The 72,089-nt window shown below is 31.5% G+C and overlaps 4 protein-coding genes across 4 annotated transcripts in view; 2 read left to right on the top strand and 2 right to left on the bottom strand.

The window, feature by feature from the left end:
* LOC129322970 (ribosome biogenesis regulatory protein homolog) overlaps positions 1 to 1,486 on the top strand; it is a 6,392-nt gene extending 4,906 nt beyond the window's left edge. The window contains exons 7-8 of the mRNA XM_054969450.1: positions 648 to 761; positions 1,121 to 1,486. Coding sequence (XP_054825425.1) covers positions 648 to 761; positions 1,121 to 1,270 — 264 coding nt within the window. The 3' untranslated portion in view covers positions 1,271 to 1,486. The remainder of the gene's footprint in view (positions 1 to 647; positions 762 to 1,120) is intronic.
* Positions 1,487 to 35,799: 34,313 nt separating this feature from the next.
* Positions 35,800 to 43,638, top strand: LOC129322922 (serine/threonine-protein kinase VIK). The gene is made up of 11 exons (XM_054969387.1): positions 35,800 to 36,368; positions 36,487 to 36,561; positions 37,158 to 37,274; positions 37,799 to 37,893; positions 38,175 to 38,295; positions 38,413 to 38,492; positions 41,635 to 41,694; positions 41,932 to 42,053; positions 42,141 to 42,226; positions 42,311 to 42,426; positions 43,148 to 43,638. The coding sequence occupies exons 1-11, from the start codon at positions 36,063 to 36,065 to the stop codon at positions 43,272 to 43,274; spliced, it is 1,305 nt and encodes a 434-aa protein (XP_054825362.1). The 5' UTR covers positions 35,800 to 36,062; the 3' UTR covers positions 43,275 to 43,638.
* A 1,919-nt stretch (positions 43,639 to 45,557) lies between these two features.
* On the bottom strand, positions 45,558 to 52,473 carry LOC129321235 (transmembrane emp24 domain-containing protein p24delta9-like). The gene is made up of 4 exons (XM_054966939.1): positions 52,058 to 52,473; positions 49,192 to 49,395; positions 48,997 to 49,073; positions 45,558 to 45,861 (listed from the first exon to the last, which is right to left on the bottom strand). Exons 1-4 carry the CDS (start codon positions 52,274 to 52,276, stop codon positions 45,717 to 45,719), a joined length of 645 nt encoding a protein of 214 aa, XP_054822914.1. The 5' UTR covers positions 52,277 to 52,473; the 3' UTR covers positions 45,558 to 45,716.
* Positions 52,474 to 60,167: 7,694 nt separating this feature from the next.
* LOC129322346 (ribulose-1,5 bisphosphate carboxylase/oxygenase large subunit N-methyltransferase, chloroplastic) lies at positions 60,168 to 67,453 on the bottom strand. Its single transcript, XM_054968657.1, has 6 exons — positions 66,858 to 67,453; positions 66,700 to 66,728; positions 66,236 to 66,447; positions 64,883 to 65,008; positions 61,938 to 62,342; positions 60,168 to 60,712 (listed from the first exon to the last, which is right to left on the bottom strand). The coding sequence occupies exons 1-6, from the start codon at positions 67,355 to 67,357 to the stop codon at positions 60,494 to 60,496; spliced, it is 1,491 nt and encodes a 496-aa protein (XP_054824632.1). The 5' UTR covers positions 67,358 to 67,453; the 3' UTR covers positions 60,168 to 60,493.
* Between the last annotated feature and the right edge of the window lie 4,636 nt (positions 67,454 to 72,089).

Genomic DNA, 72,089 nt, shown 5'->3' with positions numbered 1-72,089 from the left:
TATCCTCTTGCATGATACTACATCCATTCTTATTTATAAGTTTTACTTCCTCCGGTCTCTAGTATAGGGAACTTTCCAGAAGGATTATTGGGTCCTTAATATAAGGCACACAGGGGGTTAGTTATTACCATTTTTAAATTTTACCTTCACTGTAAATTCAATTGTATGGCTCATCATATACTGTGTAGTGTGTATCTCTCTTATTTGAAACGGGATAAAGTTGGAAAAATTATTCATTTTAAGACATATTTAATGAATTACCTGTCATTCCTTGGTTTCAGTGAAGTAGTCAAGAGTGCCTTATAAATCAGAGGGACTACGTTCTTTTTATGTTCTTATTTATAAATCATTTTGAAATATCTATGAAGCAATTTAATTTTTTTTTTCCAATAATACTATTGGTATGGATATTGTTGAATAATCATGGTGGAGGGATTGAGAGAGATGAGTATGATTGGGGTATGTTTTATTTATTTATTTTTTGTTTGGAAAATGGGGTACATAAACTAATTTTAACTAACTACCTCAATTTATGTTAATCAGTTAAATGTGACTTATAGATAAGAATGGAGGGAATAATATTTTTGTGCTGAAGCTTGTATGTTACTGAAATGGCAAATTATTGTGCTTTGTTTTATTTTGTCCAGTTCCTGCCAGTTGTGGAAGGATCAGGGGCTGGATCACGGGAGAAGGAGCAAACTGAGAAAGTATTGAACAAGATTTTCTCCAAGCATTCCCATGAAATTCTCAATGTTGACAAGGTATGCTTTATTATTCATTTAATAAGAAATTCTTGTGCGGACCTGGTACACCTGTCATTCATGGTTTGTCCAATAAAAACATGCCATGTTAAATGGTAGTAAATACAAGTTTATTCTGTCAGTGATGATGAGAGAGAGAGAGAGAAGACAGGAAAAGAAATTCCAAAAATAAAGTCATTACAAATAGTAACACGAGATTTTATTTGATTGAATTGGTACTAACATGGTGTTTTTTGTTGAATAAACCATGGGTGACATTATGAATTCTATACATGAATTTCTCTTCATTTAATAACTCTGTATCCGATTCTAACTCTGATTTACTTTTTTCTATTAAATTGTGTTATTTTGGAAACTAGGCTGTCAAGACATACAATATGAAGAAAGAAAAAAAGCAAAGAAGTGAGAAAGTGAAAGCTGCTCGGGCAACCGGTGGCAAATTGAAACCTCAGAAAAAAATTCAGAAGCCTTCTAAAAGGGGAGGTTCCAAGAAAGGAAAGGAAAAATGAAATTAAATTTTGGTTTCAAATATAGTAGTTGGCTCTACGTTTTGAAACTTTGGTTGTTGTTTTGGAGTTTTATAGGAAGAATTCATCTATTAAAAATATAGTTTCTATTAATTTTTCATCCACCTGCCTACCTCTGGGTGTGATTGCTTTCTATTCAAGGATCGTTAGAAATACTCGATGCATAGATATATGGGAAAGAAGCCATGGATTCATTTATTGTGGTTTTTGTTTCTTCTCCCATCTTACCGCATTTCAGTCGGAGAAAAAGAGCGGGCAAGTTAAATTTAAGTATTTCTTATTTTTTGAAAAACATTATTAATGACAACTTGAAATATTAAGATGTTTCATATTTTTAAAAAATGACTTCACTAGAGTAAAATATACCGGCCTTTAATTATTGAGATTGCCCTTGTATTCCAAAACTCGTAGCTCCTTCGGGCAGGTTGTCCGCAAATCTAAAACTCAGATTTGTTTCTCTCGAAATGTTGACACTTGTGTGGCAAATAATTCATGTCTCAAGCTGGGTTTTGCACGTACCAACTCACTCGGAAGATACTTGGGAGTTCCAATGATCAATGGAAGAGTTACCTCAAGAACTTTATCATTATATTCTGAAAAGAGTGCATCAGAAGCTTGCTAGTTGGAAAAGTCTGTGTGTCAATCGCAGGGCGCATTACTCTTGCCAAGTCTGTCCTTGCCTCAATCCCCCTTTTACACCATGCAGAGCGCAATGCTGCCTTCATCATGCTGTAATGAAATTGAGAAATTCATCCAAAAATTTATTTGGGGCTATTCTGAAGATCAAGGCATCAATCTTGTGGAAGGGGATGAATTGTGGTAACCTTTGGCCAATGGTGGTTGTGGCCTTCTGAAATTGGAGGCTCAAAACAAAGCTTTTATGGCTAAACTTGCTTATAAAATTGTCTCTGAACCAAATCTACTTTGGATGAGAATGCTTAGAGGCAAATACTGGCTGTATGATAGAGGCATAGAGCTCCCAACGATATCAGCAGGAAGAGATCTTCCAATCTTTGGAGGAACCTAGCGAAGATTTAGCAAGATATCATGTTCCATGTCAAATTGAAACTGGGTAATGGTAATGGGATCAAATTTTGTTCGGGTTATTGGATTGGTTATTTAGGCCCATTAAGTTATTTATCTTGTGCAAGGTATCAGCCAATGATCTGCTTAGGCCCATTTCTGGCTGTGTTGATGAGATTAGGCAATGGAAATGTTCCTTATTCCAACATCCCCTGCCAGATTCTGTCCTTATGGAAATGAGAAGTAACACTTGAGACCAACAGTCAAGATGAACCATCCTGCTTTTGGCAGCTTAGTGCTAATGGTAAGTTCAGTAAAAAGTCAGCGTATAATGTTTCTGAATCAACTGAGTGGAATGATGTTGCACCAATTTGGAGGAAAGTTTGGAAACTTCTTCTGGCCCAGCAGGCACGAGCATTCATGTGGCTCCTTTTCAAAGGCACGAGCATTCATGTGGCTTACAAAATACTGAGATTTAGTAGGAGGATGACATTAGACCCAAAATGTGCACTTTGCAATGGTCCTCAAGAAGATATCAATCATGTTCTCAAACTGGCCTCTGCAATTTGGAAAAAGATCCTTCCCTTAGACATGGAGACTGACTTTTATGATAAGACTATTGATGTTTGGGTGGCTGACACACTCATGAATCCTCGTGTTGATGTTTCCTGAAAGATTGGCACTACTATTCAGTGTTGGAAATTATGGGATGCATGGAATGGCAATATTTTTACTTATAAAATTTCCATTGTAGATAGCATTTTAGCAAATCTTAGAGCAGTAGTTGATCACACTATTGTAGCATTTAGATGTAATTTGCCTTTTGTTTCGTTTCTGTACAGCTTGACTTACAACTTTGATTAATGAAATTCACACACACACAGGTGCGCGCACGCAGAGACACAGAGAGAGAGAGAGATTCTACTTTTAAACTTTACATAAAACTCTCTCAAAATAAACAGAGAGAGAGAGAAAGAGAGAGATTCTACTTTTAAACTTTAAATAAAACTCTTTTAAAATAAAAATTTACATAACACTAACGTTCTATTTTAAAGATTTTATTTTTATTCATCAAATCGTTAATGAATTATTAAATCATATATTTTAGATTAAAATAATCCTCTTTAACAAAAACGTTATTCAAGAGTCATTTAAATTTTCAAATGATAATTATAAGTTGGCAAAAATAATATTAAATATCAATCAATTTATTTATATAGTATATAAATTTAAGAGTCATTTATATAATCTTATTTATATAGCAATTTTTTGGAGCTTTTGCATACATAACTCATATCATAAGGTCATATAAAAGAAATAGCTTATCCTGTTTCACATTAAAAAATTACTTTTTTAATATTTAGTTGATATATAATTTACAAAGCTGCCTTTTTAAAATTATAACACTTTAATTTTTGCAAATACCAGAACAAACTCAAAATGCGAGAAATCAAGCGAATGAGAGAGACAAACGCCAGCTACAATCATGACGGAAGAAACAAGTAGATCAGACTTGAAGATGGAAGAAGCAAAGCAATATGAGCAAGCCACAGTCATGACAGCGAGAGACAAATGTGAGGCGAGAGACATTGATGGAATGGAGCACACTAGTGGGGAACTAAAGCTACATAATTTTTTGTAGACTGTGTTGATTCGTTTTGAGCAAATGATTATGTGTTTTTTATATTATTGATATACAATACTACATCATTGATTGTCTAACTATATTGATTTACAAGAGCATATTAGTGATATACTATTATATATTACTGATACACTATTGTAAATTAGAAATAAGAAAATAACATAATTGTTTGGCCAAAATAGATTAAACTAGGTTCGTAAAAAAATTTTAGACACCTTGGCTTATCACAAAAAATCAAATATCTAAAATAATAAAATAAAAATCATGAACAATGAGAGAATAATATGTGTTTTCTATTAGTAATTCAACAAAATTTCATGATTAATGATAACAAATAATAGGTTATGAACAAATGATTTATTGAGTTAGTGAAGATATTACCTAGATAAATAAAAATGATGAAAATTTGATGATAGATAATACTCTTCAACTTTTAGAAAACATAATACAGGATAAATTCAATTCGAATCTTCAACTACGCAATGTAAAATGTGAAATTTGATGTTGGGGTTTAGTCTTCAATATCAAATCTTAGCTTTGTAATATACCTAGGAAAAATAGAGAAGGAGAGAGAAGAACGGCATTAGTATGAGACTTCCTTCCCTTGCAATGAAAGAACGATTGTAAATGCATAATTCAATCATTTAAATATTAATTACAGGAGATATATTATGTTTTAATAATATATTTATTTTGAGGATTAAAAAAAATTACATCTAATTGATTTTATAAATAGGTCATATTTTAAAATATTCAAAAATATCATCTATAATTTATGGGAACTTTATTTTTTGAGGTTATTGAGCTAATTTATTCTATTTTTTAAATTTAAATATATAAGTTGACAAAAATAATATTTCAGACATGTATGAATAAATTTTAATATAAAGAGAGATAAATTAATCAATATAATTTATATTTATTTTATTAATTTTAATATAATTCATGTTTCTTGAGTTTATTATTTTTATAAAATGCCAATGAAAATATAGTAAAGCATTTGAGAATACAAAAGATTTAAAATTGGAGGAGAGGGAATATAATAGAATATGAGGGCATATTAAATTTTAATTTTTTCCCACAGATTTTAATTAATATAATAAAACATTTTAAAATCTTAACTGAAATATTTGTAACGGTGGATTAAAGTATTTTGAAAATAGTGACGAGGCATTTTCATGGTCTGATTGTGTTTTTCCCCCTAGACTCTTGGGTGACTTGCCCTAGCTTCAGGCATTTAGACCTTTGAAATTTATACTCGACAATTGAGCTTCTTACTAGAATTTTGGATTGATTTCCTGCATACTAAAAGTGCCTTATTATATTTTGACATTTATTTCTATAGATATTTGGCATCAACAAAACGGCATCCAGTTTGAATTCTAGTTTATCCAAATGCTAGAGAAGGAGGAGGTTGAAATAAATAGATTAGGAGTATAATTAAGATATGTCATTTGTAAATGTTGTGTCCATAAAATTGTTTCCATTTGTAAAGCATACATGATTATGTATATACATATTTTAAGATATAGAAATTAACTTCTTTATGACTATTATTGTACAAATTACATGAAATGATAAATGAATATTCGAATTCAAAATCTTGCTTCAAGTGTTATTTTTCTTATAAGGGATGGATATTCAAATTTCCATTCCATATATCCTAAAATTTTCAGTCTTCAAGTTTTGTATTAAAAAGGGATATTTGAATATTCATTATGGATATTTGAATATAAGGTGCATTATATGTAAAATTTTGATATCAAGATTTTCATTTTCATGATATACAAAAAGCATATTCGAATATAAGATGCATTTCATGTAAAATTTTGATCACTAAAATTTTTTTTTCCAAAACATAATTATAAGTGATACTCGAATATATGAAAAAAAACTTACATATCATTAAAGATTTGTTGTGTATTATTGAAGAAAGGCTGCATATGCTTTCAAAGGTAATCTATAGGGGAAATTAATATGGGATATTCAAATATGCATAATTGATATTCAAATATATGGAAGAAATTTACATTTCATTGAATATTCATTGTATATCGTTGAAGAAAAATTGCATATGCTTCCAAAGGTAATCCATAAGAGAAATTAATAAGGGATATTCAAATATGAATAATTGATATTCGAATATATGGAAAAAATTTGCATGTTGTTGAAGATTCGTCATACATTGTTGAAGAAAGGTTACATATGCTTTTAAAGGTAATCTATAAGGGAAATTAATAAGGGATATTTGAATATCATGTTGCATATAATTTTGAAGGTAATCCATAAGGGAAATTAATAAGGGATATTCAAATATACATAACTGGTATTCGAATATATGGAAGAAATTTGCATTTCGTTGAATATTCATCACATATCATTGAAGAAAGGTTGCATATGCTTCCAAAGATATCCATAAGGAAAATTAGTAAGGGATATTCAAATATGCATAAGTGTTATTTGAATATGTGAATGTTTTCTTGCATATAATTGAAGTTCAAATGCATATAATGAAAAAAATAGCTGCATATGACTGCAGATCCTTACTTGTAGTATTCCAGAATGCTTCTAAGTTAAGAATTTTTGAAATACCAAAAGTTCTTATTCAAATAAATGAAAGTTTTCTTGCATATAATTGAAGTTCAAATGCATATAGTGAAAGAATCATTGCATATGACTAAAGACCCCTGCTTCTAGTATTTAGAATATCCATGTACATTTTTAAAATATCTATATGAGTTTTGAGAGTAACCATTTGTGTTTTTAGAATATCCTTTTATGTTTTCATGAAAAAAGAAAAAAAAAATAGAATAACTATTTGCATTTTCATAATATCCTTTGGTGTTTTCATAAAAAAAGAAAAAAATTTCAAAATATGCATTTGTGATATTCAAATAACATGTGGTGTCTATTTAAGTTAACAATTTTCAAAATATAATTGAAGTTATTTGAATAAATAAAAATTTTCTTATATATAATTGAAATTCAAATACATATAATGGAAGAATCATTGCATATGATTGAAGACTCTTACTTTTAATATTTCAAATTGACATGTTGACATTGAAGAACCTTATATTAAGTGTTGACATGAAATTATTGGCATTAAGGACTGTTGTAACATATTAACAGTAAAAAACCTTGTGCAAAATATTGACGTCGAAGGACCTTGCTCAACTTTTACTTTTTTTTTTAATCAAAAAGGGAACTTTTGTCATTTAGCCTTGGGTAATTATTGCCAGCGAAGGACATCGATACTAAATCTCTCCCAACTCCTTTTTAGCAATTAATTTGATGGTGGAGTCATTTTGGGCAATTCTCCCATCTTTCTTTTTCCCTTATCATTTTCCTTTTTACATTTTGTAAAAAAAATATTTATTTATTTATAAATTATAATTTCTTCAAGAATCAATTTAAAAAACCGGGATCATTTTATTTGTTTTGTTCAAATATAAATTATTAATAACTAAATAATTATGATATGGTAAATTGAAACACTATTTTTAAATGTCTTTACTTAATCTTACATAATTTAATAAATTTTGTCTAATTCTAAAAAATTATGTCTAATTCCTTTTTGAATAAATTATCTCTACTAAATTAATTACATGTTGAATTTTCACTATAGAACAATCTCATTCCAATATAATTTAAATCTTAAAAATAAAAATTGGATTTTACAATTGTGTTATTCCATCTATATGCATAGAGAAGACTTTGTTGGCCAAGTGCAATGTTTGAGTCGAAAATATTGGTTGGCTTGGAACAAAGTCAAGTTAAATTACCAAAAAAAATTCAAATAAAAATGATTTTTTATATCCATACTATTTACGCCCTAAACCAAATGGATGACCCCTTACGAGTTAGTGTTGTCCTACTTAACTCAAAATATTATGAAAGGAAAGAAGAAACATTCAAAGTTTTTTACGCACCGCTTACTCAAATGAAAAAAAAATAAGAAAAAGAAAAAAAATTTAAAAATAAAAAAAACTCAATGCTAAGTTGCATCTAACATTTTTCTCCCTCTTGTTCTCCACTGTTCATGCTTTCTCTATCTTTTGAGGTGTCTTGAGTTAGTGAGCTTTAACTTCTTACTTACTCCTCACCTCTGACTTGTAAATGTTGATGGGCATAGCATGATTCAATTTTTTTTTTGTTTCTAGATTTATGGTGGATCATGAATCAAGATGATGGATAATGATATTTTTATATGTCGGTGGTCAGGTTGGTACCATGAGACATCCAGTGTAGCATTATATTCAGGTGGTACCATAGGTCAACCGGTACAGCATTACTTTAGAACTGTTACCATGGGACATCTGGGCAGTCTGGCAACTTCTCAGTGCTCGTTAGGGCGTAGTTAGGGGTCAACAACGCCTCTATCAAAAGTGTGTGAGATGATGAAAATCATAGTCCAAAGGTGGGATAGATTACCTTTAGCCGAGTGTATCCACCATTGAAGGTATGCTTGGGTTAATAAGTGATTAGTCCAATAGAGCCTATAGTTTCGTGTTTGGGAGCTTTGAAGGATCAGTGGATAGATGATCATGCTAGTGAATGTAAATGATATTGTGCAATAATGTATTTGTGAAAGAAAGAAAATTATATTAATTTTCTATATAAACTATTGATTTGATTTTGTTTACTTTCATGCAGTTCTTCGGGTTAATGAGCATTAAATGAGCTATATTGATTATTGAGATTGTTATCTCATCTATGGTAATCTATATTTTTTAGGTTTTGATAGTAGCATGATATAACACATTTTTTACACACCTTTATTTGTCAATTATGACCTTTTTATTAATGTTTTATCACCTCAAAGTGTACTCATTGTATTAGATTTGAAAAATTGCCTAAGTTTCTAGGTTTAGTGTGCTAGGGGTTATTTTGGTCCAATAAATGAAATTTTGAGAAAATATACAAGAAAAATTAACAAAGTGCATTTTATGTCTAGTTGATGAGTGATCAAATTAGATTTTTTAAATTTATTTTAGTATGGGAGTAATTAAATAAAAAAGTCAGTACTTTCTAAAGTGTCTTAATTTGATCTAGTTTTCAGTTTTTTTTGTGTGAAAATTTTTATATAATTGTGTGCAATCTAAAATTTGATTGTTTTAATAAATTCTCTTTTCTAATTATGAATTTAATTCTGGACATTAATTAAGTTTTATTATGTCACATGCTATTTAATTGAATTATATGATTTATGTGACATATGTGGCATGCAACTTGTGCATTAATTGGGAAATTGAAGTCAACACTTCTAGAGATCAAATGCTAGAGCATGGGGCTGATTTCTGATTTATTTGGGGGATTAAATCAGTTCAATAATGTGGATGACATATGAAAAATTACACACACATTGAAATTATCTACAAACTACTAGGAAGTTGCCACCTTACAAGTGTGACAAGGCTCCATTTCCATTTTAATTTCTTTTCTTATTTTTTAATTAAGCTTTCAACTAATGGGAAACAAGGAATTTCACACCATTCGGTCCTCATTTAGGATCTAACACTCATCTCATTTATTTTCTCTCACTTGTTCATAGTGTTTTTTATTTTTTCTCTTATATTCTTCATTTTCCAGCACCATATCTCCCATTTTTAGCCACCAAACCTCTACAAAACTCTCACTTTTCATCCAACCCCTCCTATTTCCTCAAGGACCCAAGCTCTTCTTCTTCATCCAAGGTGCTATAGAGTTTGGCCAACAACCTTTTATCCTAGCGTTCTTGAAGATGATGAAAATTGGCTAAGTTCTTTGGTGGAATCCTAGAGAGATGAAGATGGAGAATGAGTCTTGAGCTCTAAATTGGCTAAATTCTTTTATTTCCTATCCTCTTCTCTTTTTACTAGATGGTTATATTCTATAATCTAGTAGGGTTTGATCATCTTAACTTATAAATTCTAATTTAAATTTGATTTTGACGTAAAGATAAAGGATTGTTTCATTTAATTTCCTTCTTTAAGCTGCCATGACTGTTTGGCCACTATGAGTTTAACACATAATTTTGTGTTTTTCAATTAGTGATTTACTTTTATTAATATTGCATGATCTTGTGGTGTTAATGTTTGTGTTGTTAAGTAGCTTGACATAATCTTATTGTTACTCAAAATATGTGTTTAACCATGGTTGTTGATGGACAATTTTGAGTGATTCACTTGGCTAATTTCTTCACCAATTAGTTAATTGAACTAGGTACTTTAATCTAAGACTGAAGAAAGTTAGCTAATTAGGTTAATTAGCTTAAGATAATTTTCTTAAGTCATGATAGCTTTAGTCAAAAGGAAAGGAAAACTTAACTTAGCCTAATCATGAGAAGATAATAAGTCAAAAATTAACTAACTAATCTCTAAGGTTTCACTTTGTAGAAGGAAAGTTCATTTCACTCACTTATTAGCATTCTAATTACTTGCACATTAGGTAATTAGTTTAGATAATTAGGTAACTAAATTCCTACAATTTTAGGTGATTTATTTCACTAGATAACTTTTAATTAGACTATGACCATTTATTGGGAGATGACTTAGGGTTGGCCTTATATTGCATTAAGGTTAGCTTTAGTTTAATTGATGGTAAGCAACTAATTTCCCTATCATGGTGATGTGAAGGAAAATGATTGGGCTAGGAGTAGAGATTTCTCTATAACATCCATTGTAAGATGGTGTGATGAACTTGTCTATTAGTAGTTATGTGCATATATAAGTTGCCACAGGAGTTGTTATATTTATGCATATGTATTTTTTTGTTGTAAGTGTGAACTAGTTTTGCTATTTTAGCCTTTTTGTGTGTGTATGTGGTGAAATGAAAATGTTGGCAAGTAAAGGGATATAAGTATGTGTGGGAATGATAAATAGGTGATGTATGCATAAAATTTTGCCTTGGAAATGAATGAGATTGAGATATATATATCTATATATATATATATGCCCAAAAGTGTGTATGATAGGTGTTATAGGTCAAATGTGTGTGTATATGTGTGACATTGCTTATGTAACTATTCTATTAGATGTATTTTTTCCATTTGGATGTGGTCAAGGCCCTAGAAGTGGCCAACCACTTGTGGTTTCAATTAGTGATGCTCAAGTGTTGAATTTTGATATTAAATAGTCAAAGTACACTTAGATATCCAACTTTTGACTGAGATATTGAATTGAAATGAAACCACTGTCATTAGTTAGAGTTTGAGACAAGCTTCATGTGTGAACTTGATTCACCTCAATCGGACATTGGATGTGAAAATGACACACGTCTGAAGTTGCACCAGAAAATATTTTTTGATAGCAGAATTAGGTGTGTGCGTCGTGGTGTATGTGTCGACATGTCACGATGCATGGCATAGAGCATGATAGTTATGACTTTGTGCCATATGAGTTGTGGTGCATGGCTCATATTTTGCATAAATTTTGTTATTTTGAAGTGATTTGTCATGAGTATGCATATGTCTGTTAAGTGCTTCTGTTGTGTATCGTTTAGTATGACTGAAATCATTTTAATTTAGAGATTTTCTAAAGCTTTATTGGGATCCCAAAAATTTTCAGACAACACTTTCAAACAGAACTTTTAAAATGGTTTATTTTGATTTGGTAAGATTATGTGGAAGGTTGCATGGTAATGTCAGATAGGACATTACATATAATAATAGAAAAATGACATGGAATTGTCATTTTCCTTTACCCTTTCCATTGTACTATGGCCATAAATTTTTCAGTCTTACTTATCGGGAGCCTAGTAAGTAATCCTTCAATTAATGTGAGGGATAACTTCTATCTTGATCACTCATATTCCTCTACATGAATATCCATAAACTCAATTATAGCCTGTATGATCACCTGGCTAAAGATGATTTTGACTAGGTCAACGTTCAATGGTCATTATATCGGAATCTATGATGATCTCATGTCAAAGGGCTTAGTGATATAGTTACATATGAGATAAGTTTATGACTTGTACCATGAAAATTTCTCATAGCAGGTCGGTCTAGCACCTTATACTTTTTTAAGTGCTTATGACTTAATTTATATCTCTATAATTAATCAAAGTCATACTAGTTTTGTTTCATCTATGATCCCTCATAGATGATCGACTAAGGACATTTAAGACAATCGCTATAGTTCATCCAAGGATACAGTTATCATAGTAAACATGCAATTGATATGATAGCAAAGAGAAATTCATTAAGTAACAATATTTATAGTACAATGATTGGCCCTAGTGCATAATTTACAACACATCAAAAGATAAACTTGAGGTTAGGATATCACAAGTTGAGAGTATGCATTGAGGATGTGTCTAAGATGGCTTTCCAAACTAGGTATGGGCATTATGAATTTCTTATAATGTGTTTTAGTTTGATGAACATACAAGCTATTTTATGAATTATATGAATTGTATTTTTTAGACCCTACTTAGATAAATTTGTTAAGATGACATCTTTATTTACTCTAAAGATGAGGAGGAGCATGCCAAACATTTGATGATTGTTTTGTAAATTTTGAAATAGCATACACTGTACACCAAGCTTACTAAATGTGAATTCTGGCTAAGAAAGGTGAAATTTTTAGGTCATGTAATATCTGCAGAGGGATTGCTATTGACCCTCATAAAGTAGATGCAATATTAAAGTGGGAACAACCAACTTTTATGATTTAGATTAATAGTTCCTAGGATTAGCTAGTTATTACCACCAATTTATTAGGGATTCTTGCTTTGAGTAAAAGACAATTCATATGGCTCAAGTGATGGTAAATGAGTATAGGTTACTTGAGAAGTTCCTAGACATACAGCAAGATATGCCAAGTATAGCATTGCTTGGCACTAATGCCACAATAATCACCAACAAATTCTAGAAAGAGTTGAAGATGGCTCAATTAAAGGATGAGTATTTGTTAGAAATTAGAGGTGATATTAAAGATGTACAGATGACATATTGAATTATTTGAATACATTTTAGGATGATTTTCTTGCATTATTGCATCTTTAGGAACTTAATTCTTGCATATTTATGCATTTATGGGCTTTTTTTGAATTAATTAGGATTCATTCTTAGCCAAGAGGTATTTTGATCATTTTCAAATTTTAGGGACATAACGTACTTTGTGTCTTTTGTATTCTTAAGTAAAATGGAAAAGTTTGAGTTATAGGTTGTCCTAAAATAATGACATCAAAAGACGTAAGTTATAGGATGTTCTAAGATAAAAACATTAATATTAGGTTGTTATGTTTTATAATTTAGGAGCTTGGAAATGACATTTTATCTTACAATTGACTTTGAATTTTGATTTAAAATTTTCTATAATTTCATATACAAGTAAGGATTTGGATAAAAATTAAATGGTTAAAAGGCTAGATTACAAAGACAAACTACAAAGCAAGAAGAACTTAAAGTGACACATGCAATAGTTGATCCTAAGAGCTTCTAATTACTCTAAACCTTAAGGATTTTGACTAAATAGCCATTAAACCATCTTCTCATCATTTTAGGAGTGTTAGTGAGTTTTGATCAAGTATGGAAGCTTCCAAGAAGGGCTATGAATATACTCAAATTAATCTAGCTTGTATTAATGGTCATATTAATGATTTAACTCTCTAACCAAGTTGGTTAACTAATTTCAGATTTGTCCATAGCTTTGATCACCTAGAACCCACTCTATTTTACTTGTTTTACACCCTCACATACTAAGTAGGAAGGATGGGGCATGAATCACTAGGCTACTTAGTCAAATCATATTGTTTCCATCACTTATTCATTCTCTCACTTCATAATTATATATGAATTCATTTCATTTTCTCTCCATCTTCCCTCATCCTCTTTACTTCCAACTACCATTTTTTCTCTTTTCAACCTAGGTTTGAAGCTATGCAAGCCATTAAAGGAGGAACTTCTACATGAATTATGAGGATAACCATTATGAGAGGCTAGATCTTTTCAAAGCTCTTCAAGGAGATGATGCCTTTACTGATTTTTACTAACTTTGTCAAGTGATTTCATTTTTCTTTTATGATTCTCCTCATCTTCTTTGATTCTTTGATTTGTGATCTTGATGGTTCAATCTAGGTCTTAGTTGTCCTATCTCTATTGAATTTCTTATTTAAAGGAGAAAAAGATATATATTTGATTCTTGACTTGGTTGTGCACATAAGATGTTTTTATTCATTCTTCAAAGTCTTAATCAATCTCTTGTATTTATATCTTAAATTCAAGTTAATAACATAATCTTGATTGTTTTTTTTAAAGTGTTTATATATGATCAAGGAAAGAATTAAGGCTAATTTCAAGAGTTAGATCATAGATTAACAGTGTCCTTAAGGTATTTGTGTATTGGTCTAATCACTTATGCCTAGTCTTAAATGTCATTTAGGCATCCTCATATGCCAATTGAAGAGTAAGAATTGAATTCAATCAAAGTTAGGAAGGTAAGGATGGTAGTAGTGGAGTTATTCCTTAGGGAGCTACTTTAAATGCTTGGTTGAGTCTACATCATTTTTCTTTTGTTACTTAGTTAAAAAATCTAAAATTATAAACATTTTAAACTCTAAAAGTCTCTTGAATTTACCAATGTAATTATCTTCTAATGGTCTTTGGATTGGTTTTGATTGCTATTGATTGCTTCCATGGGATTAAAATGACCTAGGGTGTACTCTTAACTATAACCTAGTTTTTATTTGAAAGCTTGATACGGCTTGGGGCTTTTCAACAGACAAAAGCTTTTGGCTTTATGATGATGATGTAACATACTATGATTGCATATGTGTTTCTGATGACAAGAGGATAAAGGAAACTATCTTGAGAGAGACATACTAGAGTAAATATACAATCCACCCAGGAGCCACTAAAATGTATCAAAACATGAAGAGTTATTGGTGGTGGCATGGTATGAAACATGGTGTGACAAAGTTCATTTCTCGATGTTTGACCTATCAAAAGGTTAAAATTGAACATTAGAAGCCTTTTAGTTTTTTTTATAGAAATTGGAGATCCCTAAGTAGAAATGAGACAGTATCTTAATAGACTTCATAATGGGTTCACATAGACTTCATTAGGTCAAGATCCTATAGGGGTCATAGTAGATAGGTTGGCTAAATCTGCTTACTTCTTGCCTACTACGATGATTATTAAATGGAGAAGCTTGAAGAGGTGTTTATAATGCCCTCACTGACATTACCATACAATCCTCCACACATATTACTAAACAATTTAGAAATGCTTCTTTGAAAAGTTGGGATCCCAACATAAAAATTGTGCAAATCATTTCTAAAATATTCTATTCACAAAAAGAAATAGTACACAGTAAAAGCAATTCATTTATGCATGTGAGACTCAATTAAGAGAAGTATTTCAAATAATTAAATTTGGCAAAATAGACCCTTGTGCTACATGTGCCATGGCATGTGGCACAGAGTCACTAGCATCATGCTTTATGCCATGTGCCATGTAACATTCTAAAATTCTTAATCCTATGATTAGTTATTAATCAAGGGTAAAGTGGTAGTTAGTAAGTGATTAGAGATTTGGATGATTAATTGATAATTTGAGTCTTTAAGATATTGAATGAAAAAAATGGGTGAAAGAATTGCATTTTAGGGCGAAGCATGTGTGAGTATTAAGGATTCTCTTCACTATGGCCACGCGCCATGGCATATGGACTAGAAAGTGAATTATGTCATGAATTAAGGTGAGTTTTAAAAGGGACATCAAAAAAACATGAAAGAGAAAAGAGAGGAAGCCAAGGTTGGCTAGGCAAAGGTTTTCGGAGCATTGGAATTTTTATTAATTTATAGGGTAAGCTTCATATGATCCTTACCTTCTATTCTACTCAAATTTTTCTTGGTATGAGTTATAGCAAAATTAAATCGATAAAATTTTAAGGGTTTGTTTCTTACCTCATAATAATAAAAAGGTTCTCTGGAGTTAAACTAAAGCTTTGTAACTAGTTTACAGTTGAACAATAGAGCTTTGAACCCATAAGCTCAATTTGGCCTTAATTCTATGGAAATTAGGGTTGGAAATTGTGTTTAAGTGAAATAGGATTGTTTGAAGTGATATAAAGTAGTAATCAAGTGATAACTAGCTTAAAATGGATGAATGGAAAGGAATGAATGGTTAGTTATAGCTATAGTTGATAATTAAGTAATTTTGGTCAATTAAACCAATTGATTAATAATACTAATTGTGTGTAGATTGGCATATCTCATGAGTAGAGTATGAAAAGAGGCATGTAGAGGCAAGTAGTGATTGAGAAAGTATCATGGGTAACCTTTCTGGTGACAGAAGGGTTGAGGGTAACCAAATAACTCTCTCTATTTATCTATTTATCATAACTGTGTATGAGTATGCTATCTATGTATGAAACTATTTAAAACTGAGCATGTTTTGTGGCATTGCATGGTTGTTGAATGAAAATGAACTTTAATTGAATAAACATATAAAATTATGTAGTTATGTGTGTGTATATATATATATGTATGTATATATGTGTATATATAGATAGTAGTGATTAGGAACCTATGATTGGTATAGAAAGCATGGTCATAGAGGTGGGAGTTCACCTATGTGGAGAGGTAGAAAAAGACCATATGGCATTATTCTCCTTAGTGCCTCGATGGGGTGTGGTGTTAAAAAAATTATATCTCCTCAATACCTTCAAGGTACGTATTGGAGATTATCTCCTTAGTGCTTATTGAGGTGCGGGGTGTTGGAGATTCGAACTTCTTAGTATCAATGTATGCAGTGTTAGAGTCAACAACATCCATTGTGTGTATTGGGGAAAATCATAGCTTGGAAGTGAGATGGAACACTTTTGGTTGGGTGATTCAATTACTGAAGGTGAGCTTAAGGCTAATGAGAGTGTATATTGGTCTAAGGCGAGCCTATAATTTCAAGTTGAGGGGGTAATTTGAAGGTTCAGCCAGTTGTGATCATGTTATGTGTTAGTAAAGTAGTGTGAAAAGCAGAGAAATATGTTGATTATAGTTTAAAAGTAGTGAAATGATTTCTATTGATGTGATTTGAAGTGAAACATATATTATATGCTATGTTAAATGTATATTATGATATAATTATTTATAGTTGCATGTGATGATTGAAATAGAGAGTTATTTTGTTATTAAGATATATTATATCACCCTCATGGTTACATTTTTTCAGGTCAAGGTAGTGATCAAGGAAAGGGGAAAGAGTCTGGACTGACATAGTGGTGCTGTTTTCATGGAAAATCTTTGAGATTGTGTAATGAACTAAAACCTTATGATTATGTGTGTGTGTATCTATATATATATATAAGTTGCCAAGGGTTATGAGCTATGGGCATAGCTAAACTTTCTCAAATGTGGGATCGGGATTTCCTTTTGATGAGGTTTGAAGAGATCTAGTCTAGGTTAGTGCTTTCTTTGCTAAAGAATATGTTGTTGTTGACATAACCGATGCAGTTAGCTTAAAAGGGAGTTTAGTCAGTTTTGGATTCGGATTCAATGATTATTGAGGGAATGAAGCCCTATGATTTTACTCGAATACTTAATGTCATATCTGCAATATGGTTATGTAAATCTTATAGATCAATGGCTCCCTACTAGAAATTGTAGGCATAACTGAGTTGTATAATCAACCTAGTAGCATGAGCAAGGAAGCTTTAGCTTTATTCATTGGAGGAAACCAAGCCAAAGCCCAAATGGCATAACTAAATAATTGTTTTGCCAATGATGGATTTCGTGCTAGTGTACTACTTTCTATATCTAAGTCTCTTGCTTGTTGTTGTTCCTTTTGAACTTCATTCTCCTTAGGGAATCATTAAGACACATATTGCTTCTATTTGTGTCCTTTCCTTACTAATCAATCTCATTGAACTCACCTCGCTCTAAGGCATTCTTTATCTCAAGATTGCTTTTATTAGGGATTTATCTATTTTTCCAATGGAGGAATATCCTCTTTTTAAGTTTAAACCATAAAACTATCCATGCATGTTTTGAATGTATATAAGTTGTAAAATGTTGTGATTGTGGTGAGTTTTGGTAAATCTTAGCCTATGTGTAAAAATATATGATAAAAACAAATTATATGGGCCACGATTTAGTGGTGAACTGGTTATGAATAACTAGAGATGTGATTTTATGGTAAAAAAGTTAGGTGGGCAAAATTGTCTTAAATTGTGTTTTATTGAATAATAAGTGTTAAATGGCCAGATTGTGAATATATGTGTGTATATGATTACAATATGGTTAATTAAGTGTATTAGGTCTTTTTAGACTTGATTCAAGCCTAAAATAGTCTGATAAGATTAAGGGATTGATTTGAGCGCTTGGGTACATGAAATTTTTTTAAAAATTAAAGTTTTGCACCCCAAGTGTCTAAATTTTAATTAGACCATTAGATTATATCCAAACCTGTCTTATTAGTTAGCTTATTAGATTAACTTCATGTGTGGGCGCTTGAATTACTCCGATTAGATATCATATGTGAAAACAGCACACATTAAAAAGTTTGTTATTTGAGCTATTAAATGACAGCTGTTGAAACTAGTCTGTGTGCCATGGTGCATGGCATTTCATGCTACAATGCATGACACAGAGAAGATCTGGGCATGTATGGCTAATGCCACATGTTGCAACGCAAGTATTATCTGCCATAGTGCATGACCCCTAAATTAACCTTATTTCTCTATTTTGGAGGCATGCAATAGTTTATATGAATGCATATCCCTTATTTTTGCCGTGTACTGTTTGAACATGTTGTGATTATGATGATTTGCAAAAATGGTTCTTAGGGCCCAAGCTTTTCAGACAAAGTATTTGATTATTGTTTAATGTTTTAGTGTGGTGATTAAGTTAACCATTCCTAATATGAAGTGGGTATAGGAAAGTTATATTTTGGTATCAATTTCTTGCGTTTTGAGACCTGATTGTTCTGACTGTTTGATGGTATGTATTCTCTGTTTCATTCATTCTAGTGTATTGGCAACTTATACCTGTTCATTACACAACTATTTCCCTATGCTCCCTGTCTTCTTATTTCATCCTTAAGAGGGGAGAAAATAGTACATTATGAGGAGAGGCACTCGAGCTAGAAGTGCTATTTCTAGATAGGTAGTTGAAGAGGAATAAGAGCTAGAAGTTCAACCAGTTCAATCGCAAAATTGGAGGCATGCAATAGTTTATATGAATGCATATCTCTTATTTTTGCCGTGTACTGTTTGAACATGTTGTGATTATGATGATTTTGCAAAATGGTTCTTAGGGCCCAAGCTTTTCAAACAAAGTATTTGATTATTGTTTAATGTTTTTAGTGTGGTGATTAAGTTAACCATTCCTAATATGAAGTGGGTATTAGGAAAGGTTATATTTTGGTATCAATTTCTTGAGTTTTGAGACCTGATTGTTATGACTGTTTGATATATTCTCTGTTTCATTCATTCTAGTGATATGGCAACTTATACATGTTCATTACACAACTATTTCCCTTATGCTCACTTGTCCTTCTTATTTTCATCCTAAGAGGGGAGAAATAGTACATTATGAGGAGAGGCACTCGAGCTAGAAGTGCTATTTCTAGATAGGTAGTTGAAGAGGAATAAGAGCTAGAAGTTCAACCAGTTCAATCGCAAAATAGAAGGAATGATTTGTTAAAGGATTTGAGAGATATGATGGTAGACATAAGGCAATTAGTTGGGGATCATGATACGATCTTGAGAGATAGAAAACAAAAGGAGAGAGTTGAAGTTTAAGGTATTCTAGTGTAGGAGCAAGCACAGAGCAGACCTGGACCATCTCAAGGTTCAGGTGGCAAATAAAAAGTTCTTAGCATTGATCCATCAATTGATTGTGCTTGGAAAATTTTCGTTAGGTTTAGCCCTCTGAGTTTTAACTGCAGTATGAGAGAGGGGGAAGCAGAGCTGGGATTGAATGGTTAGAGACTTTCTTTAAAGTTATAATCTATACTCCTGAGTAGAAAGTTATCCTAGCCATAGTGTAGTTAGTTGGAGCTGCTAAGGGGTGGTTGGAGTCGGCGAGACCGATTGGTAGTATTCATCTAAGTTGGGATGAGTTCAAGAAGATATTCTTCGACCAAGTCTCTTTTAAAACTAAAAAGGAAGAAGAGGAATTTCATGTGTTTAGGCAAGGAGACTTGGATGAGGAGGAATTCATTAGGAGGTTTAATGATTTATCGATGTATTCCACCTTCCTCCAGCATAGCAATTATACCACATGGAAAGCAGAGAGATTGTTAGAGAAGATGAGACCTGAATATCACCAATAGATTACCATGTTTGATGTAACAACATATGAGGACATGTGCCATAAGCTGAGAGTAGTAGCTAAGCGTGGCAAGGAGGCAAATGCAGAGAGAAGGCGAGACAATATAGGGAGATTCTCATCTTTTTAGGTCTGATAGGTGGAGTTTCAAAGAAGCCTGGGTTCAGTGCTAGTAGTTCCAGTTCTTTGAATAGAAAGGCTTTGTTAGAGGATCTCAGTCTTGATCTATGCAGAGAGGATTAATGCAAAGGAGCAGGGGTGTGAAAATTGGACCTCCACAGTCTTTAAGGCAAGCATCGAATGTTCCAACACCAACCCTGATCATTGAAAGGTTGCCTCAGTGCAACATTTGTGGCCAATCTCATCTAGAAAGATGTTGGGCTTGCTTTAAGTATGACAAGTCAGGACATATAGCAAGGTAGTTCCTGGAGGTTAGAGTTGAGGGGACTGAGCAGAGATCTACAATTCCTGGTCAAGTGTTTGTAGTCATGCAAGAAGTGGCTAGAGTGTCTCTAAACTTGATTAGAGGTATGATTTCTTTTTGTGGTCAATAAGTAGAGGTGTTATTTGACTCTGGTGCCACACATTATTTTGTGTTTGAGGAATGTGTGAATTGATTGCATCTCTCATTACAAGAGTTACCCGTGATCATTAGAGTGATAACTATAATGTTTGCCTTAACATTACTAAAATTTATCACATAATCATAATAAATAATCATAATTAGGAGCAAGGATTGCCCTAATCTCACATTATATATATATATATAAGGATTAAAACTAATAATCTTTTTAAAATAATTGTAACATATTTAGGATCCCATAAAAACCCTTCAAATAAATAGTTTGAACTTAAACTTAATGATTTATAAAGGTATTAAAAGCATGAAAAAGTTTTAGGAAGCAAAACACTTGAAAACAGGACCAAAAATATCATTTTTGAGTATTTTAGTCTATGCATCGCGGCTCATGGCATAGATAGGCAAATTTAGCTATTGTACCATATGTCATGGCTTGTGCACAATGCACCGCGGTGCATGTGTCCATGATAGCAAAATGCTGTCATGGCAGCTTTTTGAGATGAACTTCAAACGCGAGCCATTTTCACATTCGATGTCTGATTAGAGTGATTTAAGTGCCCACACAAAACTTATTGAATAAGTCTCATTATGATCCAACATTATATGAGAATTTTAGACACTCAGATGCAAAAGTTAGTTTTTTAAAAGCAATTTTCAAGCATTTAAGTACCCAAAACTCAAAACTTATACTATTAACCTATTTTGAGGCTTGAACCAAGTCCAATGGACCAAAGTACACCTAATTAAGCATTTAAACATACAAAAACATATCAAACACATGATTTGGTCACTTAATGCTCATTTCACCCAATATAGTCAAAACATAAAATTAAAACTATAGACACCATTTGGCCTTTATTGCCATATAGTACACCACATATATATTACCACCATATATACAACATTCCTTGTTCTTATATTAGTATTTTAGCCCATCATAATAAAAATCATCATATATCCACATCATATACAATGTTAGGCTAAAATACAAAATATCATAGTATAATACAAGTGCTACCAATCAAAATGACATGCATTCCTAATTAGCAACTTATGTTATCATCCATATAAATTATGTACACAGCTTAAAATAAAATCGGGCTTTACAATGGTAATTGTAGTGAGTATGCTAGCCCTTGCACGATTCCTTCCCTTACTCAAACTCACTGATAGAACCTGTAATATAATAACCATAGGGTGAGATAAAAATCTCAGTAACTAAGATAATCTACATTATCGATTGACATGCCAAGTTATAAACAAGCTTTAAAATAAGTATAATAAACATACCATATAAAATCACTACAAGTGACATGTATGATCATTAATCATCCGATCCTCCAATACTCCCGACTGAACTAATAGACTATTTCACAAAATCAAACTACATGTATGGTCCCCAAGCTCACCATCCATGGTAGGACTACCTGGCTAAGGTGTCTTAAACTATTTCTAGACTACAGGTTCCCCTTATAACAAGTAATTAGAGTGTCGTTACTGCAACACCGCATCTTATGGATGCTAAGGAGTATAGTCTTCAACTCCACACCCTTCTGGGTCTTAAGAAGAGTAAGTCTTCAACATCGTACCCTTTTTTGGGCACTAAGGAAAAATATAAGTTACACCTGACATTTTGAGGTGCCAGCAGTGCCATATAAACTTAATCTCCACTAACTTCATTGGGGTGACCTTCCACCCTCTAATATGCTGTATTTCACTACATATCTCTACTTGACCATGTATAAACCACTTTCTAAACAAATATAACAAATCTTACCACTTACGTCAAAAACATAAATTTCATAAATCAATACTCCACTCGTTTTCTAAAATAGTTAACTTTTACAAAATTTATACATATATACATAACAAATCATAGAAAAATAATTTGAGAATAACTTATACAAGATAGTAAATAATGCAAATTATCTAGTTACCTCAACCCTTTTGTTACTAAAAAGGTTACCCACAGTACTAAATCTCTTCTTATGTTAAGGCAAGTTTTCTCACACCACAATCTACATCAACAAGTACTATATATTAATTTTCAATTAATACAAGCACTATTAGCTACCAATAACATCCTAATTTTCCCACTTCTCACTAATATTCTCAATAAAGAGGCTTCTTAAGTTTACAATTTGTTTACACAATCCCCTCAACCCTCTCTCTAACTCTATCATAATGTAACATTTAATATATCAACTTATCACACTTCAAAACCCCATGATCAAGTTAGGGCTTGATCCAACTTTCACTAAACAATAAAGTAGCTTCATATTACCACTTATGCAAGGTTAAAAAACTTAAATCAAATCTTTAGAATCAATTTAAATATTTAAAACATAGACCTATATCTTAATCCATTTAGAGTAAATTCTCCCACTTCTAAATTTCATGAAAAATGAGATGAAAAGGTAGAGGAAAAAGGTAGGAAACTTACTCAAGAGTTTAAAGGCCTAATTTATCTTCAAAATCCTCCTAAAATGATGCCCTAATAATGCCCAAAGCCTTCCCTTTTGTGTCCTAGGTCTTTCCCTCATAAAGCTGACTTTTTCTGATGATTTTCATTTTTTATGCTATTTGCGCTGTGCTGTGCACCATACTACATGCCACACAAGCTACAACTCATGATGCAATGAGAAATATGTCAATTTTACTCCCCCTGATGCCACTTGATTCAATCCAACTTCCATCCTAACTCAATTTAGAGCCAAGTATGACCTAAAAAGCTAATTAGCAACCCAAAAATATGATTAAATTAATTAATTATCTTTTTAACTATTTTATCCTTTAATTAGTCAATTTATTCTAGATTTGAAATTTTTGAATATTATAATGATGCCTTCTAGATCATCTAGTATCACAAGGTATAGAGATTTGATTTGAGGACAGAGCTTCTAAGATTAACCTGATTTGTATTCCTATGAAAGGAATAGATATAATTATTGGCATGGATTGTCAAGCAGCAAATAATGCTATGTTTGGTTTTGTTAAAAAGATAGTTTCATTATCAATATTGTCTGCAGCAGTAGATTCTTCTAAGATATTCAAGTTCTTATTGGTGGTTATTGCTGAGACTTTGATCCAATAAGGTTGTGATACGTATATGGTATTCTTTGCTTCCAGTGCAGTATATGATGGTGGAATTGAGAAGATCAAGTCATAGTGAGGGAGTTCCTTACAGTATTTTCAGATAAAGTGAATAGATTACCTTTTGAATAGGAAGTAGAGTTCTCAATTAATTTAGTTCCTAGAATTGAATCAATATCAAAGGCCCCATATAAAATGTTGCCATCAAAATTATTTGAGCTAAAGAAGAAAATTGAGGATTTGTTAGACAAGAGGTTTATTAGACCAAGCGTGTCACCCTGAGGGTCACCAGTGTTGTTTGTGAGGAAGAAGGATGGTAGTTTGTATCTTTGCATCAACTATCAACAGTTGAATAAGGTGATTTTGAAGACTAAGTATCCTTTGCTAAGGATTGATGATCTTTTAGATTAGTTAGGTGGTGCCTCAGTCTTTTCTAAGATAGATTTAAGGTCAATATACCATCAATTGAGAGTCAATACAGTGGATATACCTAAGACAGCTTTTAGAACTTGGTATGGACACTACAAATTCTTGGTTATGCTATTTAGTTTGACCAATATACCGCAGTGTTCATGGAATATATAAACCATATATTTAGGCCATATTTAGATCAGTTTGTGGTGGCTTTATAGATGAAATCCTGATATATTTTGGGAATGAGGAGCAGCATGTAAAGTATTTAAGGATGGTGCTTTAGATTCTGAAAGATAAGAAGTTGTATGCTAAGCTCAGTAAGTACGAGTTTTAGCTGAGAGAAGTCTAATTTTTAGGATATATGGTATATGTGGATGGGATTTCTATAGATCCACATAAGGTTGATGCAGTATTAAAGTGAGAACATCCCAACTCAGTCATGAAGATGCATAGTTTTTTAGGATTAGTTAGATATTATTGACGATTTATCCAGGAACTTTTCTAGATATCTTCTCCTTTGACTAGTTTGATACGGAAAGATCAACCTTATATTTAGGATGTCTAGTGTGAAGTGGCATGTCAGCAGCTAAAAGAGACGTTAACCACAACACCAGTATTAATTATCCCTAATCTGATATTACCTTATGAGGTATACATGGATGCATCATTAAGAGGCCTTGGTTGTGTCTTGATGTAAGACAGTCGAGTGGTAGAGTATGCTTCTCAACAGTTGAGGCCACATGAAGAAAATTACCCTACTCATGACTTAGAACTTGTAGCAGTGTGAAGATTTGGAGCCATTATTTGTATGGTGTGGTGTTTAAGGTGTTTATCACTATAAGAGTCTGAAATACGTGGTAGATTAGAAGGAGTTGAATATGAGGCAGAGGAAATAGATGGAGCTTCTTAAGGATTATAATTTTAAATTAAAATAATATTTGAGTAAAGCTAATATTATTTCTAATGGGTCAGAAGACTTTGCATGTGGCAAGTTTTATAGTAAAAGAGCATAAATTAATAGAACCCTTTATTGAGTTGTAACAGGATACAACATTGAAGGCATTAGTTAGTGCTTATTCCATAAAGGTCAATAATGAATTCTGGAAGGAATTGAGAATGACACAACTAGAGGATGAATATCTTCTGGGGATCAGAGAAGAAATTGAAGTGAATCATGCCATTGATTTTAGTTTCAATGGTGATGGCTTTATTATCTACTGGGACAGGATCTATGTTCCTGATAATGCAAATTTGAATGAAGTTATTTTGACTAAAGCCCATTGTAGCAAATACATAAGTCATCCAGGAGCTACAAAGATGTACCAGGATATGAGGTAGTATTGGTGGTGGCCTAGTATGAAGAGAGATATTACAGACTTTGTAACTCGGTGTTTAACCTATCAGAAGGTTAAGATAGAGCAACAAAGACCAGCAGGGATGTTGCAACCATTGGACATCCTTAAGTGGAAGTGGGATAGAATATTAGACATCCCTAAGTAGAAGTAGGATAGAATATCCATGGATTTCTTATTAGGATTATCAAGAACACAGTCAGGGCACGATGCCATTTAGGTAATAGTTGATAGACTCATGAAATCAACTTATTTTCTTGCTATTTAGATTGGTGATTCTTTGGAAAAAGTTGGTAGAGTTCTATATCCAAGAAGTTGTGAGCCTATATGGTGTGCCAAAAAGTGTAATTTCTGATAGAGATTTAAGGTTTACATCCAAGTTCCGAGGAGCTTTGTAGCAAGCTATGGGTACTGAGTTCAGATTCAATACAACGTATCATTCATAGACGGATGGACAGACGGAGTGAACTATACAGATCCTAGAGGATATGTTGAGAGCTTGTGCTCTGGAGTTGAAGGTTAGCTAGGACAGCTATCTCCCTTTTGAGTTTGCTTATAATAATAGTTACTACTTTGATATTCAAATGGCACCATATGAGACGTTGTATGGAAGGAAGTATAAATCACCTCTATGTTGGATAGAATTGAGTGAGAGAGGAGTATGTTTATTAACTTTTAATTGTAATTTCATCTACTTTTTAAGAGAGTTTTCTGTGAAAGTTTATTTCATTACTCATAAATCTTGAAAAGGTATTTTTCAAGTGTTTGTAATAACTTGCTGGGTTATAGCAAGGTTTGTTGAGTGATTCAAGATAAGTTAAGTCATAAAAGTTGTATTGTGGTGGCAAATACCTATTAAAGCTTGTGAATTTAGTTGAAAATCTCAGGTGTAATCTTAAAGACTGGACGTAGGCTAAGTTTGAGGCTGAACCAGTATAAATCTTATATGTCTCATCTTTTTTCTTCATACTTAAGTTTTTCGCTCTTTTAAGTTTTTAAAAGTTTTTAAGTGTTATCCAATTCACTCCCTCTTAGGTGCCAGCCTATCCTAACATTTGGTATCAAAGCTTGAACTCTTAATTAAAGACTTAATAATTAAATAGGATCCTATAGCTAGTTTTGGTGCCAATGTTCTCCCAGAAGGTGCTAAGATTAATAGGCCTCCAGGATTCAATGGTGAAAGCTATACAAAAGTAAGATGAGATTATTTTCTAAGGCCTTAGGCCTTGATCTATAAGAGATTATTGAGAATGGTCCTTACATTTCATATAAAACTGTAGAAGGATAATTTATAAGAAAATAAAGAGTGAATTCATAGAAAAGGAAGAAAAGCTTATATTGTTAAACTCCAAGGCGAAGTTAATTATTGCAAAGGCCTTGAGTCAATAAGAGTACTTCCATGTGAGCTATTTAGAAACAAAAAAGGAGATGTGGGATGCTCTAGAGATTGCTTATGATAGTACTGAAGGAGTCAATGAGAACAAAATGAGTACATTGACTCAGCAATACAAGCTATTCAAGATGAAGCCTGGAGAAAGTATTAAAGATATGCAAGTCATATACACACACATGATGAATGAGCTTGCTGCACTAGGAAAGACTTATACTTAGAAGGAGCAAGTCATTTGCTTCTAGAACATGACTGGTAATAGCTCCATGTTCTTATATATGATAAAAACCAAAGATCGTTGGTAAAAATTCTTAGTATAGGTAAGGTTGATAAGAATTCATCTAACTCTCCATATATTGATAATGTTTACTTAGTTGATGATTTAGGATATAACCTCTTGAGCATAAGTCAATTATGTGATAAGGGTTATGAGGTTATATTTAATGCCTTGCATTGTATTGTGAGAGATGAACAAACAAGAAAAACATCCTAGAAGGGAAGAGAGTTCATAATGTATGCTCAATCAATCTTTGTAATGATTAATCTGAATATAAAATGCCTCATCTCTGTGAAAGATGAAAGCTGGTTGTGGCATAAGTGATTAGCTTATGTCAATATGAAGCAATTAGACAAGCTTGTAAAGAAAAAACTTATCATTAGGCTGCCAAAGATAAAATTCAAAGCTGACAAGCTATATGATACTTGTATGTAGGGCAAACAAGTCAAGACTACATTTCAAAGCAAAAATGTAGTATCTATATCAAGGCCTTTTGAGTTGCTTCATATGGATCTAATCGATCCTTTAAGGATAAAAAGCCTAAGGGGTAATCTTTACACCTTTATTATAGTTGATGATTATTTTAAGTTCACATGAACTATCTTCATATCTCATAAGGATCAACCTTTTGATTATTTTGTGGTATTTATAGCTAAAGTACAAATGAAAAGGGTTTGAAAATTATGAAGATAAGAAGTGACCATAGTGGAGAATTTGACAATTTTAACTTGATTGAGTTTTATGAAGAATAGGGAATTAGTCATGAATTCTCAGCTTCTAGAATACCTCAATAAATGGAGTTATAGAGAGAAAGAATAGAATTTTAGAGGAAATAGCAAGGACCATGCTAAATGAGAAGAAACTCCTTAAGTATTTTTGGGCAGATGTCATGAGCACAGCATGCTACATCATAAATAGAGCACATATTCGACCCATTCTGAACAAAACTCCATATGAGCTCTACAAGGGAAGAAAGCCTAACATCTCTCATCTGTATGTATTTGGTTGTAAGCATTTTGTACTCAATAAGGGTAAGGATAATCTAGACAAGTTTGATTTTAAAAGTGATGAAGTTGTATTTCTTAGTTATTTTAATAGAAACAAAGCATTTAAAGTCTTTAACAAAAGAACCTTATCTGTTGAAGATTCAATTTATGTTAGATTTGATAAATCTTTATCAGATGAGAACAAGGAAGAAGAAACTATGTATCTTCCTCTTGATGATCTCTTACTGAAAGAAAAGGAGGAAAATCAAACCAATAATAGTACCATGACTAATGATCAAAATGGACAGACAAATGATCTTCCAAAAGGTTGGAGATATAGTAAGTCACATCATATTGATCAAGTCATTGGAGAAGTTGGTGATAAAATTAGAATAAGAGGTTCACTTAGAAAAGTATGCCATTTTAGTGCATTTCTTTCTAATATTGAACCTTCTGACATCAAAGAAGCTTTATCTGATGAATATTGGCTCATAGTAATGCAAGAAGAGTTAAATCAGTTTGAGAGAAGTTAAGTTTGGGACTTAGTGCTTAGACCAAGTAATCATCTTGTAGTTGGGATGAAATGGGCCTTTAGAAACTATAATACCTTCACTAACATTACCATACTATCCTCTATATAACTACTAATCAAAATAATTAACTTGAAAACATTAGGATCCCAATACAAGATCTTTGAAAATTTCTTTATAGAAACCATTTATATTATTTAGACTAATACACAGAGGTAGCATCTCCAATTTCATAAGAAAAACATGTGCATTATAATAATATTAGGTCAAAATAGGGGCCGTGCACCATGGCTCACGCTACATGCGCCACAACATGTGGCACAGAGATCACAGCTGCCTTGCTCTATACCATATGCCATGGCATATGGATACATGCATCGTGGCACACACACCTGATTCTGCTATCATTTAGCAGTTTTTGGTGTGAAGTTCGGAGGTCCGCCATTTTCAAATCTAATATCCAATCGGGATGCTTCAAGCACCCACACGAAACTTGTTTCATAATCTAACTAATGACACTGGTTTTGTTTCAATCCAATATTTCTTTCAAGTTGTACACCTAAGTGTATTTTGACCATTTTATATGAAAATTTGCTACTTGAGCATCACTAATTCAAACTGTATGTCATTAGCTGCTTTTAGGGTATTGACCACATCCAAATGGACAATATGCACCTTATTGACCAATTATATAGACAATATAATACATATACACATAATTAGCTTGTAAATTGCTCATATCACACATTTGGGAAAAATTCACATTTTCACTTAACTTACAACTGAGGCTAAATTTCCACTTACACAGCTAGTATACCTTGTGTCCACATATATTCACATTCACCCACTAACCCACTCTATCATTTCATCATTTACATATATACACAGGGGCTAGGGAATCAAAATTACCAAACATACCATAAACACAACTTTATGCAAATGTACTGAATCCTATGGCAACTTATACACAAGTTCACAACTAATAATCTACAAATTCATTGCACCAAATTTTTAAAGGCTTTATTGAAATATCAACTCAGTCAATATTTTTTCCCTTTGCACCACCACCACGGGAACCTAAAAATTATAGATAACCATGGTTGAGATCAAAATCTTAATAACCAGTATAGTTTATTCATGTACATTAACATAAGTAACTATGTTAGAGTAATAAAACCAAAGTATAGCATATATATGTATCATAACATAGCTTAAATCATCACTTTCACATATAAATCACTTTTACATACTTTTACACCTTAGCATGATCATCTATCCACTGATACTCTAAAGCTCCCCGACATAAAACCATAGGCTCTATTGGATCAATCACTTATTGAACCGAGCACACTGTTGGCGGTAGAAATAGCTGACCAAAGGTAATCTAACCCACCTACAGACTGTGGTTTCCCTCATTTCACACATTTGTGATAGAGGCGTTGTTGATTCTTAACCGTACTCTAACAAGTACTAGGAGTTGCCAGACTGCTCGAATGTCTCATGATAATAGTCCCATAGTATGTTGTACCAGATTATCCAAGGTACTAACTCATAATATACTGCACCAGATGTCCCATGGTGCCAACCCGACCGTATGAATTTTTCACTCACATCTCCACATATCTTGGGTGAACTCTCACCCTTTATGATCATGCCTTTTTACACAATTTTCAAATCATATGCTTTTATACATAACATATATATATATATATATATATATATATCAATCAAAACCAATAATCTTTCAAATCTCATTTCACAAATCAATTTTCATGCTAAAATTGTTTATAGTGTCAAATCATACATAAAACGCGTAAAATAACAAATTTACCATTTCATAATTACTTTACACAATTATAACAGTCAATAAATATAATAAACTATATGGTTGCATTAACCCTTCTGTTCAATAGAAAGGGTTACCCGTGTTTCACAACCCTATTCGAGCTTCTTTAGTTATTTAACTCGTCGCACACAAGAATTTACACAATTTAGGCACCCAAAGTCAATTACTCTATAGACTAAATGATGGGAAGAAAAAGAAAAGAAAGTAATTGAAGACATTAAATATTTGAGAAGATTGGAAGATCAAATATTTTTATTAGGATATTTTATTAATTAGGAAATTTTTTTTAATTATCATAATATTTAAATTATTATTATCTTTACATTTAATTTTAAGATTTTAAGAATTTCTTACATTTGATTCAAGGGTTAATTTGAGGCTTATAAATAGCATCTTAGTTCATTTGTTTTGTAAACACACATTTGATTGAATAAAAATTAATATTATCTTATCTCTTCTCTGAGTTTTCTCTTTTCTTTATTCTCTTTATTGATCCCTTTCTCTCTTTTCTATATTCTCTCCCCCTTCTCCTTCCCCATTTTGCATAGCTAAAAGTGTCAAATACAGTAATTTAACACCTAATCATTACCGCTTCCACAATTCACATTTACCCACTCATATCATGCTTAATTATCACTCACTACAACCATTATCTTCCTTAAAATCAAGTTCTCTCTCACTATTGTCTCTCTAACTTAGGTCAAATTAAGCTTATAGCTTCAAAACTTTATTGTTCCAACTTAAACTAGTTGCAAAGTATTAGTTTAGTCCTAGAGGACCTTTCTAATATTATAGGGTAAGAAATCAACTCTTTAAAACTTTCAAATTCAATTTTTCACTAGTTAAAGCTAAGAATCAGAGGTTAAGGCATTACGAGACTAACCCAAAAAGTAATAAGTCAGAAGTGTCATCCTTGCTCCTGATTTCACTTGCCCTAATAGATGTCCTTCTCTTCCTCAGGTCTGACTCTCTTTTCTCTGCTTCTTCTTCTATTTTCCATAAGCAGACATGTCCATTTTTACTTGATTTCTACACCATGCAAAGTGGCGCGTGGCACAGTAAGGGAGATCTTCACTGTACTCACATGCTCTACCACGAGACCTCATATAACATCCCAAGGAGTCAATATAATACTTCACTACCTAAAATACTAATCTCACATTAAGTTACTAATTCATTTTGTAATTAGTCATTAACACAAGATTAGAAATTTAAGATGTTATAGAAACAAACTTGATAAAATTGGTATTGTGGAAAGAAATGAAGCCAAGCTAGTAGCTAAAGATTATAATCAAGAAGAAGGTATTGATTATGATGAAACATGTGCTCATGTTACTAGATTTGAGGCTATTAGACTTCTACTTGCTTTTGCATGCATTAAAGATTTTAAACTTCATCAAATGGATGTCAAAAGTGCTTTCTTGAATGGATTAATCAATGAAGAAGTTTAAGTAAAACAACCTTTAGGATTTGAAGATCCACCAATGCCAAATCATGCCTATAAATTGAAGAAAGCATAGTATGAACTAAAGCAAGCGCCAAGAGCTTGATGTGACAGGCTAAGTACTTTCCGCTAAATAATAACTTCAAAAGAGGAATGATGGATAAAACTTTATTCTATCAAACTAAAAGTAGTAAATTTTTATAGTTCAAATTTATATTGATGATATTATTTTTGGAGCTACTAATGAGGTCTTTTGTGAGAAATTTGCTAAGATTTTGTAAGGTGAATTTGAGATATCTATGATGGGAGAGCTAAACTTCTTTCTTGGATTGCAAATCAAGCAAATAAGGGATGGGATCTTCACAAGCCAAACCAAGTACACTTATGAACTATTGAAGAAGTTTGGATTTGAAAATTCAAATCTAAGCAACTTACTTATGTTCAATCAAGATAGATAAGGATGAAAATGGAAAGAAGGAAGATCAAACTAAATTCAAGCAAATGATTAGATCACTATTCATTTAACTGCAAGCGGACTTGATATCATGTTTAGTGTCTATATGTGTGCAAGATTTCTAGCTTATCTAAGAGAATCTCATTTAAAGGTTGTGAAAAGAATCTTCAAGTATTTAATGGGACTCTACAACTGGCACTTTAGTTTTTAAAAGGAGAAAAGCCTAAATTGATCACTTATTCAGATGTTGATCATGAAAAATGTAAGACAGATTAAAAGAGCACAAGTAGAACTTATAAGTTCTTTGGTGGCTCATTAATGTCATGGTTCACAAGAAGTAAAATAACATGTCCTTATCATCTTATAAAGCTCAATACTTGGTTGTTGGAAGCTGTTGTGCACAAATTCTATTGTTAAAATAGCAATTAGAAGATTTAGGAGTTCATCTCAAGGAGATTCTAATTAGATGTGATAACACCAGAACCATAAACTTGGCCAAGAATCCTATCCAATACTCAAGAACCAAGCACATTGATATAAGACATCATTTTGTAAGACATCATGTGTAAAAGAGGGATATCATACTAGAGTTTATTCCCACTACCGAGCAATTAGTAGATATTTTCACCAAACTTCTAGCTGAAGAGAGTTCACATTCATTAGAAGGGAATTGGGAGTGGTAAATCCCAATGAGTTGTAAGATTCTTAAACTCAATTGTATTACATTTTGAATCTTTTACTAACTTAAACTTTGGAGTTGTTTTAAGTTATTTTTGCAAGGCTTAATCTGTGAATCTTAGCTTCTTTAGAATGGATCAAGTTGAATTTTAAAGAAAGAGGTTAGAAGGTCAAGTATATTTTGCTTTAGAGAATAGTTATTATTATTTTAGGACATTTCTTACCAGTTTACATGCCATATCTTGCGTGAAAATGCTTTATTCTATGATATTTTCTATATAGCTGCATTTTCATGTGTGAAATATGCTTAGTCACTTGCTTGAAATAGCACTCAGGATGCTATCTTTATTGAATTGTGCTAAATCACATGTGAAGAAGATAATTTTGCTTGTATGAAATATCACACAATGTTTCATCCTCCTTGAATTGTGCTAAATCACACGTAAAGAAGAAAGTCTTACTTACGTGAAATGTCTTCTCGAGAGAATTGTATTCTGACTTGATCATTTCACATGTGAAGACTACTTGTGACCACACATGATTTTACCTATATTGAATGTGTAAAATTTGAATGTTAACTATAGTGCTAAATCATGCATGAAACCATCATATCACAAGCGAGAAATAGCACTTAGTCTGAAATAGGTGCTGAATCACGCGTGAAACAATTTTTGCCTCATGCGTGATCCTGCAATACCTATATATATCTTCCCTATCAACCCTTCATTTTCACACGTAAACCAACATTCATTTTTCTAGCCGTTATACTTTCTCTCATTCTTAACTACCTCCCTGAATCTTCTTTAGCTATTGTGGCATTTGAATTTCTTTACATGCTTCTTCTAATCTTCTTTTTGTTCCTCACCTCATCTACTTTCTTCTCAATCTTCAACTTAAACCTATCTCTTCTCTCAAAAATCTCTAAAATGGCAAGAACCAAGGATACTGGAACGAGAGCCAATGAGGAGGTAACAAGGAAGAGGAAATTCACAAAGGCTCTAATTAGTGAAGGAAGTATCACCTTCTTAATCATCTAAGAGGATCAAAACTCCAAGAAAGTCTAAAGAGCCTACTTCAACATTAGAGCTTGCTTCATCTGTACTCTAAAGATTTTATAAATTCAATTGCAATACAACACCACTTGAATCATGAAATAAGGCCAAAGTAGGTGCCCTAATTATTTTAATGTGGAACATTGATAAATTTATAGAATTGAGCAATAGTACAATCTTGTAATTACACAAATTGAAAAACATATTATTGAGATCCAAGTAACATCTGGATCAAATGTAGGGACAAGAGCATGTATACTGCATATTGCTATGTGTCTATCTGATTTTATATTGTCATTTACTATGAAAAGGAGGCAATACCTCATTATGTTGGTCTTTGAAATGACCATTAATAAGAGCTAGCACCAAAGCCAATGTCATGTTGATTGGTAACTGCTCTGTCTTATTTTCACTCACAATCAATAATATGTTGCTGTTTCTTGTGTTTGAAGTAGGAAATGTTAAAAATATTGGTTCTTAATAAAGATAGCCGCTCCATGGATAAAACTTCTAATGTTATTTATAGGAATGACTTCAATAATTTGATCTAAATAATTGTGATTTTTTGTTAATCTACTTTTCATTATACCCGTTTACACAATATGCTTTTAGTTTTATAACTTTCTATACTCTAATATGTATATTTAATATTAATGACAATAATTATACAGCCTATTATATATAAGATAATATGGAGAATGTATATTATAAGTTATTCTTTCGAAAAAAATTCTCCTATAGAATTAGTACCTATTTAAAAAATACTGTTATACATGATTTGTACATTGCACGGGTACATTACTACTCCCTCTTTCTCTATACATAAGAAGTCTTTTGGATTCTTTTTTGTTCCTAAATATAAGAGGTTATTAGCATATTTTTTAAATGAATTGACCATTATACCCTTATTAAATTGAAAAGAGAAAAAGTATTTTCATTAATTTACTTTGAAAAAAGAGATTCATTTTTTATTTATAGTAACTAAGTGCAAAATTGAAATGTTACTATGCTTTTAGGTAGATAACAAATTTTTATAAGTTTGCGTGATTCAATTAAAAATATCTTATATGTAGAGACTGGGGAAATAGTTCATATTTAATAAAAAATTATTTACTAACTGACAAATTTAATAATATAGAAGAACTTAATTATGAGAATAGATAAATATAGATAATGTTTCAATAAGTAGTCACTCGCTAATTAATAAATATTTATTTATATTTACATTTAATAAGAAATCTTCACTAATTAATAAATTTAAAAATTTAAAAAAATCATGTTGTAGGAAGGATTATATTTTAATAAATAATTATTTATTAATTAATAAATATTTATTCACGTTCAATTAATAAAAACTATTAGTTGGTTAGTGGATAAGTTTAAAAAATAAATAAGTATATTATAATTTTTATATTTAAAATTATTTTCAAATCAAACCATAAATGTTTGAATGAGATTTTCCCAATAGCTATTCCTGTTAACGAGTTAAAAGTACTACAGCCGACACATTCAGTTTCACAGATGACGTCTTGGAACCTACGAAGCCTAGGCTCCCCAACTATTCCTCTCCCCCGACCTTTTGATCGCTACGGTAATCAAAGTCAATCCGATTCTTTATCCCCAAAAAAGTAGCCACAAAATCCAACAACTTAACCGAAATAACTAGCGTTTCTCTTTCTCCCACTCAATTCTTACTCATTGTTTTGGTTCTCTCCCACAATTGCGGCCACTGGATCCATCAGATCCCTCAGTCCGCGCCATGAGTTCCGATAACTCCACCTCCGGCGCCGAGTCGTCTGGCGGCTGTGCATCGGGGCTAGACAAGGACAAGCAGAAGGATAAGGCCAGGGTGAATCGCACCTCTTTGATCTTGTGGCATGCCCATCAAAACGACGCCGCTTCTGTCCGCAGGCTTCTCGAGGAGGATCGGTCGCTGGTGAACGCCAGAGATTATGACAATCGCACGCCGCTTCACGTGGTTTCTCTCCATGGTTGGGTCGAAGTTGCTAAGTGCTTGCTTGAATATGGTGCCGATGTAAACGCGCAGGATCGCTGGAGAAACACTGTATTGCCTTTCTTTCTAATTATGACACAGAACTACATTTTGTTTTTTTGGTAATTAAGATTTCTGAGCTCTATCAATGTCTGAAAGTTTGATCCCCTCCTAACCAAAAAAAAAACAGCCTCTAGCTGATGCAGAAGGCGCTCAAAAGCTTGACATGGTGGAGCTTTTAAAATCTCATGGAGGCTTGTCTTTTGTAAGTTCTCGTTTCTCTTAAAAAAGGACCTTGGAACCTTTCTTTTTCTTTTTTCTTTTTTTTGTGCTCCTGCTTTGCTTGTCAATACTTTTCAGTGTTACTTAGGATAACTTTTTTTCTTTTCTCTTTTTTTTTTTTAACCAAAATCTCTGTTCTTTTATCTGTGTATTTTAGATTTTATCTTTAACGTATCCCCCACACTTTTTCTTTTTTGGGGAAAATTAATTGGTAGCTTTTCAAACCATATAGTACATTCTATACTTTGATTCCAATCTTTAAGTTTATGCAACATATGGATGTTTTGTTACAACCAGGTTGAAGTTGTGGGATACGATACTTGTGTATGGCTTTGATAGCCTGTCTTCAATATTTTTCCTTTTCTCTCCTCTTTTATGTGTGCATTAGGTTAAGATGGGCGATAAATTGCAGTTTGCTAATTAATTTGTTAATATTGTGTTACTTTTAATTTCTACCGTTTACTTAGTAGCTTGTTCTTTATGAATCTTAGTAACCTAACACTGAGCCTTCTGTTATTGATTGATTAGTTGTTTTTATTATTTTTTGTAGCTCTTTATTTCTAATCATTGATCATACAGGGTCAAACTGGAAGCCATTTTGAACCAAAGCCTGTTGCTCCTCCACTGCCTAACAAGTGTGATTGGGAAATAGACCCTTCTGAGCTGGACTTCACAAATTCAGTTCGCATTGGAAAGGTATCTTTTACATTTTCTGTGTCTGACGTTAAACTGTGTATGGCGACCAAGCTGGAAACAGTTTGATTGCATCAAAGTTTGGGTTTTCCTAACATACGTACACACACACACACACACACACACACACACACATTTTGGCAAAAGTTTCTTTATGTATATTGCTGTCAGGTATTAACCCTGTTATGCTTTTGGATCTGAAGTTGCGCGCTATAGCCTTTGTAGGCATACTTGGCTTTCTGCTATAAATCGGGCCATTTGAACTAACTTCAATTTTTGTTGTCTTCCTATTTTTGTCCATTTTGTTGTGGTCATTGAAGGGCTGCAATTTAGTCTTGAAGGTTTTTTATGATTTATAAAAGAAACAAAGCCATTGTGTTTTCTTCTTTTTTTTTTAGTGCTTGTTGTTCTTGCTCTTTTATTTGTGCCTTTCTAGCTTTATCTTTCCACTTGCATTTTACATTTAAGCTTTTGATGAACATTTGCCTATGAAATATGGCGTTGTTTGTTCTGTACGTTTTCTGCAGGGATCTTTTGGTGAAATTTTGAAAGCACATTGGCGTGGAACGCCTGTTGCTGTCAAACGTATTCTTCCATCTCTCTCAGATGATAGATTGGTGATGTAAGATTAATTCTTCTTTCTTTTTTAAGTCTATGAAGATCCATTCAAAGAACTAGCTGATCTGCTTTTGCTGATTGTGCTTATTCCTCTTTTAACCTACTCTCTCTTAAGGAAGAATAATAAATTCTTAATCCATTGTGCCATGGGGGAGATAGAGACACACTGTTATTAAGCTGATACTTTTGCAGTAATAAACTGTTCACCTCTGTTCTGGATTTTTCTGCGAAGTCAAATGGGCAATCACTCAACCTCTCTTTTTGTGCGGCTAACTTTTAATGCAGCCAGGACTTCAGGCATGAGGTTAATTTGCTAGTGAAGGTTCGACACCCTAATATAGTCCAGTTTCTTGGAGCTGTAACCGAAAAGAAGCCCCTTTTGTTAATCACTGAGTATCTAAGAGGGGTATGTGAATGCATGCATCTACTTTCAGTTTAGCACATTGTCCATCCAGCTTCTGTAGTCTGTGCATTGAACTTATGCTTGGAAAGGGAGCTCTTCAAATTATTGTGTCATATGCAGGGTGATCTTCATCAATATCTCAAGGAAAAAGGCACACTCAGTCCTTCAACAGCTGTCAACTTTGCTTTGGATATGGCCAGGTATATGCCTTTCCTTCCTTCTCTCTTCCCCCTTCTCTTTTCTTTTCTTTTCTTTTTCCTTTTGTCTTCCCCATAAATTTGTGAAAAGAAATGACTTGCATGGAAGGAGTATAAGAAGTCCTCCCAAAAATAGAGCAAAGGAAATGAAACACACTGCTCCCTTAGAAAACTGCACTCACCCAAATAGGGGCCAAGAAAACAATTTTCCCTTATAATATGCATAGGGAGAAATCTCTGGTGAAGAAATCTGGTATTATGCCTCCAGCAATAGGACCAAAGCAGTGCAAAGAAGCTACATTTCCAAAAGACTTCACACTCTTCTATTCTGGCAAAGCCTTTACAATGGATGGCCAAAAAGGGCAGGCTGCACAAGCCATTGTTCATAAAAATAAAGATGACAGAAAACTGATTCCCAGGCTTCTAAGGAACTTTTAAATGTGTGAAAAGATAGCTATCTGATGTATTATCTTGTTGCTTTCAGGCCTGCTTATTGTTGTCAAAGGCAAAAGGCACACTCAAGTCAGAAGGCCTATAAAACGTCTTAGGTGTAAGGTGCTAGAAGGGCACGCTTGAGTGAAGTAAGGTGCTATCATGTAAAAATGCATTATGTATAGACAACAAATATAGATAAGGTGATAAATGTAAATTTGCTTAACCTTCATATAAATATTTTGAAAAATTGTGTTATATGAAGAAAACATATTTAAAAGTAGCAATTATCTAAATCTTAAGCTGGTAAAAAACAATATAAATTGCTCTAATGATCAATGAACTTCAGGAATTGTTTTGAAAACATCAAAGAACAACACAAAAGCCTATCAAATATCAAACTGGATATTTGAATTAAATTTATATATACTAAGCCAAGACTTTCATCTCCTTCATTGTTGGATTTATATCCTTCAACATCTTCCTCAAATTCATTTGAATCAAAATTAGCTATAAGTTCCTCAATATTGGCAATTGGTATTGAGCTTTGTGTTGTTTGTTTTGCTTTGGATTTAGATGAGCTAGCTCCTTTTCATTTAGTTAGACTTCTAGTTTGTTTACAATATTCATTAACATGTAATGTTGTTGCTACGACCCCTCATGTTTAAGTCTTCATTGTTAACATTGTCAAAAACATGTCTATCTATTCCATCCTCATTGACATTCATTTTACCAAGTAGCCATTCACTACTTTCATCCATGTTTATCAATGTGTGATAGCCAAGATATAGACCCTATTTCCTTAGTAAACGTTGATGAAAGCAATGAATGGCTACTTGATATAATGGATGTCAATGATGATGCAACAAATGAACATGTTTTTGGCAATGATAACAATGAAGACTTAGCATGGGGGTGTTGTAGCAACAGTAGCAGGTGTTGTGGAACCTGGCAAACAAACTAGAAGCCAAAGTAAAGGAAAAGGAGCTAGCTCATCTAAATCGAAAGAAAAACAAACAATAAAAGGCTCAAGATCAATTGCCAATATTGAGAAACCTGAGGCTAATATTGATTCAGATGAGTTAGAGGAAGACATTGAAGGATATAAAGTCAAAAATGAAGGAGAAGAAAGTATTGAGCTAGGTGCATCTGAATTTGATTCAGATATCTAGTTTGATATTTGATGGGCTTTTATATTATTCTTTCATATTTTCAAAACACTTTCTGAACTTGATTGATCATTACAACAATTTATATTGTTTTGTAATAGCTTATGATTTACATGATTGCTACTTTTATCTTTGTTTTCTTCATATGATACAATTTCTCAGAGCATCTATATGAAGGCTAAGTAAATTCACATTCATTATTTTATCTCATGATTTGTTATCTATACATTGTGAATTTTCACAAGGTAGCGCCTTGCTTTACTTGGGCATGCTCCTTTGTAGTACCTTGCACCTAAGGTGTTTTATAGGCCTCGCACCTTGAGTGCACATTTTGCCTTTAACAATACTTGTACATGCAGAGCCAAAAATAGAAAAAATATGTAGACATATAATAGGACGATATGGACATAGTTGATTTCACATTAAGAGGGAAAGCTATGGAATTTTTGAAGAATCATTAATAATAAAAGCTGAGAAAAAGAAATATTTAAATTGGTTACAAAAAGGATGAATCAAATTAGTGTGATGCAAGGAAATAGGATAGGGAGTGAGATATTATTCTAGAATAAAAATGTGAAAATAGTGTAAAAGTTTACAGAGATAAGTGAGTGAGTTGTCTTACATGGATGCATGGTATGAAGGCAAATAGAAAGAAGAGATCGAAGGTACATGAATCTTAAATAGGGAATGTTGTGAAAGTAAGACAGAAAGGAAAAAAGTGATGGAGACAGGGTAGATTGAGATGTCAAGCAGCAGGAGAGAGAAAGTGAATTATTCTTAGTGAGTTATATTCAAAAATGTTTTTGTTCAATATCTTATTCTCTTTTTGTGATAATTTCTTTATGAGGATTTTGTTGATTAATTTTTTTTATTAGATATCTTGGTTTAGTATTTGTAGTAATCTCCCATCACAAATAAGAGGAAAATAAGGTATTAGAGAAAAAAAAAACATTTTTTAATATAACTATGTATATATTTGTGTGTGTGAAGTGGTGGGATGTGCAGGTGAGTGATGTCAGTGTGTGAGAGTGGGTGCAAGAGTTTCTGAGATGAGCATATATAAATGGATAAATGGATTGTAGAGGCATTTGCATGCATGCACGGTCTACCAAAAGCGACATGGAAAATACAGAAGGCAAAAATAGAACACACTTTCTGAAAATTAAACATGGCAGGGAATGGATCACTCGGTATATTTTCAGAAAATATGTACATAAATAAATAGAGAATCTTAAACGTGTTTGTGTATGTGTGTATTTTCTGTTTTCAATTTTATATGCACTAAGAATTAGTACAAGATCCTCAAAATATTTTATTATAACTGCTTAAATATTTTATTCTATATATATTATAATCCCAAGGTGTATAAAAGGAAACATCATTAATTTTGATGCTGTTGTTGTTAATATGAGGACGTTACATAGAGCATTCTTTTTTCTTCTGAAAAAAAAAAAGCATTAGAAAATATAGAAGCCACTGCAATCATACAGCTTTGCTTAATCTAATCACTATGCTAATGTCAATGTTGTGAATATTGTTTGCAGAGGGATGGCCTATCTTCACAATGAACCAAATGTTATAATTCATCGAGACCTAAAGCCAAGGCAAGTTGGTTATCTCTATCCTATCTATGAAAATAAGTACTTTTATGAAGGTGACAACATTATACACACACAACCAAGGCTCAAGGCATATATTTACAAGAAATTGACATGCATTTTGCGCTTCTCAGCTCTCCGTCTCCTAGAATGACAAAACTTTGTTATCAAGAAAATAAAAATATATGTCTGGAATGTATAAATATTTATATTTCATGTTGAAACTATTTCCTAAAATTTCAGGAATGTCCTTTTAGTCAATTCTAGTGCAGACCATTTAAAAGTTGGAGATTTTGGTCTGAGTAAGCTTATCAAGGTCAAGAATTCTCATGATGTTTATAAGATGACCGGTGAAACTGGAAGCTGTGAGTATTTTTATAAGTTATGTCAAAATAAAAGTAATAATTTGTATTCAAAATTTCTTCTGATTCTTCTGCTTGGGGTAAAAACAGACCGCTATATGGCTCCTGAAGTTTTCAGACACCGGAGATATGATAAAAAGGTTGATGTGTTCTCCTTTGCTATGATTCTGTATGAGGTAATATTTCTTCCTTACGAGATAGATGTTTAAAGTGATACAATTTGAAGCTACTTCTGATTCATTTACTTTTACCTGGACTAGATGCTTGAAGGGGAACCACCTTTTGCAAGTTATGAACCTTATGATGCAGCCAAACAAGTAGCAGAAGGAAACAGACCAACTATTCGTGCAAAGGGTTTTACCCCTGAATTGCGACAGTGAGTCATATCTCAAATATGTCTATTAATGCCTATTTGGAATCCGTTCCTCTCCATTTTTTGGCAATGCAAATGTCTATATAATCGTTATATTCAGCGTTTTGTATATTTTTGATTATGTTAAAACAAGGGCATAAGGATCATTCTTTAACTTTAAAATCACCTTTTTCATCTTTGATTTCACTCATTTTCATTCTGTCATAATATGAAAATCCAGGTCAACCCACTTAGTTGAACTAGTAAATTGTTAAACTAGTGCCTTGACTAATTTAATAAAATGCTTGGTTTATGATTGGTTTGATCATGGTTCAACTGCAATTTTGACCATTAACTCTTGAATTAGTACCCTAACTAGTTCAATAACCAATCTAGTTTTCAGTACCTATTTTGTGCACCAATAGGGCAAGAGAAACCCATTTTTGCTGGTCAAAACATGTGTAAGGAAATGTGACCATTATGCTTCCTGACTAGAGTAGTGTTAATGGCAGAAGTACGTCAACTTAACTGACTCATTTATCTGTACTTGCCAAAGTGCTTTGGATAAAGTGAATGCATGCGACAAATACTTATTTTCCTGCTGTTTTTGGTCTCATTCCTCTTTGTGCAATAACCAAGATTTCATCACATCTAAAACCTTTTAGGACTTTCAACTCAATTGAAAGCATTGGCATGATGAGAATTGAGTTATTTTGCTAATAGATTCCTTCTCACTTTTACTTAGATTAACCATTGAGTGTTGGAGTGCTGATATGAATCAAAGACCTTCCTTCTTGGAGATCCTCAAACGGCTTGAGAAGATCAAGGAAAATTTACCCGCAGATCATCACTGGCACTTGTTCTCTTCCTAATTGTCTATGACCATTTACACGTTCAGAAATGCACGTACAGGTGATTTATTACTCATTAATCATTACTCTCTACAGTAAAACCGGGAAAGACACTGCCTATTTTCAATTGTTTAAATTCTGGTGAGCAGAATAGGTATTGTTGATGGCTTTTCTCTGGTTTATATTTTGCAATTTTTTTCTTTTTATTATATATCATACCTAGTCCTAATGAGGAATTCAAGTTAAGTTAAAGTATGCAAGTTGTTGCTTGAATGAAATATGATTAAGTTTAGAAATAGACTGAGAAAATTAGATTATTATATACACCGTGCCATCCACTCATTAATGCATTGTCTTTCGTTTGAAGGATAATATCCTCTATTCATGGATTATGTTTGTACCTCCCAGGATTTTTTGACTTGAAATGATTTCCAGTTGTTTGTTATCTAGAATAATGCTGTGGACTGTGATGTCCTCACCCCCTCAAAATTTAAAAAAGAATGAAGAATATTGTGCTCGAATTTATTCAGATATTTATGTTCATATATTTATTCAATTTTTCATATTTATGTTTAATCAAAATTGTGTCTTTTCCCACGTAATGAGATAATGCTGCTTCTTGTTCTTCTTGTTGATGGTGGTGGTGTATGTTTGATCAAAATTGATTCTATAAACTCTAATTCATAGCATTTCTATTAATTATAAATTGCTAGTTCTGTCTGTGAAGTTCACAGACATGTTAGATGCAAGATTTTTCTTTTTCAATATTCACAGGTCTCCTTTTATTGGAGGCAATCTTGTGTGAGACATGGTATTAAATGTAGACACCTTTTTCATTGAAAATTAGAGTCTTAATTTGCTATATTGTGAGGGATTGGCTCCTTTCTCTAAACCTAACCCCTATGGGTTAGATGCAAGATTAGCATAGGCAAGCATGCCTGTTAGTACAATAGGCAGCCCCCCCCCCCTTTTTTTTTCCGCCTGTTAATACAACAGGCAGCCCGTTTGTTTGTTTGTTTGCTTTTTCCTTTTTTTTTTTGGTGGACAATGCAATAGACACTTCAGAAGCAAATTATATGGATAAGTTTCAGAAACTAGAATGATGAAATATTGGTTTATATATAATTAGGGTTATTTCTAGATATCTATGATTATTTCAAGACCCTGGCTTTTAGGTTATTTTATTTGAATAAGGATATCTTGGATATTTTCTATAATATTAGAATTAGGATTTAATTAGATTTTCTTATCATTGTCTTTCTTAGGATAGTATTAGATTTTATTTATTTTCAATAGAATAAGATATATTTATCTATTTAGATTATCTTGTTTACTCTCCTTTAAAAAATACAAGGCAGTTTTAATTGATTTCATCCTTTGATAAGGTAGTTAATTGTTTTTAAAGTAATATTATCTTTTCATATTTATCCTTATTTAATAGGATATTATATTTTTAAAATAAATATAAAGTAATTTATTTATTATGAGTACTTAGAAAAATATTAATTACATCTTAAAATGTTAAAAATGCTTTACATTTTTTATTATCTAATCCTTCAAAAAAATTTATATTTTTAATCAGAAGGAGTATTTTTAAGATTAGGGTTAGGATTAAATTATTAGTTTTAATATTTCTAGGTTTTTGTAAATAGAGCTAGAATTTTTCATTATAGTCAGCCTTTGATTGATTAAATAAAGTATTTCAACTCTTCCAACCTCCTTTCACTCTCTCCAGTCTTCCCCCTTGTTTCACATCATAAATCCACATGACAAATTTATTTATACATTTTATTTCTTGCCACGAGGAAGGATACGAGGAAAGCACTAGCAAAATAGAAAACCTATGTATGTTTGGCATATGAAAAAAAAGCCTTCTAGAAAGAAAAAAAAAAGGAAGATGTATTTAAATAGAAAATGAGATAGGTGTATTAATTTCTCGTTTTCTTTCTACAAAATATTTTTTCCCCATATCAAACATGCAATATATGTTTAACACTGCCCGCCAAGTTCATAGGGATATCCTCACTAGATAATATAAAATATTATCCATCTATTTCATTATATTTGTTATATTACAAGTCATTGAGAATTTCAAAAGCAATCTTTAACATGTTCTTGTTTTATTTTTGGAGTAATTTACTATTTATTATTATAATATTCTTAGAGGCATTAAGTGAAAGGAAAATTTTGTAAATTATGTCATATTTTTATGTATTTATTATTCTTTTAGTCTGTGCGCAATAACTTGAAAAATAAATATAATGAGATGGATAGAATATTTGATAAATTAGAGAATAAAAGGTATTGAAGGAAATGAAAGATAATGATTATTTGCAAGCTCTACAATTTACATAGCACAGCCTGTGCTGACTGGAATAAAGCTGTTACATATTCTACGGCAGCTCTGAGGGTTAAAAAAAAAAAAGGTAAAGAATAAATGTGACAAAAAAAATTAAAAATAAATTATAGGATTTTCTTTCTCTCAAAGTAGGTTTTCAAGTGCCAGACTTGCATTCCCACTACGGATAAGCAGATAAGAAGTGAAAGTGAGCTGAACCATAACATTCCATCGTTGGTGGATATGTTGAACTCCTGCATTTCCTTCTCTCTGAAGCAAAATAAAATTGCAAATAAGAAAAGGGGAAATGACTGTTAAGGACTTGTAAAAACATTAATGACAATTATACCTATGAACTTATTAAAATTTTGAGAAAAGAATATGGTCGTTATTTGTAATTAAAAAATGTGAATGTTCAGTTAGAAAATTTATTAACTATATTTAGGACTATATTGTAGTGTTAATTGAGAATTTATGAAAGTTAGTTAAGAATATTGATATTTTGTTGTCAACATACTTATAAACTATTTAAGAAATTAAGTAAATGTACTTGAGATTATTTATAATGTTAATTAAGAATTTACAAAAATTATTTGTAAATTGTAAATCAATTACTTATAATTGTTTTAAGGTTAAGGTGTAATTTTGCCCTTAAAATATTCTCGAAAGAACAATGTTGCCTTCACCTTTTAAAAATCATAAAATTAAATAAAAAAATTATAATAATATTAAATAAAATAATATTAAATGTATATATAAATGCAAACTTATTATAATATTAACTTTGTATAAAATAAATATAAGAAAAAAATTCATAGTATATTAATAAAATATTATAAATGAATAATATTATAAATTATCATTTTATAATTTGTTAAATATAAGTAGGTTTTGGTTAAATTAAATATGAGTAGACTTAAAAATATTTATATTTACACCTATTACTATTGATTGGGGTCATCATTAACTACTCGAGTTGGACTTAAAAATTATTTTCATGAGAACAAGAGTTAAGCGATTATTAAGTTAGAAACTAAAATTGAATTGAAAATTGGAGCGATTTTCAAAAAAATGGATGGCTTTAAATATAATATTAAAAAAGTTTTAAAAAATTTAAAAATTAGATCCTACTAAAAACTAACTTTATTTTTGAACAATTAACATGTATAAAATATGATTTGAGATTATTTTTTATAAAGATGATGATTATAAATATAAATGCATATACTTTTGAGTTTACTTATATCTAATTTAATTAAAATTTACTTATATTTGACTAGTTATAAAATTATAATTTATATTTTTTTCTTATATTTATTTTATATATACATTTAATATTATTTGTGTTTAATATTATTATAATTTTATTTTTATATACACATTTAATATTATTTTATTTAATATTATTATAATTTTATTTTTATTAAATTTTAAGATTTTTAAATGATGAGGATAATTTTACTCCTTTGAGAATAATTTAAGAGCAAAATTGCATCTTAACTCATGAAAAGTGAGTCCTACAAGTTACAGTAACGGACGTTTTAATAGAAGGGACAATATTGTTCCAATTTAATTAGTTTAAAGGTAACTGCTATGACGAATAGTTTAAGGACAATATTGTTTCACTGAGAATAGTTTGAAGGCAAAATTATACATTAATTTTTTTATTTTAATATATAGATAAATTACCTGAAAAATCTTTAAATATATTTAGAATTATTTATAACATTAGTTGAGAATTTATAAAAATTAGCTACAAATTGCAAGCTAGTCACTTGTGATTTTTTTGCTATCATTTAAGTAATTAATAAAAGATAGTTGAAAATTTTTATAACGTTAGTTAGGAATTTATTAAATTTCATTGTGAATATCAAACCAATCAATAGAAGATAATGTATTGCAAGTAAGGATTATAGTTTGTTATTAGAATTTTAATAATTTAGAGTATATAATTGTTCTTAATGTTCTTACAGGGTCTTTAATTGTCATTTTCCCACAAAAAAATGGCAAACAAAAACAATACTAATGAATAATGAGTTAATAATAAATTAGATATTAAAACTAAACTAGTTATTGAACCGATAAAGATATTAATTAAAGGGTTAATGATTAAAATTATAATTGAATTATGATCAAATCAATTATAAAAAAAATTTATTAAACTGATCAAAATACTAATTTAATAGTTTATTAATTTAATTGAATAGATTGATCTAGATTTTTATATTATGGTTAATAATAACTCAAACTTAGTATGACGGTGAGATGTTTGTTTAAAATATATTATAATTCCTTTTGACTGGTGGATTTAAACCTTGTAGATAAAAAAAAATTATGTTGAAAAAATTATAAATTCTTTTTTCTTGCAATGGCTATCGTGCAACTTTATATGTAATTTAAAATATTGTATTGCATTTTTTTGTATTTAACATAATTCAAGCAATATTGAACTAGATAATATGTTTTTAAATTATCAATTTTAAATTAGATTCTTATAATTTATTTTGTTTTAATCAAATTCTTATAATTTGATTCATAAAATTTTGTATCCTCAAAATTTTTCTTTCAAAATTTAAATAATTAGGTTGTCCTCTAAATAACTTTTATACATATATAATTTTTATAAAAAATAATAAAAATGATCAATTTTGGGAAAGTTAATAGTTTAATATTATTTATAAAAAAATAATAAAAATGAAAAAAAAAAACCAATTTTGGGAAAGTTAATAGTTCAATATTATTTTAGTCTTTGAGGATTAACATAGTTAATGTATCAAATTATAATAAATTATATTGATTTAATTTAAAATTGAGGAAAACTATAAGGACTTGTAGATTAATTTTTAAAATATTAAATCATCAAAATTCATATTCATATAAATATATATTTGCTAAATAATGAATAAGACCTTATTTTTAAGGGTATAAAATCAAATTGGCTTCTAAATTATAGGTCCATAAATGTTTTCAATTCTAGACTTATTTGGATGAAATATTTCTCTTCAACTTTTAAAATAATATAATTTAACCCTATTATTTATTAAATTAAGTTTGATAATTAATTTGCCAAAAATGATAATAAAAAAAAGAACCTTAGAAATTACTCTTCTAGTCCTATTTATAGGGTAAAGAGAGAAAAAAAAATAATTTGATCCTATTTATAAGGTACTTGTTAATACACAATGCTCTTCTTTATATTTTTATCTTTATTAAAATGTTTTGAATAAAAATATTGTTAATAAAATTTAAGAATATCTATTTGGGATAAATGTAAAAATTTATTAAATTTTAAGATAAACTTAATAGGATTTAAGGTTTTTTTGATCTTGATAAAATATATTTAAAAATGATTTATAAACAAAATTAAAGGGAACACAACATAGAATTGTGAATGAGCAAGCTTACCTTGAACGAAGATAATGCATCTCGTTACGAATGGAAGAAACAGTTCCTTGTAGCTTCCACAGCTCTATCTCCAATAACTGTTCCACGCATATGAATGAGAAAAACAATGTAAGGGAAATTAATTACCTGATAATGTTATTAATTGATCGATTGGGTGAAATGAAATAAAGTAGAAGTTATGAGGAAGGGACTCACATCAATTTGACCTTTCTTAAGAACCTCAGACCAACCCTTGGTCACGACACCAATCTTCCAATCGAAATCAACGGTCAAGTTATGGTGAAGAGCATTTGTCCAGAAACATGTCACGTAATCTCCAGAATTCATTCCCATGAACGCGAATTCTCCAGATATTACTAGGTCCGCCGAATGATAGTGTTTCCCAAGCATTGATGTCACCTTTTCAACAAAATCAAACATCACAACATTAATTAGTTACTTTTCTATGTTGTATTTATAAATTACTTCTAACATATTTTATTTAAATTTAAAAAATTTTTAAACTTTATTAATTTTATCCTAAAATGTTATAAAGTTAAAGATGAATAAAACTTAAGGAGTATAACAGAAGATTAAGTTAATTAACTTCACACTTATTAAGAATTGTTAGCTAGAATCTTGAAATTGTTAAAAAATATATATGAACTTGTTTGAAGCTGTTTTTATTTTATTTTTTAAAAAATTAATATTTTTTAGATCAGAATAAAAAAATAATGAAAATGAACGTTTTTCTCATTATTCTGTATTCTCCACAACAATAATTCCATAACATTTAGAAAATGTTTTTATTTTTCTATTCTCTAGAATAATATTTTATTTTTTTGTTTTCTAAAAAATTTTTTAAAATACATTATCAAATAGATTTTTAATTTTTTTGTTCTATGGAATAAAAAAATATTCTCAAAATAGATTGCCAAACAAGCCTTATAATTTTCAAATTTTACTCTTCTTTGCAATTAATAACCATAATAAATTACTCTATCTGATCTTATTTATAAGGTATAAAGAAAAAAAATTAAACACTTTTGTAAGTCTCATCATTAAATTTGTATCACAATTTTTTCTTTTATCTTTTATTAAATGTTGAAGAAATAAAATACATTATTAAAGCATGTATATTTAGAAAGGACGAAGTTAAAAATTTATTAAATTTTTAAATAGAGTTAATGAGGTTAAAGTTTTTCCTTGATATTGAAAAAATATGTTGAAAATGACCTATAAATAAGATAATTAAGATTAATATTATTTAGAAATTCAAAATACAATAAATAAACAAGGAGTAAAATTTTTAAAAAAAATTACTCTAACTTCATCTATATTAAATACTAAAAAAATCTTTTAAACTTCGTCTTATATTAAGAACTAGAGAAAATATATTTGTTCTCATTTTTTGGCCCCTAGATTTTTTTTTATTTTTTATTTTCATGAATCAATTATCTTTTAAAAGTTATGGTTTTAATCTTTATTGACTAATATTTAGTAACGACGCCAAACTCAGTAATAAATCCTATTACTTTAATCACATGCCTTAAACAAAAAATTTAAACAAGAAACCTCTCATCATAAGTGGGAGACTGTTCTAGGGCAATTAATTAGTGGTTAATATATTTTATTTATATGTTGATTGAAAGGTTGTAGGTTCAAGAAGATGATAAATATTGAATCAAAATTGGTAGTGATATCACAATCTAGCAAGAATATGAATAAACCTCTTTTGTTAAATTATTTCTTTCGTGAAGTACTTGGAGTGTATGGAAGGAACCCTATCCATTAGTGTTGCTAGTGAATGCAATTATTCAACCTATATGTACATTGTATTGTAGTAATTTGTGTTTGTCTATGGTTATCACAACTTCATATATGATTTATAAAGTTGTACATTTGTATTTAACGTAATGCTACGTAATATACAACATGACAATTTTTTTTCCAAAAAATATTAATATCAATATAAAATATAAATTAAAGTTTAACTATATGTGTTTGATGAATAACGGGAAATGTTTCGTTGATGTGGCACTCTTAAGGTTCGCTCAATTTTTTTGAAACCTCCAAGATAAGCTTACATTATAATGAATAAATGAAACTAATGGAGTGAAATCAAGGAGGGAAAATGACAGAAAAATCTTCCTAAAATATGTAAATAACAATGAAATCTCACAAAATAAGATAATTCTTTTAAAATTCTTTAGATTTTTCTGACATTAATGTCTTTTATAAAATGATTATAATGACCTCAATATAAAATATCAGTGACTACTTTTATTTAAGTAATTAATAACTATTTTTCTTCTAGATGACTAAGACAATAATAAATGACAAGTTCTGCATTACAATTATTTTAATAATTAAAGTTCAAATGTTATAAATATTAATAATTATTTTAATTTAAATAACAATTACTTTTCTCTTGACAATGACTAAAATAGAATAAGTAATTATAATTTTTTCTTTGCAAACTTTTTTTAATTATTAAAGTTCAAGTATTGTTAATATCAGTGACTATTTTCATTTACGTAATGACAATTTTTTTCTTGCAATGACTAAAACGAGATAGTAAATAACAAGTTTCGCTTTGCAAATTTTTTAACCACTTGTCTATTTTTGTATTTTCAACTAAGCGTATTATAGTCATTTCACAAAAAGACATTAAATGAAAATAGCAATCAAAGACTTTTATATAAAATTTACATTAATCAAAGAAAAGTTGTTGTCAAAATTTAAATGGAGAACAAGCCAAATGGACCATTGTTAATTTAAAATTAATTGTTAATGTCTGAATGGATATTTGTGGATAAAAGATTAATCCAAATCAATAAGTATCCATTCAAATTTTGCAACAAAAATTGATATAAATTTGATATAGAAGTTTTTAATTGCTATTTTCCCAAATATTAAGGTGAGAAAGTTCTCAAAGGACTTCAAAACAATTATTGCATTTCACCATACTTCATTATCATTTACAGATTTTGGAGAAATTTTTCTTTCATTTTCCCAATCATATATCATAAAAATGCTTATTTTTCACAAATATCCAAAATTGCTTTTAAAGGTTACGTACCCGAACGTTGACTCTGTGGGAATCAGGGGGAGGAAGACCCAGTTTGATAGGGACAACGTGGTATTTTCCGACAGTCATAGAATTGCTGGTTATGTCTTCGGTGATGCATTTGGTGCGACCTAGTTGAAGCTCGAACCTAAATGACTGAGAAAAAGACGAAAACAAGCCCACCACAACCAGAAGACGAAGAAGAAGATGATGATGATTGAATCCAGACATGATGGTGGAAGAATTATTGAATTGAAGGAATTGAATTTTATTATTGCAGAGAAAAAGGAACAACAAAACTTGATTGATTCACCGGCGGCGACAAGATCGACCACGGTGAACCACAAGGCTGTTCCCTTCTCTCCAGCCGATGACGGTGATCACGTCGTCGTAGGTCGTCTGAAGAATTATGAAGTGCCATTTGGGAAGAGGAAGTCAAAGCTCTTATATTGTTGGTGTTGATTCCTATGTTAACTCGTTGCTCTTGTTTCTTTGGTAAATGGGATCACATCCAAATAGGGACCATCTGGCTAAAAAAAGAATTGCCAAATAATTAATTAATCTTCTGATAATTACAAAAACAGATAAAGGATATAAGAGAGAGAGCCTATCCCCCTCCATTAATTTTAAATATTGTTATTAAACTCTACTCTAAATTATGATTAAGTGGTACATGTCATCCTTACAATATTAAAAAATGATGCAACGTTATTCGTTCGTTAAACATTCATTATTTCGACCATTAATCGATATATCTCTTAACGATCTAGAGCGAGAATTGTAATCAGCTCTAAACTCAGATCATCGTAGCTGTGAGCATGACTACAATGTCATGCACGCTCATCTTCATCGTTGGCCTTGAATTGGCTTATTTGATGTTGTCATTTTGCATACAATTTCATCCCAATGAACTATATATGCTGTCTTTCTTCTTTTAAAGTTCAAACTAGATCTTACTCCCAATACATTGTACGGGAAGTTCGTGTCATATGGTCTCATGGAATATTCAATGTGAGTGAAAATTGAACAATGTCTTTTCATATGCAAGGGAGATTGTGAAGTTTATGATGTCTCTGAATGTTAAAATGGGACTATATAAAATATTTTAAGGTAATTGGCTCGAAGTTAGAGGAGGATATGTTGTTGTATTGATGTATTTTATATTAAAACTTGTAATGTTTTGTTGGCATGCCGAAGGAAATAATATTTAGACATAATGACAAATAAATTCCTCTAAATAAAAAAAATGACAAGTTGGTCCCTTTAAATATGATAATGTCATCTAAGTTTCAAAGGATTTAATTGTCATTAAAGTTTTTAATGAAATGATAAAAATACCCCTTAATTTTAAAAAAATGCAACAAATTTTGTTTATTTACAATTTTAGTTCAGCAAATGATTAAAGTGGTTTAGACATTCACAATTTTCTTTTATCATTTTTCTTCAAACAGCAAAGCGTAATAAAGCTCTTTTTTTTTTTTCATAGCTTTGGTTCTAAGATTTACAACTCTGATTCAGTAAATGATTTAAAGTAGTTAATTTAGGCATTTGCAACTTTTTCTTACCATTTTTTTTCAATTAGCAAAGTGCAATAAAATTTTTTTCATTCACAACTTTAGTTTTGAAACTTACAAGTCTAGCTTAATAGATGATAAAATAGTTTAGGTATTCGTAACTTTCTCCCGTTATTTTTCTTCACTTTTTTATGACATTAGGTCCCTTGAGATTTAGAAGGCATTATCACACTTTATGAGATGAAACTGTTATTTTCCTATTTTGGAGGGATTTATTTGTCCTTTTTCCTAATATTTAAGTATGGTATATAATTTGCCTATTGAGTAGATAATAGTTTATGAAAGTCAAGTATAGAAATGAAAAATGACATTTTAATTAATTTTTATTTGTCTGTTTTGACATCATTTCATTTCAATAATCATTTAAAACTTTTCAAATTATTATTTGAGATTTTTTTTCATTGTATTTACATAGAAGATTGTGTAGATTTTAAAAATTTCGACGTTGCCTTAATACACACACAACAAAAGATATTTCAATATATTGTACCAAAAAAAAAAAGATATTGCAATGTAAGTCTGTAAATTGGAATGTGAGGTTGAACGCGTTGGAAAGGAATTTCTATTGATTGGCTTATTGAATTGGGTGGAAAAGTTGGATGGAGTGATGAAAAGTCAATGTTATTGTCTTTTTTAAAAGTTTTTTTTTATACAATTGTTTTTAGGTAAAAAGGAAAAAATACTCAAAAAATTATTAACCATGAACATCCAATAACTTAAAATGTAAAAGAGTGCACAAGTGTCTATGACATAATTTTTTTGATAAATTGGATCCTTTTAAAGCTTTTTGCCCAACTTTCCCTTCCCTTTATTTCCTTCCTTTCTCATTTGTTCCTCCTTAGCGGCCAATTGTTCATAATCAAAGAATCAAGAACATAAAAGTTTATTGTCCTTGGCTCCATCACAAAGCAGAATTAGTTGTTACCAACAATTGTAAGCTCAAATAAGAAATCACATTCTCCTATATATCCCAAATACCATAGTAGTATCTTCTTTGTGCAAGCATCAACATTCAAGTGTAATGGACTCTCTGTCATCTTATCCATGAACTTAGCATAAAAAAGGTGTCGTGTAAGTCGAGATGACTACTCTTTTTACTCACCTACAAGAGTCTAGCTTACCATTATAATTACTTGAAATGTCATAGACTTTCATTGTTACACACGAACATTTTGTTTTACATAAATGGACCTTCGTTGTGATTTACAGGAAGATAATTATTGTACATGTACCCTATTACCGATCCACTGTGTTGGTCCAAGACAACGTAGCTCACACAGCGTAAGGTGAAAGTCATATACTTGGACAAATATCTTGTGACAAATGAACAAAACAAATAAATAAGCTACTTTGCAATGTGATATTTTTTATCCACAGAGTATTTTTACTTACTCTTGACCATTCTCTTCTATACATTACTATGTCCAGAGTACATATAGTCGTTGCTTGTCACTCAATTTCCTTTCCTTGGTGGCAACAAGGGGCATTCACGGAGATTTAATGACAGTATTCTTTTTTCACTCAGATCTCCTAATTGGAAGTTTCCTTTATGTTCTTCAACTAATTTATCTTCTTCTTTACCCTTTTCAAATGCATCTGTCTTTGGTTTCTCTTCTTCTTTACCCTCTTCGCCGGCATCTGTCTCTTTCTCCTCCTCCTCTTGTTCTCCTATTTTTGTGTATTTATCCTCCTTATCTTCCTCAACTAACTCTTCTTCCTATTTACCCTTAGATATATCTGTCTCTTATTTCTCTTCTCATTTACCCTCTTTAGCTGTTTTTGTCTCTTTCTCCCCCTCCTCCTCGTCTTCTTCTATTTCTTCTTTGGCAAAAGATGCATATGTGTCCTCTTATTCTTTTGGCTTCCCTTGATCTTTAGCTGAAGATGCATCTATGTCATCATCATCATCATCATCATCTTATTCTACATCTTCAATTTTATCCTTGTCTCCATCTTCTTCATGTTCCACTTCCTCTTCTCCTACATTTAGTTCCTCTTGTATGATAGCTCGCTTTGATTGTAGCTTCAGCAGTTTATTACCCACATATGACATCACTCTCACTTGTAGGTCCTTTATTTCCTACACAAGATACAAGGTTTCAACCCTTATTAACAAGCTAAGGTTCACATATTAACGGGCCAAGGTTCACATATTAACAGTGACAAAACCCAACTTGTCTATATAACCCATCACTCTCACATCGACATCCTTGATATCCAACACAAAATGAGGGTCCACATATTCAAAACTACAGGTTCACAAATAAGGTTAAGTTAATTTAATACACAACTTATTGAAATGCAATTATTGGAGGCAACTGGGGTGGAAACATTGGGATTGGCATCAATATTGGCCGGTCCTTTAACGTACAAAAGCCCATGGTAGCTTTTATGCCCAGCCTTCACTATTTCATTAACTTGTTCTTCGATCTAGCGCCCCATTGCATTCATAGCTAGGTATATGCTTGGTTCAATGAAAATTTTGAAGATAAAAAATCTACAACGTCAATTTAATGTCAAAATAATCCTAAGAACCAAAGTTAATTACACCATGAAATATGATGCAGCTTGCTAGTAAGAAGTAGAAACAACCCCCAATATTTCTTGGTGAACTAGACTTTCCCTTTTTCACATGCTCCTTGTAGAATTGGATCTCCCTACCTAACTCCTCCAAGACAAATGTGGCCTAATTAAATTATGACTAGGAATTGTTTGTAAAAGAAATTACCTTCAATGACTTATCACTAACTTTAGAACTTGCAGTGAGACACAATAGAGTTCCCATTATGAACAAAACAAATTTAAACTCAAACTTCTCATCCTCTGCCCCTAAAGTTATCTTCTTCTTCAAATTGTTCAATGGCATTGTTGAATAATCTCTCTTCACTCTGCTGTCCTACCCTTGATAGCATTCACCTCCACTACCTGTCACCTATTGGGTAGCCCCATCAGTTGCTCAACGTCTTCTGCTTTAACTTGTATTGCTTTCCCTCTTATTGCATTTTTCTTTATCGAAGGATTGTAGGCATGCAATAACTCCCGGCATTTACTCTCTTAGAATTTTCATGCCTACGAAATCCAACAAGTTACCAAACCTAGCTCCTTTTACCTTCTCCTTTTAATGTTGATTCCCCTTGATGAAGTCAAAATTTTCCTTGAATTTAGAGGAGAGCATGATGTTTTGAAAGGCCTTTGATATTTTTTTTGGGTGCCTCTCTACTCTTTGTTCAAGGGCATTGATTTTATAAGGCTCCCTCTCCTCTTCACTCGTCTTTTTTCCAAATTTTAGCCAACACATCATTTGAGTCAGCCAAGTTCTTATACTATCCTTTATTCTTCCCCAAGAATTCTTTCCCAAACTCACAACATCTTGCAGAAGGATAGATCTTTTTTGGTTGTTTCTCCTTAACTATTTTATGCATTTGTACAAATTAGCAATATAATCAATCTAGACAACTATTAAATCATATGAAGTAATTGCTAAGCTTTTACCCGCTGTAGCCTTAAATGTTAACAAGAAAAGGTTCACATGTTGCCAAGTCTGAGTTCGTATATTTACAAGAGTCTACAAGCAAGAGTCTATATCTTGACAGCCAAGGTTCAGAGTTAAGTTCATGTGTTGATAAAGTTAAAAAACTCACAATTAAAAGTTCAAATATTGACAAGCACAGGTTCAGCTTTTGACAAGTTAAAGTGTATAATTTACAATTTCATATATTCATAACTTAAGGTTCATAGCGATAGGAAAAAAAAGTTTTTATTTTTAAAAAACTAGATGTTCACATATTGACAACTTAATGCTTGTTAAAAAAAAAAAAAAAAACCCCAATCTCCATTCACCATGAATATAGGTTTCCTGTAGTAGGGTTTTACATGCAACCAAGAGATGAGAAATCACAAATTTTACTCACCTAGAAGCTTGTAAATGCGAAATCTTCTCACAAATGGGTCAACTGATGGTGCCATTGAGACGGCTTCGTCGATGATGAAATGAGTTTGTCTACTTCAATCTTTCTCATTTTGATTCTTCTTTTCACAACCCCTGTCCCTCAATGCTAGAGAAAATGGCTTCAAAACACCTAAAATGAGTCCGCTGAGTCAAGACAACATCAAATGCAAGAGATGCTTCATGGTTTAAGGTCAAGAAACCTGGCATTGCTTCATGGTTCAGGATTTCCATGCGTGATGTTATTTTTTTCAAACAAGGGCCAAGTAAGTCTCTTCACCCAAAAAAAAAATTGCATATGGGCCTTTAGGTGCCAATTTCTTTGATATGGGGGCTTAGGTGCGGTTCTTCCTTATCATTTTAATTTAAAAAAAAAATAAAAAAAAGTAACGTAGACTTTCAAGTTCAACTTTGAGCCTTATCGATAAATATCAAACTTGAAAAAAGTGCTCATATTAGGATAAGAAAATTTATAAGCTTGAGGCCTTAAAGTCAGAGCTTATAAGGTTTGAATTTATTAGGATCAGGCATTTTCATACATATAGTATTATTACTGTATACTTGGAGTTTAATCTCCTCTTTCCAATATAGTGAAGAAAGAAATTCGGGAACATGGCGGGCTATACTTCCCTTCTTTAAAAGATCCCTGTGGCGGATCACTAATTGCTACCCTTTTCAACAATCGTCAGGATCAGAGTTAATACATTTGTATTCGCAGGGTCATCTCCATTTTTAACTCTCAATGAAAAAGTCCCGTGTCAGGAACTACTTTTTCATGATATTATTATATGCCTCCCTCGCTCCTTTTTGAATTTTGGATATAACTCCTTGTATTTCCTATTTGGCATAAGAAAGTTGTTTCCTTTTCGAAATAAAAGTTAGAATGAAGTATAAAAAAAATTTTATTGAGTATTTACTCTACGTGATTTTACTCTCATTATTGGCGGAGAAAATGAATTCTGTTTCATATGGTTGATTCTTGCTTTTCAGCAATTGAGAGAACGTTTCAGTTTTCTTTTTGTGTTTTTTTTCCCCAAGTAAATTGGATGAAGTTTGATATTTCTTTTCCTAAGTTTGACATTTATTGAGTGATTAACATGACAATGAGTATAAGATATGACAATGAAAATTGAATCAAAAATCTAAAATTAAAGCTTCTGTTTCTAATATTGTGCTTGTACATATTTTTGCTGGAACGAAGTATGCATTTTGAATTTCAATTCGTGTGCACGATGCTGTTATTCTTGTATTTAATTTATATGTTAAACTGGAGAAGAAATGCTCGTGTATTGACATAAATTTACAATCTAAAAGGTTTCCTCCTTTGGCACTCTAGACTAATCCAAATCTAAAATTAGTAATTCTAACCAAACCCAATCAACTCAAATAAATTTAAAAAATCTTAAGGTTGGGTTTGAGTTTTCAAAAAAAATTTTGTTACTTTAGGCTTATTTATATTGCACAAATAAGGTTGAAAAAATTTGGGCATGCCTTAACCCGATCAGGCATAACTCAAATTCTTTTTTATTATAAGTAAAATTAAATTGATATAAGATAAAAATTGACATTGGTTAAAAAAATAATATTTAACAATTTAGCTATTTGGTTCAATCCGAAAGCATAAAGTGTTAGGGACGGGCTTTGTTATATAAAACCTTTTTATACGTTCAAATATTTTTAGTTCAACTTGAATTGAACTTTTTCTGAATAAGATTATCCCGCTTGAATTATTGGTTTATCCAAATCTTATGAATTGACATTATTGATGGAATAGAGAAAATAATCCTTTGATTTTATTTATAAAGCTGTGAGGGTATTTATTTTAGACTTATTTATATGACATCTCAATGATTGTTGTGTCTATCTTTATTTTTTTGCCATTATTAAATGCTGGCATATTTTATTTTTAAAGTGTGTATAGTAAATTAGTAGAAATAAAGCCGAAAAGAACAACACAAAAACCCACAAAACAAATTATATTTATCTGTTCTCCATGATAAAACAATTTCTTCCAGGATCAGACGAGGGAGAAGAACAACAAAACCTCAAAAAGCATACAAGTGAGAAGAGTCTATAGACCTGTAAGGAGGCGAGGAAGGATTATTATATTTACATACACACACATGAACCTTATTTATTATATAACCACATAGTTTTTCATATTAATCACATAATTCAAAGACATGAAACAGTTCATGCTGAGTCATTCTAACCTCTAATAGTATACGTAGTATGTATCGGGTCATTGGACTCCACTTCTAAATGGAGAATGGCCCAAATTTTGAATGTTCAATTTTGTTAGTGTAAAAAAAAAAAAAAAACGACAAAGAGACAGAACGAGTTATTGGATGTTAATATTTGACGAGTGCCCAAAAGTATTGATCAAGGTTAATTTATCTCGTTGTTTCTTGATGGGTATCGGTGAAAATCCCGGTTAGTTGTAGTAGTAAAGTGGATTGTATGAATGGAAATAATTGTTCTGACATGGTTACTGTTGCGTGACTTTGGAATCTCCGTTTCATTGTTCCATAGCTCGATAGGGCATCATTTTTGGTAGACCATAGGTATATCCATTGTCCTAAAACACTTCTGACTACCGTCATTCATTGATTTAGGTCTTCAGCTTCACTTCCCATTCATTGATTAATTCGACACCAGCATCGTTTCAACATCCAAAAGTTCATTCTGATTCTTACTACACCTGTTGAACCGTTATATAATTAGTACAGAAGGAATTGTAATTCCTGCAGTACATGTCTCTCTGGTGGAAGCAGCAATCAAGCACAGACTGTGACCCTCTTCCATGAATTGGTTGAGTCAGTAGCACAAATTCTTCTTTGAGAGAGTCCCTTCTACCAAGTTATGTTTTCTCTTCTTCCTCTAGAAATGTAGAACATAGTGCAAGTTCAAGGGACTTTTTCTGCGATCTTACATGAACTTGCTGAGATCCCCAAGTATCTCACCACTTTCTCCACAAAGACCAAGATCCTTGAGCCTCCTTTCATGATAATATTCTAACAGATCCAACTCTGCCTGTTTCTCCTTGAAGATATCTTCAATCTGCTGCAGCACCTTTTTTTCTCCTCCTCTTATTCCCACTGCAATTGCCAACCTTGAATCTAACTTTTCTTCTTTTAACTTCTCATCCTGTCATTCACATGTTGTGTTCAGTCAGTTATTGAGAATTTAATCGGCTTCAAATTCACACCATGTTCTAAGTCATAGTTTTTGAAACAAAAAAGTAACGATGAACAAAATGTTGCACGGTTGATTTTAGCTTTAGACATTGCTCCGTAATACTTATCCAATGTATCATTGAAGCAGTAAGGTAAGCTCTTATTTTATAGTTTTATTAGCTTTGACAACATAGAATAGGATACCAACAAGGAAGGCATTAAATACCATGGCATTTATAATTCACGTGTTTATTTTGCCAATTGAAATTGCAATGGAAATGATACCCCAGTTTCTTTTTTGAAGTTAACAAAGATAACTTCAAAAAAAAAAAGGAAAGGAAAGGAAAGGAAAAGGTGATATCTCCATGATTTTTAGGTGGTATAACATTGTTATATATGTGTCAAAGTATTTTGAAAGCCCCTGAGCATCTTGGATATGAGCATATCAAACAGCAACATCTTATAGATAGCAATATACCCTTACCAAACACTAATAATGTTATAATTCCTTGGAAAAACATGACTATTGATCCTTGTAGTTTTAATATGTTTTGGTACAAGTCCCTGTAGTTTTTTTCATTGTTTCAAGTCTTTCTAATTTATCCCATCTACAATATTAGTCTTTTTATATTGAATATGTCCAAAAGAATGATAAGGTGGCACTAATGATATTAAATATTTTAACTTGTGACTACCACCGTTAATCTGTGTAGAGATGGAATTATGATTCAATAGATTGAAATATGAAACATGGAATAGAATGGGGTGGATATCTCTGTTAATCTGTTAAAATAATTCATTTCAGCACAGATTAACAGCGTTAGTCACATGTCAGTATATTTAACACTTGTTGTGATCTCATTGTCTTTCTAGGCATATTCAAAAAATAGAGGAACTAATGTTGCAGATAGGGATAAACTAAAGGGACTTGGAGCAATTAAAAAAAATCTACAAAGACCTATACCAAAACACATCAAAATTATAGGAACCAATAATTATATTTTCCCTAATTCCTTCAAGTCTTTCTTAGGATTTGAAAGTTTGTTCAGAAATATTAAGCTCAGTTTAAATTTACCTAAAAAAACCTTCCAGATGTTAATGAAACGCTAGTTAGGTAACAAAATCCATATATACCAATAATGTGTTGCTTCACATGAGAACGATGTCAGGCAAGAAACAAAGCCACGCATGCATACCTCTTCAAGTGTGGTATGATATCCAGTAAGGGCAGTTTTACAGGCATCTTGAACAACTCGACATATTAGCTCCTCATTGTCACGGCTCACGGGCAGATCAAGATGGCTCCAAATGGCGTTTCTGAATAGAGATTCCAACAAGAAAGCATCAGTGCCACCAAGTGCCACGAGACGCAAATATGGAAGCAGGCCTGGTGGAAGTGGTCGGTTGAAGAAGAAGTCGAAATATGCAGTCTCACCATAACCATTGGACTCTGCAATGTCTAGTTTATCATCAAAAAAGGGGTCAGACTCAGATATTTGTAGTGTCAGGGTATATGAATTCCTGTTATCATTTGGTTCAATGAAGCCGTAGTCTAAAGCCAACTCTGCATTGCTTTTCTTCAAATCATATTGAATAAATATCTGCAGCAAAAAAAATTCCAACCATTGTTATGTGGAATTATAATTTCCATCACCAACCTACCTAGGACAATCCTGATCACCGAGGATGAATTTTTTTTAAAAAAAAAAAGAATATAGGGTTAAATAGCAATTTGATCCCTAAACTATATATCTAAGAATGTCTGGGATCCTACTCTCATTTTTTGTATAATATTCCTCCTCAACTTTTAAAAACAATGCAATATAGCCCTTACAGTTAACAAAAATTAACTTTAACCATAAGTTGACTAAAAAAGAACCTCAAAAATTGCAGAAAAGAACAAAGAAAATTTTTTGGATCCTCATCTATAATTTTCTTAGTCATTTTCTATAATTTTCTTGGTCTTTTTTTAATCATTTTTGATCAACTAACAATCATAGTTAACTTTTGTTAATGTTAAGAGATATGCACTGTTTTCAAAAGTTGGGAAGGAACATTGTAAAAAAAAATGAGTTTAGGGTCCCCAACACTCTTTAGCCCCATAATTTAGGAGTTAAATTGCCCTTTAACCCAAAAGTATATAGACAAATGAAAGTAAAGGTTCACCTTCCCATGAGATTCATCCCTTTGAAGCTGACCATAGGGTCGAGGATTTTTTTTTTTTTTTCCTTTTTGAAGATTTTATACAGTTGCAGACATTTTTATTTTTATTTTTTATTATTGAAAACCGTAGATACTTTTATTTTCTTAGCTTTATGTGAATAAACTAAACACTGGTAAGTTCTACACTGAAATGAATCTACTGGTTTTAAAAATTCTGGCAAACAGATCAGGATATAAATACGAGCTGGATTGGCAAATAAATATAAGTTAAGTGCTCAAAATTATAAACATTTTGTGTGTGCAGGTGAAATTTTAGATTTCAAACACTTGTAACCTTTTTAACTAAATTTATTGAATAAGAAGTATGTCAGATTGTATTATGCAAAGGGAAATTTCATAGGACTTTTAATTTCATTTTATGTTATTTAATATTTTTCACTTCTTTTAAGGATCATAGTGTCCAAGCTCGGTCCAAATTTATATTAAATGCATTTCCTTCTTACTTTAATATGTCTTTACATGTATTGGATACATGTTTTGTTGTGTCCACAGTGTCAAGACTATGTTTCACAAGTGGGAGAAAATTGAAACATTAAAACACAAACAGGTGTATCCGTGTTTTGGAGTCCATAATTGATTATGATTATGAGGGCCAAGAATAAAGAAATGCAAGATATTCAAGATGAGACGTCTAATTATTTTCTATCTTCAAGAAATACTATTATCTGTTGAGAAAGAAAGTGATGCAGCATGGCTCAACTGGGTAAATTTATTTGCATTCGTATTAATCTCTTTTCAGTTGCCCTTCAAATGCATTATATTAAGATCTAATTGGAGCTCTAATTTGCGTCGCTGTACTGTACGCTACTCCTTCCGTTTTTATAAGAAAAACTGCTCTGTGTTCATTGTTTTTTTATCATACGAACATGTTAGTCCCAAGCATTTCAATTTCAGATATAATTATTAAGTGCCTCGTTTGGATAAGGAGAAAACGCGCGTTTTGGACCCAAAATCGATTTTTTCTGTCAATCTATCCAAACAGTCGAAAATGATCAAAAATCAATTCTGGGCCAAAACGCGCGTTTTTCCCGAAGCTCCCTTCGTCCGCTTTCTGCCAAAAGTTTGTCAAAAACGTTGGGGAAAATTATAAAAACAGGCCCAGGAAAAAATTACAAAGAAAGCACATAATTTAATAAAATAAAATTAAACTCTCTTCTTTTTCTTTTTTTTTTCCTTAATAAAATTTAAAGTTTATATATTTAAAAAATTAATATTTGATATTTAAAAATTAAATTATATAGTTAAAAATTAATTTTGATTAAATTATCCAAATATCTTCAATTCTGTTAAAATCAATTTTAAAAAAACAGTATCCAAACAGATTACGTTATAACATAATCAATTATGATTAAAATCTACCACTTAATCAATTATTTTCATAATCTATTATACCCAACTGAAATCCAAACAGACCCTAAGATTGACTAACTTTCTTAAACTATGTGAGTTGGTTGAAATTCTTTATATTCCAAAATGGAGGGAGTACATGGATTTAGATTTGGTGAGTGGCCTAAATCCACTTACTTAATGAGTGTCTCGATTACAGTCATTAGATTCCATCAATATTTGAAAATTATCAAAATACATTTCACTTCAAAAATTCAAAACAATCTTCAAGATCAAAGCACTTCTCACATATGTTGTTTTGTCCAAAAATTTGAAAAATCTAATACTTTTTAAGTAATATATGACCAAATTTCTTACAGCCGTTCAATAAAATTGAAAGTTTGTTATCATGCCACATGAGAAATTCATTCAGTGAACACACCTAGGCCACACACTGGACCCAAATCCTGGATGGATGAGGGACTCGTGGTATCAAAACCTTGTAGCAGTTCTTTAAACATATTCATTCTGATAATAAGGAAAGCTTGGCATTGGACGATGGAAGAGAAAAGAAGAGGAGAAACAAACTCACCTGCTCCCCGGCCTTGACAGAAAGAGGGCTCCTTAGGGAAAACAGGTAATCCCATGAGAAAAGGCCTGCTGCTCCTTTAATTTCATATGCATGATCTTCAGTAGTTACTCTCGCACTATGGTTTATCTGATCCACAAATAGAAATTTCAAAACGTCAAATCTTTCAATGTAAGGCAACATATTGGTAGAAGTATAGAAAATGACTACAAATGATGTCAACTCGAGAGATATTATAAATTCAGTTTTATATGATCTTGTCACGTGTCCTTGGTATTTGAAAACCAACTCATGAATCTAATCTATCTATATTTATGATATAAAATTTGTAAAAAGTAATGCTATTCATAAGTTCTCATGCTTTCACTCCAAGATTCAATTCTTGCATCTTATTACTATAGTTGAAGAGACAATTACAGTATATCGATTGGGAAAGGGAAAATATTTAGGAAAAATGACAATTTAATCCCATTTTCAAAACTACAGTGAGAACAAATAGCCCTTTCTCTTTATTTTTTCTCCCCCATCTCTCCTTCCACCCTCCCTAGTCACTAGACCACTGTCGTCACCTACTGGACCACCATTGCTGGCCACCCAAGTCAGTTTATTACATTTGCGGGACTAAATTGTCAATATCTTTCTTAACTGGGGTTGGATTGTCATTTTTCCCAAATATTTATAGTGACAGAAAAAGGTTGGTTAATATGAACATTTAGTCCTTTAACTTTATATAAGATTTCATTTGATTCCTTAATTTTATAAAATATGTTTTCAGTCCTTTAACTTTAACACCGCTAGTTTCATTAAAAAATTTCGATATTGAACTTTTAAATATTGTTACACATTATAAAATGCTGATATATTAAGTTTAATTTTTTAATATAGCAATGATTGATACAAGAAAAGAAATTCATTTGAAACAATGTTAATGTTAAATAATAAAAAGATACTTTATAAAATTAAAAAACTAAATAAAATCCTTATACAAATTAGAGAATTAGAGGTGCATTTTACCCAAAAGGTATCTAACAGGTGTGTTTGCTAGGCAAAAAAGGAGGGGATAGCTCTAAACATCCCTTCCCTTTTTAATGTGGAACACTTACTCTTGGTTTAGATAGAGGAAAAAAGAGAGAGAAAACTATAAGGAAAAACTTCCAAAAATATTAAAAATATTTACTATTTTAGGAAATTTCTCTCCTCCCTATGTTCTCACTTTTTCCTCCATTCAAACCAAGCCTTAGGTCGACCAAAACAAAAAACAAAAAAACAAAACCAAGCCTTAGGATCATTACAACATGTTTCTTGATGAAGTCCCTAACTGCCACAGAACGGAGAGGAAAAGGAAATGACCCTTACCAAGTCTGCAAGTGGAATCACCACCAGATTTTCATTGCGAAGGCGAGAGAAAGCCCTCGATCTGAGAATTCCAAATGCCCAAAAGAAGTCATCCAGTGTGATCGGAGAAGGGAAAAGCGTCTTATTAGGGAGTACGATTTCTTGTTCCAGTTTTAGAAACTCATTCTGCACATATTCTTTCACGGCTAGTGTTGTATTCAGAAGTTGAGTACCTACAGATATCTCAATCAACAAAATTATAACCCATTATGATCTCTAAAGCTCTTTTGCAAACTTGGCATTTAGTAGATTTAGATGAGGAAGGTACAAATGTAACAACGTGGAAATCATGTCCAAACTCTCATCATGTCACAAATATAAATCAATTTTCATTAAAGTGAGAAATAAAACGTTAAAAATTCACAAGTCCAGATTATTATATAATAGCAATAGCATTAGAACCGACGACTTCACTAATCACTAACCTTGAAGCTCAGAGAGCTCCTCCTCTGACCTGCACTGGAATAAGCAAGACAACCCAATTAGAATCACAAACTCGACCAACCAATTTCATTCTAAGCCCTTAATTCCCATAATTGTATCAACAAACCAAACCGAACCAAAAAAAAAAAAAAAAACCCACCAATATATTGTCGAATCAGTGACCTCTGGGAGAACTCTGAAGTAATGCTTCCAAATAGACTCATCCCTTGACCTCTCTCTAATCAAGAACAGAGCAACCGACAACCAAGGCTTCAATCCGCTACACACGTTCCCAATCTCCGAAGCCGCCACCGCATCGGGGTTTATCCAGAGCCTCTTGGGAACCTGCAAAACGACCTCGTTTCGCGAAATGTCTCTCCTGGCAATAAGTCCGAGGCCTTCCGGCACGACCCCAGGCTCCACCGGCGTCTTTGAAGAGATGACCCCTTCTTCCCATAACCACTGCCAAAAGGTCTGAATCGCAGGCGACAATGAAGTGTCCATTTCGACAGACGCAAGAGATTTGGCGGAGAGAGGTTTTCTTAGGTGAAGGAGTGGGGCTTTGGGTGGGATTGGAAAGGAGAAAGAGCTGATTTTGTGGGATACCGAAGAAGAAAGAAAAGCAGAGCCTTGAAGTACAGAGAAAATGGAAGAAGCCATTGATCTTTCTGGTGGTTTTTGCTTCAGCTTGAGTGTCTGTATGGCGGGAAGCCGTTGATATTTCTTGAGAGTTGTGGATAACCGGATAAGATTATAGTCAATGCTGGTACGCTCACCTTCCCAGTTGATTGGAATAAATGTATCATCATGCCAATTTTTTTCTTTTTTTTTTTTTGAAAAAATATCACTTGAGACCCTGTAATTTAATTTAATTGTATTTTGTTTTAGTTACAGTTTATTTTCATTATTCCTCATTTCTTCTTCTTTTTTTTTTTTGATACGAAGGGAAGGAATAAAACAAACTGAAACAAAAACAAAAAAAACAACAAAAAACAACAAAAAAACAAAAAACAAACAGATAAAAAACGTCCCCATTAAGGAGGCCTTAAATTCTCAGCATTGCATGGGTCCCCAGTATCCTCATTTCTTCGATTTGATATGTTTGGAACGGAAATTCTTCAAATGAAAAAAATACTTACAAGGATCATGAGCTAACTTAAATGGCAATAATATACTATTAAATTATGTGATCTTTTTGGAACTTAGAAGGAGAAGTTTATATGCGTTAAATAGTAAATGTGAATTACGTTAAGTCCATATCAGCAAAATAAACTTCATTTTGGACTAGTTAATGGTTTTTATGAGATCAAATAGAAAGAATGAAGAACAATGAATGTAAATTACATAAACTAAAAACAAAACATGATGCAAGCCTAATTGGTAAAAACCCAACCCTATTTAATTTACCATGCACTAAATATGTTTGAAGGGTATTTTGGGTAAGAGGAGCATGCCATTTATAATCAAAGTTGAAGAGAGAGAAGGCATGATTTTCATAATCTTCAAGCCTTCAATGCAAATTTGAATTGCTTCTTACTTTAGCTTAAGTTTGAATTTCAAGACTTTATCATTTTTCATTTTCATTTTCAGCATTAATACTGATTTCTTTTTATTATTATGGCTTTTATTAGTTGATTTGACTTAGTAATTAAGACTTTAGTTATTAAGAAAGTTTTTGAATTCTTCCATCTAGCCTATATTGTTGAATCCCTAAAAATTAGGGAATCTTTCTAATTTGTCAAGAGGAGGCACCACTTTTGGAGGGAGTCTTCTAGGGTTAGGGTTTCTAAAGTTTTTTATTCTCTTGCCTATAAATATGCCCCTTATATACTCTTCCAGCCATGTGATAAGTAAGAATTTTCTCTTGAGTTTGGTAAAACTCTTTGTGCAAGTTATGCTCGCTCATGGGAATCTTGAAATGAATACTAATGTGATTAAGAGTCTAATCAACTCTTGCGGTGTCTCAAAGGCTAAGGTTGTTAGAAGCATGGGTTCTAATTATCCTTTTCCTTGATATTTATCTTTCTTTGTCATTTCATTTATCTTTATTTTTGTCCCTTATCATATATTCATCCATTTATTTCTTTGTTTCATTTTTTTATTTCTTTTGTGTTCCGGGATAGAACCTGAACTAGCACGATTCCGCTTCCTCTCCCGTATCAGTGCATTTCTTAATATATGTAATGTTAAAAGTATTGGATTAAGGGGGCAACAGAATAAAATTCAAAACCTTAATCATGATTGTAGATCGATTGAACTCGTTTATGTTAAATCCTAGCTTTGATGATTACAAAAATATCGAGGAGTTGTTTTGCAATGCAAAATTATCTTGATTAAGGAAAGAAGGCTTGTGTGTTCAAATTCTTGGTTTATCCTAAACCTACTAGTATGGTTATCTTCTACCGGAATATCTCTATCTTACTCAATGGTCTCATGCTTATATAACTGTGACATTCCTATCTATATATCCTGAACTTACCTGAAGAACTTAATCTTACCAATATATGCAAGGTCTATTGGAATGTCCTCTCCTAGTCTCATTCAATCTTCTTGTGATCACTTCTATTGTTATGTTGGACTTCTACCCAAATGTCTTACTTCTACCCAAATGTCCTTGATCTACCAATAGATGTCTTCTTTAATCAACATATTTTACTATCAATCATTTCGGTATATCTCCTTTTTACCTGTATGGAGCTCTTTATCTTTCTTAAAATATTCATACTCATACCAATATATCCCACTTCCTACCGGTATATCTTTAGAGATTCTTCCCTTATTTTTTTATTCCAAAGTAGAGCATATCAAAACTTTCTTAATTGATAATCCCTTGTTCTTTCTTGTATTGTGATCATTTGATTATTATTGAAGAATCCTTTTAATATCAATCAAGGGTAAGATCAAGCTCTTATTCACTCCTTGATTCTTTCTTCCTACCCATATGTGTTTATGCTGCCAGTATCCATCTTTTCTATGTTTTGTCAGAGCATTTAATGCATATAGCCATCACTTTTTTAAGGCATCAACAACATGCAACCCTATCGAAAAGACATTATTCCATTGCCTTAAAAGATGAAAGAGCTCTAAGAACCCGAGTTGAAGTAATCAATGTTAACTAAATGAATTTAACGAATAAATTCCCAGAATCTACCATAAATTGGATGCATTTATGAAGAAGAGAAGAAAGTTAATTTGAGCCAAATACCTACATTCACTCTCTAGCTACCTTTTGCAAGCATATTTGTTTTTCTCTATAATATCATTATGTGTATATCTACTCTTAGAGAGAGTTTACAATAGGAATAGTTCATTATTGAACTTACATTGTTCACCCCAATTTTACTTACTTGTACCAGAGGAACTTAAGCCTGAGGAGCTAAAGAAAAGTTGATATTACTTCTATAAGAGAAAGAGTTATAAACTCATGAAGGAGTCTGAATTGTATTGTGGCAACTAAGAGCCAAGCTTAATCTTGGTAAAGATAGTGAAAAACCTTAAGAGTATCATGAGGACTAGACGTAAGCTCAAGCGGTTAGAGCTAAACTAGGATAAATACTATGTGTAAAGCTTTGCTTCATTATTCTTAGCATTGATTGGTGATATCATTCCTAACTTCATTTATTTTTTGCATTATTTGCTTTAAATTTTATTTAGCCCAATTCACCCTCTCTCTTAGGTAGTCTTTATAGTTTAAGTTAAAGTGGATGAAAAAGTTACCTTTTATTTTTGAGCTTCTCACATGTTTTCTTCAAGTATTTCAATCTTAGGAGTTGACAATGTAGATCTGCTCTCTCTACCGATATCCATGCAAATAGCATGCAAGCACTCTCCGTATCTATTGTCCATCCGTCCATCAATCAGATGGTCTTTTTTATTTTCTAGGGTATTTTTATGGCTCTCAGAGTTTTGCTGTCAAAAGACTTGCTCACTAGAAAACTCGTCCCTATCTATTTTATATCGATTAGGGCTTTTGTCTTTCCTTGTGAGCCAACAAAAATTCAATTAAATTTATCTCATAAATTTAATATATGATATCATACCTAATTTGAATTTATCTCATAAATTTAAATTATAGAACTGATATGATATTTTCTTATATTATGTTAGTTATTAAATTTAATTTATCATATAAAACTAAATTTAAAACTAACATAATAATATAATATAATACAATATACTATAATATAATATGTATATCAGATATACATATTATATATATATATATATATATATATATTATTATATTTTGAATTTTATATATCATATACATATAGAGACAAATATTTATTAGATAAATATTTAAAGATATACATATAATTCGTTCATTCTAGATAAAACATTATATTTATTGAATCTAAAAATATTTCAGATTTCATAAACTTGGACATTATAGCTCAAGTTAGGTTGTTCTTGTGTGCGACCCTATAGGTTTATATGAAGTTGATAATAGGCTAATAATGCTACTAGCCCATAAGTCACAACTGACATTTAGCAAGATATCGTGACCACCCAATTATATAGGGATCGATGATTCAATGTAACCTATCATATAACCACATCACATCCCTTTTGTCAAATGATATTTTGGTCAAATATGAGACATAAAATTATCATTCTCCTTTACCTAATCATTACTTTCTTGATCTCTAAGCAGATTGACCACAGTAGTGGAAAAACCCTTTTTATTATAGTATGACCATACATTTCTCTAATCTTACTCATCGAGGGGCCTAGTAATATCTCTCAATTAATGTGAGGGATAAATTCCAGCTTGATTACTCATATTCCTCTACATAAATATCATTAAACTCAATTATAGCTTTTATGATCACCCAATTAATGGTGACTTTTGACTAGGTCAAAGTTTAGTGGTCATTATATAGTAATCCATAATGATCTCAGGTCATAGGGATTAGTGATACGATTACATATGAGATAAGCTTATGACTCATACCATATAGATTTCTTAGAATGGATCAGTCCAGTACCTTATACCCTTTCAAGTGCCTATGACTTTGATTTATATCTCTATAATTAATTAAAGTCATACTAGTCATGTTTCATCTATGATCCCTTGTAGATGATTGACCAAGGATATTTAGGACAATCACTATAGTTTATCCCAAGATACAATTGTCATAGTGAACATGCAATTAATATAATAACAAAAAATAAATTCATTAAATAACAATATTTATAGTACAATGATTAGCTCTAGGGCACAATTTTCAAGTGTAATGAAATAGAAAGAATATATAAAGTTTTTTTCAAACAAACACAACTTGTTAAAATTTTATCTTCTCAACCATAAGAAAGTCATTAGAAAAACTGCATTCGTGATGAGGGCATTAATATCAAAAAGTTGTCAACAACAATCGTGCTAATATTGTAA

This window comes from Prosopis cineraria, unplaced genomic scaffold, assembly GCF_029017545.1.
Source record: "Prosopis cineraria cultivar Desert tree isolate PC_DT_omini unplaced genomic scaffold, ASM2901754v1 PC10, whole genome shotgun sequence".
Taxonomy (NCBI): Eukaryota; Viridiplantae; Streptophyta; class Magnoliopsida; order Fabales; family Fabaceae; genus Prosopis; species Prosopis cineraria.
This window is presented reverse-complemented; position numbering and strand designations above follow the sequence as displayed.

Bases quoted from the DNA above. Each gene is read 5' to 3' on its own strand.
- LOC129322346 (XM_054968657.1), bottom strand. From the start codon at position 67,357: ATGGCTTCTTCCATTTTCTCTGTACTTCAAGGCTCTGCTTTTCTTTCT. The intron at 62,343-64,882 runs GTGAGTTTGTTT...TTTTTGCTGCAG, and splicing joins CTGTCAAGGCCGGGGAGCAG to ATATTTATTCAATATGATTT. The intron at 60,713-61,937 runs GTATGCATGCGT...TGTGAATGACAG, and splicing joins ATCATACCACACTTGAAGAG to GATGAGAAGTTAAAAGAAGA.
- LOC129321235 (XM_054966939.1), bottom strand. From the start codon at position 52,276: ATGTCTGGATTCAATCATCATCATCTTCTTCTTCGTCTTCTGGTTGTG. The intron at 49,396-52,057 runs GTACGTAACCTT...TTTGTTGAAAAG, and splicing joins CCCACAGAGTCAACGTTCGG to GTGACATCAATGCTTGGGAA. The intron at 49,074-49,191 runs GTGAGTCCCTTC...TGCGTGGAACAG, and splicing joins TTAAGAAAGGTCAAATTGAT to TTATTGGAGATAGAGCTGTG.
- LOC129322922 (XM_054969387.1), top strand. From the start codon at position 36,063: ATGAGTTCCGATAACTCCACCTCCGGCGCCGAGTCGTCTGGCGGCTGT. The intron at 37,275-37,798 runs GTATCTTTTACA...CGTTTTCTGCAG, and splicing joins ATTCAGTTCGCATTGGAAAG to GGATCTTTTGGTGAAATTTT. The intron at 41,695-41,931 runs GCAAGTTGGTTA...CTAAAATTTCAG, and splicing joins CATCGAGACCTAAAGCCAAG to GAATGTCCTTTTAGTCAATT.